This window comes from Coptis chinensis, chromosome 7, assembly GCF_015680905.1.
Source record: "Coptis chinensis isolate HL-2020 chromosome 7, ASM1568090v1, whole genome shotgun sequence".
In the NCBI taxonomy this organism is placed as follows: domain Eukaryota; kingdom Viridiplantae; phylum Streptophyta; class Magnoliopsida; order Ranunculales; family Ranunculaceae; genus Coptis; species Coptis chinensis.
The window spans coordinates 85,635,600-85,700,872 of NC_141462.1; the positions used below are offsets into that span (position 1 = coordinate 85,635,600).

General features: G+C 35.8%; 3 protein-coding genes and 4 long non-coding RNA genes across 9 annotated transcripts; 3 read left to right on the forward strand and 4 right to left on the reverse strand.

Annotated features, from left to right (window-relative positions):
• Positions 1–2,369: 2,369 nt before the first annotated feature.
• LOC147489548 (uncharacterized) lies at positions 2,370–5,230 on the forward strand. The gene is made up of 6 exons (XR_015202445.1): positions 2,370–2,432; positions 2,561–2,715; positions 3,129–3,308; positions 3,384–3,461; positions 4,190–4,297; positions 4,996–5,230. It is a non-coding gene; the product is annotated as an uncharacterized LOC147489548 (long non-coding RNA).
• A 5,385-nt stretch (positions 5,231–10,615) lies between these two features.
• On the reverse strand, positions 10,616–13,221 carry LOC147489549 (plant UBX domain-containing protein 10-like). 2 transcript variants are annotated; one of them, XM_086572788.1, is made up of 4 exons: positions 12,631–13,221; positions 12,025–12,207; positions 11,751–11,939; positions 10,616–11,002 (listed from the first exon to the last, which is right to left on the reverse strand). In XM_086572788.1, exons 1-4 carry the CDS (start codon positions 13,219–13,221, stop codon positions 10,775–10,777), a joined length of 1,191 nt encoding a protein of 396 aa, XP_086428914.1. In that variant the 3' UTR covers positions 10,616–10,774. The 2 variants fall into 2 exon arrangements, with proteins under 2 accessions (XP_086428914.1, XP_086428913.1); XM_086572787.1 differs by having other exon boundaries at positions 11,751–11,942.
• On the forward strand, positions 10,764–21,036 carry LOC147489550 (uncharacterized). 2 transcript variants are annotated; one of them, XM_086572790.1, is made up of 5 exons: positions 13,236–13,445; positions 14,508–14,589; positions 19,026–19,773; positions 19,865–20,147; positions 20,233–21,036. In XM_086572790.1, exons 4-5 carry the CDS (start codon positions 19,967–19,969, stop codon positions 20,577–20,579), a joined length of 528 nt encoding a protein of 175 aa, XP_086428916.1. In that variant the 5' UTR covers positions 13,236–13,445; positions 14,508–14,589; positions 19,026–19,773; positions 19,865–19,966; the 3' UTR covers positions 20,580–21,036. The 2 variants fall into 2 exon arrangements, with proteins under 2 accessions (XP_086428915.1, XP_086428916.1); XM_086572789.1 differs by lacking the exons at positions 13,236–13,445; positions 14,508–14,589 and adding an exon at positions 10,764–10,902.
• A 10,894-nt stretch (positions 21,037–31,930) lies between these two features.
• Positions 31,931–32,968, forward strand: LOC147489551 (uncharacterized). The gene is made up of 4 exons (XM_086574678.1): positions 31,931–32,102; positions 32,226–32,270; positions 32,352–32,447; positions 32,661–32,968. The coding sequence occupies exons 1-4, from the start codon at positions 31,931–31,933 to the stop codon at positions 32,966–32,968; spliced, it is 621 nt and encodes a 206-aa protein (XP_086430804.1).
• Positions 32,969–41,927: 8,959 nt separating this feature from the next.
• On the reverse strand, positions 41,928–44,055 carry LOC147489552 (uncharacterized). Its single transcript, XR_015203294.1, has 4 exons — positions 43,704–44,055; positions 42,953–43,030; positions 42,114–42,174; positions 41,928–42,036 (listed from the first exon to the last, which is right to left on the reverse strand). It is a non-coding gene; the product is annotated as an uncharacterized LOC147489552 (long non-coding RNA).
• A 1,683-nt stretch (positions 44,056–45,738) lies between these two features.
• On the reverse strand, positions 45,739–47,069 carry LOC147489553 (uncharacterized). The gene is made up of 3 exons (XR_015202691.1): positions 46,929–47,069; positions 46,383–46,847; positions 45,739–46,013 (listed from the first exon to the last, which is right to left on the reverse strand). It is a non-coding gene; the product is annotated as an uncharacterized LOC147489553 (long non-coding RNA).
• Positions 47,070–50,318: 3,249 nt separating this feature from the next.
• Positions 50,319–54,157, reverse strand: LOC147489554 (uncharacterized). The gene is made up of 2 exons (XR_015203180.1): positions 53,978–54,157; positions 50,319–50,798 (listed from the first exon to the last, which is right to left on the reverse strand). It is a non-coding gene; the product is annotated as an uncharacterized LOC147489554 (long non-coding RNA).
• Between the last annotated feature and the right edge of the window lie 11,116 nt (positions 54,158–65,273).

The window sequence follows — 65,273 nt, forward strand, 5'->3', positions numbered from 1 at the left end:
GAATGACAATTTCTACAAACCGCGGACACCACGCACAGCGGAATTAATGGGTGTCCACGATTTGTGATTGGAAAACATACCTTTGAATCCGATTTAGATAACTCTGAGAATCCAAGCTTTATCAAATCCGAAATCAACCTCTTGATCTTCTGTTGTATTCCTTTAGAACAGATTGGACGTTGTGTAGGCAACGATCTACTAATACCCTTCTTTCTTTCAAGATCATAAACAAATTTAGATCTACTTTTCTTGCCTCTTTTTCAGAATAATGAATAGTGAATTTCGGCCAGAGAGAAAGAGTATTCTATTTATAGGCTACAACAGGGACCATGAGGAGAAATTAAGGTTGGGCCTCTTCACGGGCTTGGGCTTCCCATGTTCGCCCCGAACACACGGCCGAAGTCCGTCAACAAATGGCTTATTCCACTAAAGGCCATTGTTGCACTACCGCCCTAATCCCAAATTACTTGTCAGCGTTTATGGGCTCCATATTATATGCTCGTTGATCTCCCCGTGTTTAAGATATCGAATGTCCGTTGATTAAGTCAAGTTACTAATAACTACATTAATCAACTTCTTATGTCCTTGAGTAGTACCACTCAACCTCATTGTCATGTCGGAATAAATCTACCTGCAGGGTTTACATGACAACCTTTTTGAGCTCCTCAAAGGGACATCATCAACCCGACTTCTTGTGGGGCACGGATTCCTTCTATAATCAACAGCATACCTTACATATAATGTCATTACCCAATCTATCGAGTTAGTTGATTCACAAATGAATCTCACTCATTGATGATTTAAAGCAATGTACAATACATGTAAGTGCCCGTTATTATATCCGAATTAGGAGGACAAGCATCCATAATAACAGAGGCGTTTGTTCTCTTACATAGTCAGTATAAAGAGAAACAACCTCACTTGGTCCTGTTTAATACACACAAAGTGTACTAGTGTAATCCTATAGTCAAGATAGACTAATACCAGATTATACTACAACCGTACTAATGGTTTGTCCAAATCCATCTAGGTTGTGAACGATTACTTATACTTTATAAGGTACTGATGATATGATCTTCTGTGTGTTCACATCATATCATCTACAACATAAAATATTAGACACTTGCATATAACTAATATGCATAATATTTGTCCATATGATTCTCATTCAAAATATAAAGAATTAGAGTTAATACAAAAGTAATATTTTTAGTATATAACCCTATCACCTTAGTTGGGCTTTGGGCCAAAGTTTTTAGTTTTTGTTTCTTTGGGCCGAACCAATTAGTTTTTTTGGGCTAGTTTCTATTCTTTTTGTGTTGGGCCAAAACCTATTAGTTGCTCTTAGGCCGATTTTATGTTTTTATGTTTTTATGTGGGTTGGTCCATATAACTTAAAATGGGTCAGGTTGTATAAATAGGTTGTTTAGACTTTTGGGCCTTATTTCGGTTAATTGGATTAGGACCATGGGTTGAACTGTTTTAAACATGGGTTTGCGTTAGGACCTGTTTGGATGAACACCGGTTTGGGATTGTTGACTTTTCAAACTTTTTCCATATTAAAGTTTGTGGACAAATCCAATAATAGGATGTTGTCGGAACTTGTATAAACATGTTTGTCATTATCTAATAAATATTTGGCGTGGTATTATGCAATAATACATATTTGGCTTTGATGGACTTTGATTTTTACTATGTTGCTGATAAGAACTACGAAGGCTTGATTCTAATCTTGAAAAATTTGGATACGTAGGCAGCTTTAAGCAAAAGTGCAGCCACTACACTATACTATATTATATATTATATAATAGTTATTGTGATAATTATATTTGTACAATGTTAATACTTAATTGTGTACGTGCTTATCACTACAACAAAAGAGGTTTTCTGCAACGCACTCTTTTGCAACGCCAAAAAAATGTTGTTAAAAGTCACCAATTGCAACGCCTTATGGGGCTGCTAAAAGTTTGCGTGCTATTAACTTTAGAGTACATGGATTTATGTATCGCGATGCCCTCTTGCGTGGCAAATGGTTGTAATTATATTTTTGAAAAAAAAAAAATGCAATTTTTCTAAAAAGCCTTTATCATTTCCAACGTTACTACCGCGGCTAAAGTTAATTTGATCATTTGCAACACTATTTTCGTTGTAACAAATTATTTATTTAACGAATATCTAATTTAGTATAGTCTTTGTTGTGAACTTGCGATGAGACTGGTGCTGCTAATGGGCTTTATGTAGGGCGGGTTAATTAATTTTTGGAATTGGAACTATAGGCGGGCCTTTTTTTAATCTTAGCGCTCGAACTAGTCTAAAAACTAAAATGTGAAAGCCCTAAAATACTATCTCTTTATTTGACTTTCCCTTAAACCACCGCCACCCACATTTCCCACTGGCTACGTACCTAACCACTCGCTCTCCCAATCATCTCGGTAAACTGATGATTTCCCTCTCTCTCTCTCTCTCTTGATTACAAAAAGTTGGCTTCTTTATGTAGTAAATTGCATAAATGGGATTACCCAATTTTATTTATTAGCTAATCAGATGTCTTTTTTTGTAGGTTTGACTATAAATCTTTGTCATCATGCATGCTTAAAGGTTGGTGGGTGGGGCAAACATTTGCCTTAGCTAAATCAAGTGATTTTGGAGGAAAGAAATCTCGTATACGGAGATCAAAAGAGGATAGGAAGACGATGGTTGATATTTTATAAAAAGGTAGTTCTTTGGGTCATTTTTTAGATTTCGAGATTGTATATTTTGTACATATTAGATTTTGGCCGCTATTGCACCTATCTGTTACAAGTTATATCACAGTCAGGAAATAATGTACTGTGCAAACAGGTTAACTATCAATTTTACTCTTTTGTTAGTTATATAGTAAGTGATTACATCGCTGCAACTAGCAGTGAAGTGATTATGGTTAGATGATATATGATACTCTTTGGAAAAGCTGGTTTAATTTTACTTTTTGTGTTACTCCTCCATTACTGGCCAAGCTTCAATTTTCAGGTTGGGTCTCTTTATTTATTTTACAAATTGGTCAATAATGTGTGTAATGGGATACGCGTCATTTATATGTAAAGGGGTGTAAAAAGTTTAATCAATCCCAATGTGCTTGTTATCTACAGTGGTGGGTGTCTCACATTCCCTTTTATATAAGGCTTGTATCATGCCATCATGCTGCAATGGGTGTTTTTCAAAGCGCTGCTCTACAAAGTAATCTTTGATTTGGAGTTGCAGGGAAAGTTTGTATTGGTTTTATGTTACCTTCAAAGCTTCGATTTTTGGTTGAGCTTCAATTTTTTAAGGTTGGTTCTCTTTGGGGCTAATTTTCCTTCTCTTTGGGGTTTAATTGATTTTGGTTTTCTTAATTGACTTTTCAGGTTGGTTTATTCACAAGGATATAAGCTAAAATTACTACCAGAGAAAAAAAAGAAAAATATTGAAGCTTAATTTTTCAGGTTGGGTAATTTTCTTTTTAGTATTCCCATTCAATTATTGTACTTCCTTTGAATGCGTTATGTGATGCATGGCTTTGATTTTTAAAATCACATTTGGTGTGGATGGTGGTAACATGATTTTGTTTTGCTCCTTTTTCTTACCTTGTCCCTTTTTTTGTTCATTTGTTTTGCCTCTTCAATAAAACATGGCTCTTATGTGATGATGCTAGTAATGTGATGGTATGCAATCTATTAATAGAAAAATTGTTGGTAAGTAGTAATGCGCTTCACTTAGTTGGAATCTATATATTTAGTTAAGACATTCCGTTGTTTTATATGATAGGATTAGTACTTGCGGAATTTTAAGTATTATTCATTGGATTGGAAACAGGTGTAAGAGCTATGTGAGCCGCAACCATCACTTAAACGAACCATTGTAATTCATGAAGATCAAATAGATTGTGTTATTAGATTTGGCTTTTTAGTCTGGATTTAGGAATCTGTATTGAACTTGTAGGTGTTTTAGTAGTCGTACACATGTGAATTTACCCATTAGTACATATGTCCCTTGCTTTGATCAATCAATATTGGTATTCTTGTTAGTGTGGTTCATTTCTTTCGATTCTGGAGTCTATGTCGTGGGAATTCTTTACCTCTACTTGCCATGCTTCATTTTCTTACTCACACTATGTTTAGCAGTAGAATTACTTATTTATTTTCTCGCTTCACTTTCTCTCTCATCACTAAAGCCACAAGAGAAGGTGCAATATAGAAGATCCAAATTTCAACCCGTTGATTGATAAGAACATGCTTCTTTGCTTGATCCACGACCCCCCTATCCTACAGCTAGCTGTAAGGTGAGTGTCTTCTTCTTATAATCTCTATTAGATTACTAACAGCTAGTTCAATTTGTTTTGGGATGACTATTAGTTTAGACTTTTAGAACTTATGACTATTATTTATGCATACTAGGTCCTTAGATTTGACTTGGTAAAAAAATTTCACATGCATTGCTTACTTAAGTGCATTTTAGCTTTTGTAATGCTTAAGACAAGTTTACTTGTGTCTTTAATTTTCTTAGTTTGTTGTTGTACTAGATTAGCATCGGTTGCTAGCAGGTTAATTAAGAAAACGTGGGTTGATACTAGTGAAGTCGATCTGCCTTTTGTAATTGAGCATGTTTGCTCGACTTACTTGATGTTTAGCCTTTGGATTTCTTAATTTATTGTTTGGTTGTTGATAACTTCATGACGTACATGAGGTTTTCAATGGTTAGACATTGACTTGTTTAGTTGAAAATCTATTAGCTTTAGGTTATTTTTTTATTCTTATTTGATTTGTACCTTAATGAATATGAGTTGTAACTTTGATAAGTTCATTATAAGCTATCTGCCATGGGCGCCAATTGTGGCATGTTGTAGCGGTACATTGGTACTTCTGCATATGTTTGAGTTGGTAAAAAAAGTTTTACATGCATTGCCAATTTTAGTGTAAATTAGGTTTATTAATGTTTTGAATAAATTTACGTACATGAATGTTTTTTTACTTGTACCAGATTAGTCGATCCGTCGTCAGTAGTGGATTGAAGAAGAAACTTTGGGAGGGTGCTGCTCAAATTGGGATGCTATAGACACTATTTGTGAAATTTTAGTTTTGAATAATTTATCTAAATTTAGTCGATCATTGTTAAGATTGTGAGAAGATGTTTTTGTAAAGAATAATTATGTGGATTCTTTAAGATCTTTTGTAATGAATGATTTTAGTTAATGAAATACATTATATTACGATTTCTGGTGAATTGTTATGGGGTTATTGTTTTTTATATAAAGTGTATTGGGCAGGATTGTACATGTACATGAATTACACCATTTGCCATGCTAAATGTGTCACTAATGAAGTGGTGCTTCCATTTGGATTTTATACTGTTAGCAACAATTTTGGTGTGGCTAAAAGTTTTGATTGTACAGTAGGGAGACGTATAGCAGAGACATCTTTTGCCATGCCTATCATGCGGCTAAATTTTAGGACACCTTTTTTGCCACGCCTAATGTGTAGCTAAATATTCATACTTCCTGCAACGCCAACAATGTAACAAAAGGTTTGTCTTTTGCGACGCTTAGTAGTGCAACTAAAGGTATAACTATTGCCACGCCATTGTCGTCGGTACAAGCTGTCTTTTGCGACGCCATGCGCTGCAAATAGTTTGAAATAAATTTATAATTTATTTATTTTTAAAGAATGAAGTAGCAACGACAATAATGTATTAACAACGCCAAATGGCGTGTCAGCAAACTCGGATCTTTTGCAACGCCACTTTTGGCGTTGCATTGGAGTATTTGTGACCCACTTTTTAGCAGCGCCTTTGCGACGCCATCTTGTGCGTGGCAAAAGAGCATTTGCAACGCTTTAAGACACTTGTTGCAACGGTGCATGGCGTTGCAAGAAACCTATTCTGTTGTAGTGTTATGGTGGTTTAAAAGGTATTCACAAGGCATTTAATTAACGTGTTAATCATAATTGAGAATCGGGATATCTATGATTTTATATAATGGATAATGAGGTGAGTTGATTGGTTATTGTGTTTAGAATCTTTATTAATGATTCTATTGCTTGAGACGATGTTTATTTTATAATGAAAATATTATAATAAATGATAACTCTTGAGTGTTAAAATCCGATGTAAAAGTGTCCGGTGAAAATTTAATGTGTCGCCCACATCTTTAGATCTCTCCACGCCTCTTTGATGAAAAGAAATAAAAAGAAATGTTTATGACTAATGATGTCATGTTAAAAGCCACCTTAGAGAGGAACTAAGGCATTCGCCTTGCGGGTGGGCTGTATTCCTTGAGTGTACGGGAATGTAGGTCTGAATTCCTTGAATGTGGCGGGAATGACCTAAGGTATTCATTGAATGTGTCATGAATGACCTGTTATAGTGTTATGATAGGTATTCCTTGAATATGGCGGAAATGACCCAAGGTATTCATTGAATGTGCCATGAATAACCTGTTAGTGTTATGATGGGTATTCCTTGAAAGTGGCGGGAATGACCAAAGGTATTCATTGAATGTGCCATAAATGACCTGATATTTTGTTATGCCCAAAAGAGGATTTGTGAATGTGTATGAAAAGCCTAGAGATGGCTGTGACTCACAAGTTACGAGTTTACAAGATGAAAATATGTTTCCTGGAGGCGATATCCCCACTTGGGACATATGTCTTGCAATGGTACTCGGTGTGAGTGAGGCACACGGATATGTGTGATTTGGCAAATGTGTGTAGTGCAAATCATGGAGTAGGAACTAATGGTTGGGTTGTATCTTTTAATAAATTAGTCAACGAGATAATTAATAAGCAAAGTAAAATATTGATTTTACATGTGACGGAGTTATTGCATATGAATATTTATATATTATGATGTATTTCTTATGAGAAATGTTTATGTAGTTTGTGCGAGTTGATACTCACGAGGGATGAATGTACTCCCTGGTTGTGATTCTTCTCGTTCTCATAAGTAGATGAGTGGTTTTAAAGAAAAATATTGGCTTTATGTATGAGCGAGTTATTGGATATGATTGGTTGTGTATTATGATATGATACATATGATTTCATACGAATTGAAGTAATGTAAATGTTGTTATGTGATATAATTGATACGGTGGGGTGACATGAATGTTAATATTGATGACATATTATGTCAGATTGTATATTCTCATGGGTATTATGAGAGAAGTAGATGTATGAATTAAATGTTTAGGTTGGGAAACCTAACTTTGTTTTGCAGGAGGGTAGGACTTAATGATATTTTGTGCAGGGACGCTGTCATACCCTTATGCAGAAGGGGATATCGGTAAGATTTAATTCAATTACTAGGTTATTAAAATGAGTTATTATCATGAGTTAAAAGAATGGATGTCTTGCTTGCGAAGAAACTATGTCGGTTGAAATGACGGAACTACCTGTCTTCCAAGCTGAGAATGGTTAAGTTATGGGTACATATAAAGTGTTTGTTTGGATAATTAAAGTACGGAATTTTTTTTATGTTGTTGGTCTACTCATACCAGCAAATTCAATTTGCTGACCCATGTTTGCTTTCGTTTGCAACGTGGGTGTGTTCTTGGAAACATAGATGATGGAGTGCAGTGGATGAGAACCCGTGATTTGGATTTGCTCTTGGAGTCTTCTAGCTTAAGTTTTTCTGAAGTGTACGGTTTTGTTTTGAGACAGATGTAATAGAGTCGGATAGTTTCTTTGTAGTTTAAAATTTTGATTGAAGGATTGTTCCTTTTGGTTTTAAATTTGATCTCATATTTTTAATATCATGGTTGATAATGGGTTATTAGGGTTTCGTTTCATCCTGGATTTTTAGAAGATGGAATAGGGTGTGGATAATTCTCTATTTTTAATTTTCTAGAAATTTGAGATGTGACACTTATGGAAGAGGAGCAATGCCACATAGCATAAAGTTAGCCAAATAAGTAGGTATTATTTGTTATTCATAGAATTTAATATTGAAGGGAATTACTGTTTGAGGATATTTCTAATGAAGGATCGAAAGACAATTTGGCTATAATAATTTGATAGCACGTCCACAAGTTTGATGTTGCGTGAAGAGGAGTAACAGTCTGTGACGGATGAATTATGAACACTTCTGTATTGGTTTTTTTTTTTTTTTTTTTTTTTTTTTTTTTGCTAAAATACTTGACATATATATATTATAATAATATAGGAATACACTTAGAGTCCAAACAACATTTTGGAAGAGTACTCATATCAAATGAGCTAAACGCCCAAAAGCTCTTACCAAAAGCTAGTAATAACTGAAACATGAATAATTAAATTTAATATAAATTCTAATAATAACTTTAGCTATGTTTTTAACGGCCAAGCCAAACTGGACTCCTGTGCCTTCAAGTTGTTGATGACATTGATGTTATCGCCTTCAAACACAAAATTTTCCCCTCCTAGATGTTTAGCCAGCTGCACTACTACCTCAGCTGCTAGAAGTTCACTCTCTTCAGTTGACTTTGCCTGAAATCTCCTTACTGCAGCAGCTACTAGAGATCCCTCCTTATTCCATGCCATGGCAACAGCAACACCTGACAAAGTTCTCTTATTGAAAGCTGCATTAAACCTGACATTTACATAATCAACTGAGTAAGCTGGTTGACACCTACCAACATCCAAACTAGTATTATTAACACTTGTAGAGGTGGTAGCTTGTATGTTAGTGTGATTATTGCTACTTCTATTTACAGAATTAGAGCTAGGGTTAAGAGTCTCCTTTTTAAAGGCTTTGATTCTTCTATCCCATTTTATTTTAGTGCCTGTCAAGATTGCATCTCTGTCCAAAGCCCCTTTGTCAAACTTTTCTAAGTTTCTGTTGTCCCACATAGCTTGTAACAAGGTGCAAGTATACACCCCCAAGTTTGCTATATCAGTGTCTTTGTTTTCACACCATTCCATGATTTCATCCACCCATCTCCTTGAACTCTATCCATTATAAACCTCTATTCTTAACCCTAGTGGTGAAACAAACCACAAAGCTTTAGCCCAGTCACACTCAAAGAAAATATGTTCCTGGTTTTCTTCATTTCTAAAACAGAAGCCACACATGGTATCTGTATTATTTATCCTCTTCTGTATTTTCTCTCCAGTAGGCAAAATGTTCATATATATCTTCCACAAGAACACTTGTTCTCTAGCTACTACCTTCGTTATCCAAATTCTTCTAATAGTTTTAGGTTGGAAAGTTGAGTCACAAACCTCCCATTCCTTAGCTTTTAGCATGTTGTGGGCAGATTTGACAGAGAATTTACCCTTAGTGTCAGGCCACCAAGTTAACTCATCATCCCCTCCTTCTTGGGGTCTGATATGTGTCCCTTTAATAAGCCTTACCACTACAGGGTCAAAAGCTTCGTCTATTAACTGGTCATTCCACCCAGTTCCATCTGCTTTCATCAGAGGTTTGACTTTCCAATATTTTTGTGCCCCCACAGGTGGGTGCAAGTCCTGTAGTAGGATATTTTTATCATGAAACATCAGCCAAGGATCATAGAAGACTAAAGTATGAGCTCCATCTCCTATTGTCCATATGGACCCTTTGTTCACAAGATCAAAACTTTTATTTACCCCTCTCCAAAAATAAGAAACATCGGAGGGTAGATGTTGTTCTTTTCCCATACCTCTCCTACCATAAGCAGCATTGAAAGTTGGGTACCATATAGAGCTTTTGTCTTTTAAGGCTCTCCAACTTTGTTTAGCCAAGAAAGCCTTATTCATATCTGAGAACTTTCTGAAACCTAGTCCCCCTAGAGACTTAGGCTTACAAAGTTTATCCCACTCAATAGTGTGGATACTCTTTGATTCCTCATGTACATACCACCAGAATTATCTACACACTTTATCCATATTATCACATACAAATGCAGGGAGGGAATAGGAAGTCATGGCATAGAGAGGAGTTGCTTGGGCAACAGCTTGTATGAGAATCGTTCTTCCTGCTTGAGATAAGAGTCTGGCTCTCCATCTTTTTGTCTTTTTATGTACATTATCCACAAGGTAATCAAAATCAGCTTTTTTACTATCTCTAAGTAAAATAGACACACCAAGATATTTATCCTTATTTGTAAACTCTCTCATCTTCTAGAACCTTCTCATAATCTTTTTTTGTTTAACATGTACATTTTTACTAAATAACATACTTGATTTGTCAAAATTTATATGTTGGCCCGAGGCCTTACAATACTCATGCAAAATATTTTTAAGAGTATCAACTTCATTAAGAGAAGCTTTAGTAAAAAGAATTAAATCATCAACATATAATAAATTAGCAATAGGCGGAGCATATCTTCTAATCTTAATACCATGTATCTTATTTTCATTTTCAGCTTTATTTATCGTCCTAGATAAAGCCTCGGAGATAATAATAAACAAATAAAGAGATAATGGATCTCCTTGTCTCAATCCTCTCTAGAGAAAGAAGTCATCCAAAGTATAATATGTATTGGTTTATGTTCTGAAGTTGACATATATTCAATTTCATCAATAAATTAGTGGGTACTTGAATATTAGTGTTGTATTATGTCCTATAATGTCTAGTGACGTATAATCTGGTAGTGCAGGTTATTACACCGACGATACTAACGATTTGGTTTCACAACTTCAGCCTCGAGTAGGATGCATAATTCTTATATATATTAGTGAAATATCGCATATATATAGCACACTGTGACTGTCAACATGAGAAGTTTTAGCGGCGTGTTTAAATAAACATAATCCAATTTCATACTTCAAATGCGTGCTTTCCTAGTTTCTCTTCCTGCCAAATGATATTACAGAAGCTCAAGGAACAGGCTTGATCTAGGATGGAGACCTGCATCATTGAGAGTCATTCCCAACTGTTCAAAGCCGAACACTTTTCTTGGGAAGCTTGAGATCAATTTGTAGCCTGCTATTCCAGGTATGTTTTGTGAATCAATATATTTGTAGATTGACCTGATGGTGTCAGTGCATTGAAAACTCTGCTCTCTTTTTTCACCATTGGGAAACCTTACCAATATCTGCAAAGTCACATAAGAAGAATGAATCATTGAACATCATCCTGTATTTAGATAGGCAACTTTTTTTATATACTATATAATATCTACTGGAATTGATGGTTAGAGCATCTGAATGTTATTTCGTATCTTTTTTCTTTTCTGGCCGTACTCCCTGTCGAACAAGTACGACACAATTGATATATGGAGTAGACCTGCTATCTTAACAAATCCAACTTGGGCATATTGGACATAATAACCAGTTTATACCAGTTCAGTAGTTCACAGTCGGAGGACTGTGAAAATTAACTTTGGGTGTGGACTCAAAAGTATGCGTTTACTGTTTACAATTCGTAAATATCTTAATCAGGAAGCTGTTTTTGCTCATCTATCTTCTCCTGTTATATGTTCTGTGTAATTTTCCTCTCTTTGCTTTAGTAAATACGAAAGGTGGCCTACTATTTCTTTGCTATATAAACCTCAAGAATTATTCTAGATTTTGTATAGCATCACCAAATAGTTTTCACTCATCTATTTTTCAGTACATTTTCAATTTCACATCTAATTTTTACACCCAAAACAAAGTTGTCCGGCGCAGCTAATGATATACAGTCTCGAATTGTTCTTTCAATACTTTATTTTAGCTAACAACTAGGCCAAATATGCTACTATTTGGAAAAGAAAAATGACGTGGCTGTCTGTGCATGATTCATGTTTCGTTATAATCATAAATATCATTAACTAAGAGCAAGCTTCGGTTGCAGGAATTGACCTTAGTAATATCTGAATCCTTTCCAAGACTAATTCTCTCCCTTCTGCCTTGAGCTTTCTGGATAGTTTGTTTCACTTTGCTGCTTCCCTGTTGTTCTTTAGCAGGGTTTTTCCTCGATTTATCGGTGTTGCTCATCTTGCTCTGTTCTTGACCTGTTCTTCTCTCAATCAGCACTTCATTGCTTGTATCCTTCTACGAGTCAAAGAAACGGTGTGTAAGATAATCAAAGCTTTCCCTTTTTGCATTTAGATATTAAAAGTTGCAATGCACATACAGAATAATCAATCTGTAGTGATGCAAAGGTTGCTGCATCTTGTTCTTCTCTTATTTGACGATTCGTCTCAACAGTTTTTTTGTCTTTCACCTCGAACCTATTAGCACCAAAAGCTAGTCCATGTTCTTCCCTTGTTCTCTGCAGTATCTCGACCAACTCTGTTGGAGAAACTGGCCCTTCCATCTACACAAAGATCACAATCTTTACATTATTCCTGACCAATAAATCAGGATGGACCGATGGACTTAACACTTCCGTAAAACAGACACGCCTAGTCAAGGAAATATAATTTTGATTTAATAATAAGTCATCAGAGGATCAATTTAAGGGACAAACAGGAAAAAATGTAAGATCGCTTAAGAACTTGTTATGTCATATATAAAATCCAAAAAAAATGCGCACATAAAAACACGTAATAACGTTTGATTAACCAAAATTGTTCATCATGCATGTTTGATTAATCAAAATTGTTTACTGTTAAAATATTAGTTTACCGATAAAATCTGAACACTTTGATAAACTCCTAAATTAAAATTTAGAGGATGCTTTTTCCTAGCGAAGAAATATGTGCTGGGAGAATATATTGATTATGAAGACACTACCCACCTGCTGAAGGACACATATACTACTATCAGAAGCAGGAGCTACTACTGCACAGAAGGGAAAGGTTTCAACTCTCATCTCCATGGTCATTGGTAAACCTTCTCCCCTACTTGCAAGTGCTCCCCAAGAAACAAAGTTTGCATCTAGAAACTGCACCACAAGCTCTGAACGTAAAGTATTGTTGCAGAAAGAAGCTGTGAAAGGATGCTCAGGAGAGTGGAAATACATGAACAACAACTTGTGTTCTTGTTCTGCAATGCTTAGTGCTTCTACCAGTTTGCAAGCATAAAAGAAGGGATGTAATTGACCATATTTTTTCTCTAAGGTAGTTAAGAAAGCCCATTCTTCTGGGATAGTGTCTAAAGGATCTTGGAGAAATTGCTCCCTTAGGAAAAAAGTATTTCCATTCTGCCGATGATCATCTCTTCTTCGTGATGACCCGCTTGTGGTCATGAAATTTATTCTGTTAGCCATGGCTCTTGAGACCCCACCGATGATGCTTCTTGGAAGGCTAACCATCCTTCTCACCATTCCATTGTAAGAAGCTTGTAGGTCATTTGCTCCTAAGCCATCCCTTCCCATGAATGACGACATTGTTTCTTTCTCAGGTCCACTTGAAGGCCAAACTGCAAGTATTCTAACACCTTGTTATCTAATCAACTATATACATTTTAAGATATACATCATATCTCGCACATTTTTATTCCCTTCCCACAAACAACACGCTGGAGTGTGGAGATCGACTACTTTTGTGCCTCACCATGATGAAAGTCTTCATCAGAATCTGGCATCTACTAACAAACTGAATTGGTCGGCGTGTAAGTGACATTAAACTTTTACTTTTACTTTTACTTTTACTTTAATTTTCGCTTAATAGGCATAGTATCACCCTTTTCGCACCCTTTTCGCACCTAACAATTTTCAATGTGAAGACCATAACCCAATTTCCGTCCAACTAGTGTTGACGTGGCCCACATGCGTCGTATTCTTTGCTAATGTGGCATAGAGTAATTATTTGTATTGCCATAGAAGCCCAAAACACATAATCACCTAACAAGATTGAATCTCCAATGTCCGTTTTAATGGTTAAGATTTTATCTCACACCAAACTCAAGATATAATCATAAGCATAAAAAGCAAAAATCAGATTCTAATGTAATGGCCATTTTTTAATTATAGCTTCATTTTCTCCCTATCCACCACCACCGACCATAACTAGGAGTGGAATTCGGGTGGGTTGGGGTATAACCCGAGCCCGGGACCATGCTCTAGTCGGTCCTTAAATTTTCAACCCAAGTTCTAGCCCAACCAATTCGGGTTGAGTCAAACTTTTTGGGTTTTTTTTAGAATTATGAGATAAAAAAAACACTAAAATTGAAATCTTCTAATGAAATTAAAGAGATTTGATTGTTTGAAAAGGAAACTAACCTTGTTGATTACATTATTCTCTCTAAAATAGAGATTCTTGACCTTATTTTTGATAAAAATATAATTATTGAAATATATACATACATATATGCATACGGGTCCCAATTTTTTGTTTTTTGATATTCTAACCCGAGGCCAACCCAAAATTGAGTCAAGTTTTGATTTTACAAACCAAGCCCGGACCACGGATCTAACATGTTAGCCCAAAACTAACAAAAATTGGGTTTTAGTCCATCGAGCTTGGGCTAACCCTACCCAAATTCCACCCCTAACTATAACCACCAACATGTCAAAAACGGTGATCTTCAATATACTTCTTATTCAAACATAGTTCTCCCTCAATTAAACATTTCACTAAAGTTAGAAAATTTGTCATAGATCAATGAATCAAATACCTTATTATATATTTTACAAATACTCATTTAGGAACACTCATTTTTCAATGCAATCAGGTTGTTGCATCTTCTCGATTTCAACTTGAGGGTTGGGGGTGTATTTTTGTGGCCTGCTAAAATTCATCAACAATTATGTGGGGTATGTTCTTCTCCCTTCTTACAGAGCATTGATGATATGTTGGAGTAACAACTTCACTAAGGTTTGTCATAATGTGAAGCATAAAATGATCAACCTCAAATTCAAGGCAATGTTATCAAAGATGGATACAAAAAATGGGTGGGTCAATCAAAAAAGCAATCAATACAAAAACATACATGTGTACCCAAATTCATTTTTGACACTAACAAATCTGTTATTGGCTCTGATTGTAAAATTGAATGGTCCAAGCAAGAAAAAGAAATCAATGGAGAAGCATTTCTTGTTGCTCTTGGCTCTCTTTGTGACTGGAATGCACTAGCACCTTCAATGGTGGTGGCCACGTTGAGAAAGGGATTATGATTTTTTTTTTTTTTTTTTTTTTTTGGTGGGCAATTAGCAAGGTTTTTATAGAGGTCTCCTACCCCTTTTTATTGAATTTAAAAGAACTAAGCTTGTTACACTCTCACATACTCTTTCCCTAATGCATCATCAGTTACAATCCTCTTGAGTTCCTCAGAAAAAGAACTAGGCTCTATTTCCAACCAGTTTACATTTGGAATATGTGGAGCTAACAAATTCGCTAACCTATTAGCTTCTCTAAAAATATGGCATATAGTAAAATACTTCATTTGTCCCTTCATTCCTTCAATGCTTCTCATGGTTTTGTTTGCTACCCATGGGTGCTTTCCTCCACTCTGCATGAAGGATACCACATTGTTGGAGTCTGTTTGTGCTGCTAGCCGTGTCACATTATGCTTATGTGCCAATTTCATACCTTGTTCCACTGCCTGCAGTTCGATCATAGCAATACTGTGATAGTGAGACTTTCCATGTGCCGCTGCTATTACTGCCCCATTGTCATCTCTTATGGCAACAGCCCATCCTCCTTCCTCCCCTTGAAGTGTTCCATCTCTTATGATTTGATGATATTACATACAAGGAAAAAAAAATTAAAAAGATGGAGAATAGATCGAATGGAACAGGTGATGCTTTTAGTTGTCGTCGCCGGTGGTGGTAGTTGAGAGGAGAAAATGATGGTGGATTGGTGTAGGTGGTGGTGGTCGTTTGGCATTCTTTTTTTATCGGACTACCATGTTGAGTTGAGAGAGGTTCGTACTCGCTGCCCGGCTATTGCCTCTTGGGTCAAGTATTTGTATTGTCAACCTGCAAGGTTATACTTGGGGGATGATTACATATGGTCTGCTACTAGGGTCCAGCAAGGCAACCCTTTGGGTCCCTTTCTCTTTGCACTGGTGTTGCATCCTCTGATTCTACAGATCCAATGTCCAGATGTCAGTTATTGCTACAGTCGGCTTGGTACTTAGACGATGGGATTCTAATTAGGGATACAAAACAAGTGGTGACAGCTTTGCGTATGCTTTAGGAAGAATGACCTTCTTATGAGTTGGTTCTTAATGTGGCTAAAACTGAGATAATTTGGCCATCACTAGATCCACGTCGCTCCACTCCTAGTCTCTTTCCTTTAGATTTATCCCGTCCTCAGTAGGGGGTCAAGTTGCTTGGAGGGGCAGTCAACACTGATTCATCATTTGTCATGGGCCTTGCTCACAAGCAGGTTGAAAAGGCTATGACTTTGATGGACTATTTAGTTGTATTGGAGGATCCACAGTGTGAGTTAGCACTCTTACGAGATTGCGTTGGGCTCTCTAAGTTGGTCTTTGCAATTCGTACTTGTCCACCATCCTTGTTTAGAGAGGCAGCTAAGACTTTTGATCGGCATTTTCGCAGTGCTCTTCAGGGTATTATAGTTTTTGATAGTCCTGGTTTCAGTGATTTACAGTGGTGTTTAGCAACGCTTCCTTTACATCATGGTGGGTTAGGTATATATTGTGCCACTGATGTCTCTGCATTTGTTTTTGTGGCAAACCGTTTTCAAACTATTGAACTTTAGAGCCACATTCTTAGGAGTTGTGGTATAGTGCATATGAGTGAGATTCTCGATGATGCCAGCACTGTTTTTGTGTCACTGTCTATCCGATCTTGACCTTAATTCTCTAGTTGTAGTAGGTGCCGATGGCGGTGGTAGTAGTTGAGAGGAGAAAATGATGGTGGATTGGTGCATGTGGTGGTGGTGGGTTGGTATTCCTTTTTGGTGTATTTAACTTAACTTCTAATTAATATCTACCGTTGGACACAACAAACGTGATGATGCCACCACATGTCCTTGACTATGGATTTCAACTTGTGTGGCAAATCACCAACGTCTATGTGCCACCTAAGCAAATGAACGGACACGTCTTCGACTCCACCACCTGAGCAATTGACTGAGTGGGAGTAGGTTATAGTCTCAAAGTGCAATAAAATTAATAGCCACCTAAAGTGCAAAAGTGGTGATAGCACATATACTATGCCTATTAAGTGCTTTATTTTACTAAAGAGATGTAGAATCTGATGGTGATTTGCAATAAAGGTAAATGCAGTGATTGCGGTCCAAGAGGAGAATCCAATGCCTATCAACTTTCTTCCAAATCCTGTTTAAGGTCGTAGTGACATCAGTTGAGACTAAAAATCCTGGTACATACCTTGTTATATCGTGCAACCAAGATTTAGGTGGCTAACAGAGTAACAAGGACTCAGACCCGCCCAAATTATCTAGTTTTCTCCAAAGTAGCTCTATCAAATAAAAGCTAATTACCAAAAATAAATAATAAAAGTTTGAGAGTCTTGTCACGGCCAAAATGACCCTATTATGCAAACTAGTATGATGCATGTGCTAACGCACATATTGTTTTTATGCCCAAACTAAATAATTAAGACAGTAAGAGTAATATCGTAAATATAGGAAAATAACATGATCAAAACCGTCCTAAAAAGTGTGACCAAGAGTCACAAATCACAAAATAAATAAATATTATAGTACTGTTGCAGGACTGTAGGTCAGAGTTAGGGTCAGGATTTTTAAATTAGTAAAAGATTGGTAAAGAGACCTAGTTGGGTTATAAATAGGGTTTTTTAGACTTTGGTCTTACACATAGTTGGTTTATTAGATTTTGGTACAAAAAAATTTGAATATTAAACTTTAGTTCTAGTTCTGTTTATTGACTGTGACAATCAACGTGGTCAATCAAGACAGTTGACTAAGTTGATTGTCATTTGACTAACCGAGTTGACTAACAGTCAAGTAGTCAACAAACAGAACTAGGACTAAAATCTAATATTCAAGTTTTTCTACACCGAAGTCTAATAAATCAACTATGCATCGGACCAAATAAAGTCTAAAAAACTCTTATAAATATGCTGAAGAAAATTAAGAAAATATTGATCAGTCTAAAGTGCTTGATGCAAAATTGTTTTCCTATATGGAAGAAATTAGGAGGAGTACTTGTTAAAACTTTAAAAAATAAAAACCGATCTAAGAAAATTATAGTATTTGTGAACCGCATATGCTCTTTTATTGGTGTGACTACTCGACATTACTGCATCATTGTCAACAGCAATTTTCAAAGAAAGGTGACCGACACCACTTCAAATCATATTGACTTTTGAATGCCGATGGGGGAAACATGTTGCGTGTGAAGAAAGGAATATGACTCAACGTTTCCTTTTTGTACATTCTTTACCAAAACGAACTTAAAATAATTAAAAATGCAAGATAATAAGATAAGAAGAAAAAAGGGTAATTGCCCGAATCGGCCATAATAAATACACATTGTTCTCTAACCGGCCATGTCTTTCAATTTTGACCAATTTAATGGGTTTTTGACCCTTTTGCCCTTCCGTACAATATTCTCTCTCCTCCTGTCACACTCTCTCTCCTCTACAACACACTCTCTCTCCTCTTGTACTTCTGATGTTGACATGCACAGTCATATCTATCCGTTAGATTCTCTTAACGATACGTACCATCGATTAATGACCGTTGGATTTCAACCCAGCAAAAATGAAAACAGACTTTAGCTATTGTGGGATCACGAACCAGCAATTTATGGATCTACTATCAGCAACTTTTACGTTGTTTTTGTAATTCAAAAACGAGACAATATTTATCTCGTTTTTTGTGCCAACCTCAAAAAGTTTTTACAAAGCTACACTTTTTTCTCTGGGTTCTTCTTTTTTAATATTCTACTCTATCTTCTCCTTTTCGATTTTTCTAAGGATTGTGATGGATGAAAAGAACTCAAACCTCGATAATGGTCAGTTTTGATGTTTGTTTAGTTGTCTTTAGTGTTGGTTTGTTTCTATGTAGGTTTATGTTTCGGTTTGCTTCTTTGTAGTTTTACGTAGAAGTGTGAATGTTTTTTTTATAAGGTTTCCATGGTGGTTTACTATTTCCAAGTTGATTTTGTTGTCATAGTTATGGTATTTATACAAGGGTTATACAATGTCATAAATGTAGAACAATAAATGAAAGAACTTTACTGTCATTTTATTAAAAGCTCCTACTTTTTATTGTGCTAACTTTGTATTTTTTTCAGGTTCATTCAATATGCTTATTTATTATGATGGTGAGATGAAATCTGACAAGCATGGTGTGATGAAGTATCTAGGGGGTGAGGTGAAATTGAGATTGTTTGATGTGGATACTCCTTTTGAAGGATTCATGTGTCTTGTTGAAGCTGTGTCATCGCGCATAAGATTGGGGTTTTCTATTAGGTATTTGACAAACAAGTCCCCTTGTAGAATTGATGAAGAAACCGACTACTTGAACATGATTAAGAAGCAAAAGAAGACTCCAACGAAAGCAATGAAAGTTTGGGTTATCAATGAAGCAATCGTCATCACACCATGTGGTATGGGAGCAAGACAAATTAGAAGATCAAGTCCTGGACAACCCATCGCGGAAGAACAAAAAGTTAGATCTGAAATCATTTAAAAGCAGATAGTGTTACTCCTGGAAAAGGTGGTGGACAACCAAGAGTGGAGAATAAACCGGTTAGTAGTGAGCTATTTAAACAATAAATGGTTAGAAGTGCAAGTCCTGGATTAAGTTATGGAATTCCTAGTACAAAGAAGAAACAAGTTTGTAATGAGCCGTTTAAACCTTCTCTGCTGCCAAAGAGTGTTTGTCCTGGATCAAGTGGTGGAGAACATTGTATTAAGAAGAAACTCAATGAAGAAATTCCACCATCGATTCTCCAAGGAAACAATCTTTTTTGAAAGAAAAAGTGCTAGCTCGACAGAAATATTCTTTCAATCAATTTAAACTTGTGGACGAACCAATAGGTAAATCACTAATTAATTTTATTTTAGTTATTCTTAGTTCCAGTAAATGGTTTGGTGGCTGACGGTTATAAACGCTGTGTTCCCCAAACAGTTCGCTAGAACAACCTTCAACTGCAACTCGTCAATTGCAAGATGTGGAAAAATAAATGTCGTTGAAAATGTCCCACACAGCTTGGAGACGTTCGAAAAGGTCATGGCATGTGAGGGATGGGGAACAAGTAGTACACCTGTAAATATGTTAGTTACGCATAAATGTCTGTTCAATTACTCACATTTAGTAACCATTTTAGATTTGTTCCCAAAGGGAAGCTCAAGTGTAGTTGGTAGTTGCAAATCAATAGAAGAAAGGATACCTCTTCCAATTGTCATTGAAGGTGAGCAGTATAAACATTACAGGGGATAATTATAGTTTAAGTTGCTGATAGTCCGTGCACTAATGGTTGACCTATTATAATGCAGAGGATGATCCCACTGGTATTGAAGATGCTGATCAACCAGACTATGAAGAGTTTGATTCTCAAAATCCATATGGAGATATAGCTTACATTCCTGAAGAATACATAATTGACAGTCCTCGAAGTAATGAGGAGGTTGAATTTCAAAATGAAGATGAAGATGAAGTTCAAATACTAAATGATTTAGTTGATACAGCTGACATTCCTAAAGAAAACATAATCAGCAGTTCTCGAAGTAATGAGGAGGTTGAATTTCAAAATGAATATGAAAATGAAGTTCAAATACTAAATGATTTAGTTGATACAGCTGACATTCCTCAAAAAAAACATAATCGACAGTTCTCGAAGTAATGAGGATGTTGAATTTCAAAATGAATATGAAGATGTTGTTGCGGGTGAAGTTGTGGTAGTTAAAGATGATGAAGATGATCAAGTTGAGGAATATAATCGTGATGATGGCGATATATGGTCGACTCCGAATTGAAGTCAAGAGTATTTGTGGGGGGACACACCTATGACAGTTGTGAATGATGGCGATGAGGAAGGTGAGATTGATTTCGAATTAGAGGGAATGGTTGATGCTAGGGTTATTGGTGCTAAAGATTTGAATTCTGAAGACCTACATCAAGGATATGATCCTTTGTGTGGTTCTCATAGTCCAAAAACCACTACGAACCAAAGTGAGATTGTAAATCCTTGTAATGAGGGGTTGAAGTTTGTACCCCCTAAAGTAGGTCAGCACTACGCCACTTGAGATGATCTTGTGAAAGACATGAAATCTTATGCAATTGCACACATGTTTGATTTACGTCGTTGCAATACTACCTCCCAAAAGTTGGTAATCAAGTGTAAGACAACTAACTGTTCATTTCATTTGTATGCAAAACCTGCAACTGGGTCTAATATGTGGGTGGTTATAACTTTTAGAAATGCACACACTTGTGCACAAGATAAATCAAGCAGACGCAAAGTGGGTTTCATAAATTGTTATGTCCAAGCTTAAGGACAATGAAGAACTGACTGCAAAGAACCTTCAGTTGGAGGTGAAACAGTCACAACTAACTGATGTGACATATAAAGTTGCGTGGAAGGCCAAAGAAATTATGTTAGAAAAGGTCAGAGTACTATTGTAACTATCAGCAACTATAAGGATAACTAGTAGCAATATATAAAGTCTTAGTACAATTCTATGTTTAGGGTATACCATGTACACCGAATTATTCTTTATAGTATGCTATGAAGAACATGTATCATCTTTTCGATTAACTTGTATCTGTCATGGCGTGTAACTATTAGGCATATATAACCTGAGCTGGTGTATTTTGTTTCGATGTAGATAAGGGGCAGCTTCAGTCAATCATACCAGATGCTGCCAATTTATTTTAAAGAACTAAAGAAAATTGATCCAGATTGCCACACTGATATAATAACAACAAGCGAGCACAGGTTTGAGCGTTTGTTTGTGAGCTATGGCGTAACTGTTTGTGCCTACAGAAGGTACCTTCGTCCGTTGATTATGATCGATGGAACTTTCATGAAGGGCAGATACAAGTCTGTCATTCTAACTGCTCTTTCTGTTGATGGAGATAGTCAGTGCTTTCCAATTGCAGTTGGTGTAGTCCCAAAAGAGAATAATGAACATTGGGATTGGTTTCTTCAAAAATTCAGAGATGTTGTAGTTGGTCCTACAGATAAGTTTGTTCTATTATTAGATAGGCATGCAAGCATTCTCCAGGCAGTGCCAAAAATTCTTCCAAATGCATACCATTGCTTTTGTGCACAACATATCTCCAACAATGTTAGCAAAGAATACACCAAAGGGAGAGTTAAGGTCGCTGCAGAAACTTATGATAAAGTTGACTTTGTGAGAATCATGTGTCGCATTTGGTGTAGTGATAGTAAAGGTTACGCAAAAATAATAAAGATTCTGAAGGAACAGTGGTCATTTGCCTATGCTAAAATGAGAAGGTATGGAATTTGTTATACAAATCATATTGAAAGTTGGAATAAGATGATTATGCCTTAGCGAGCTATGCCAATTACATCTCTGCTAAATGGTATTCGAATGAGCATTATGAGGCACTTTTATGACTATCGAGTCATGGCTTCGAAGCTGAAGACAAAGCTGACGAAATCAGCTGAGGATGTAATCATTTCCTCTCATTATGTTAGTCGGTCGTTCACTACAATAAGGGCTAGTGAGTACGTATACTCGGTTACTAGCGTAGGGCGCACGGATACAGTTGACCTACTAAAAAAATATTGTACATGTGGTTTTTTTCAACAAGTTGGTATTCCTTGTAGCCATGCAATGAAGGCCATTGACGATGGTTGGTTTTGTGTATATGACTTCTGCCTGCCGTGCTACTCAAAGGAAACGATGATGGATACCTATCAAGAGAATTGGACACCGATGAAGGGCAAAGAACAGTGGCATTGGGGAAGTTACAACATCATGGTTCGTCCTCCCACAGATGAGGTAATGCCTGGCAGGCCCCAAAAGAAGAGGAAACGTTCTAAAGGAGAGGGTGTGCCAGTGCAAAGGAGAAGGTGCAGCCGTTGTGGTGCCCTTGGACACAACAGAGCAACCTGCCCTAATGCGATAGATGATGCTACTTGGATTGACTTTCAGCTGGGTTCTGACTGATTTTACCAACGAAGACAACATTTGAGTTAACCATCAGCGATGAATATAAGTACTATCAGCAACTAATCTTGTAATGTTATTTGGATTTTCTTGGGCCTTTCAATGACTATGTAAGTTATTTGGGAATCAATGTAATGGTATTTTGTTATTGGGTATACTTGTAGGTGTTCTCTCTATTGAAGTTATCAATATGTAGGCAAAAAAAACAAATACTATAAAATTAAGGGTTAAAATTAACGCTACAATTGAAACACTTAAGATTGTAACTTGAAAATTAGAGACGTTATCGAGGGTCGTTATCTAAACAAACCACTGAGTTCAAACCCCTTCAAAATAATGTTATTTGGGTTTTCGTTTGCCTTTCAATGACTATGTAAGTTATTTGGGAATCAATGTAATGGTATGTTGTTGTTTATACTTGCAGGTGTTTTGTCTAATGAAGTTATCAATATGTAAGGTAGCAAAAAAACAAATACTATAAAAAATACTATAACATTTTGAAGCATTTAGGATTGTAACTTGAAAATTATCTAAACAAATACTAATTTCAGGTGTTTTGTCTATTGTTTAGATACATTATCTTAACAAACCACTGACTTCAAAATATTATGTTTATCAGAATAGAGCACTATGAAATTAGACACATAAGTTCCAAAATAATAACGGAATAATAACAAACATCTGAAAATGAGAGCATTTCGATGTCCCTTAGTTCTTATCTTCAGTTATGTTCTCCTGCTGGTCAGCAGACCCATCTTCAGCATCTTTACCTTTGTTGTTTTCTGCATCCTGCAGATGTACCTATCTTCCAGCTGTTTCATCATGATTCACTTCATCTGGTTCAATGTTGAGTTGGTCCTCAGTAGCAGCTTCTGCATCCTCCTTCACTTGCTCAATTCCAGCTGTTGCATCTACTTCACTCTGTTGGCATTGGTTAGCCTCCACTTGGACCAACTCAGTAGCAGGTTCACAACCTCCTTAGTAGCAAGTTCAACATCCTCTTCAACAGCAGGTTCAACATCCTCCTTCTCACATACAGCTGGATCTGCTTCACTTTGTGGGCATTGCTCCGTCCCCACTTGGACCCACTCAGTAGCAGGTTCAACATCCTCCTGCATTTCGTCACTTGTAGCTACATCTGCTTCACTTTGTTGGTATTGCTCCGTCTCCACTTGGTTCAGAGTAGCAGGTTCAATATCTTTGTCCACTTGCTCACTTCCAGCTTCATCATCCTTATCTCAGTAGCTGCTTCGGCATCCTTAAGCTCTTTGTCAATTCCAGCTGAATTTGCTTCACTCTCTACCTCTATGCCAATGTCAACTTGCTTCAGTACCTCTATCCCAATAGCTGCTACATCCTTGGACACATGCTTCAGTACCTCTGTCCCAGTAGCTGCTAGGTGCTGACTTTCTTCTGTCAACCTCTTTTCAAATTCTGTTCTCTTCTTAGCCACTTCATCTGGATTTAATCCACAGGATAAATGTCCATTCCAATCCTCAGCCCCATTCTAAATGGTTGCATGTCAATACTGTTTACCCTCTCAGGAACACCTCTAAGAAGACTATCAATAAAGGCAAGGCAATATAACCCACAGCTATTGGAATCTGGTTGTTGTGTAACACTAACAAATTCACGAGCCCATGGTGTGTTCAAATCAACAATAGAGCTTGGATCAACACACCTAAGCACATAAGGAATCATTCTCTCCAAAGCTAGTTGTTCATCAGAAATTTGCTTTCCACCAAGAGAATCATAGGTGCACACTTTCATCTCTTTAAAGTTAAAGACATCAACAATCCAGTGACTACCATGAACTTGAAGAGGTACAATTACTCCCTTACCCTGTACTGGGTGCGGTTGATTTCTAATCCTTCCGTCAACGGGGTCTAAATACTCTTTCACAATTTCATATGTATGGTACAAACCATTAACCAATCTTTCCTCTGGGCTTGCAGCTCGAAAACTTGGGTCTTGTAGCTTATTTTTGAATATCCCATACTATCTTATCATGAATTTCTACATCCACAAAGTGATGATTAAGCTTATCAAACTTAAGTAAGATTAGTGAGTAAGCTTCAACAGAAACTTAGTATTAAAGTATAGATAACTCACAGCAAAGTAAACATTCTCCATAACAGTATACACTTAATCTTCCGGAATGGCATGTTCCTTACAGTGCTGCTTATACCACCTTATTAATAGCTTGATATATAAGCTGAGAACCTATAAAATAATCAAATAGGAATTAGTAACAATTAACTTTCTGTAGTAGTTTACTTTGCACATTAATACCGAGTTGCTAATAGTTTTAGAGTAAATTACTAATGGTAGATTCATTACCTCACCATCCACCCATTGTCTTCCATGTAACGAATGAAAATTATGCACTGAAATAACTTGATCATACCCAAAAACTCTCATATCTGGAGAGTTATGTTGATTCTTCTTCCTACTGCACTTTCTCCAGTAATAATTGACAACATTTACCTCACCTGTAGTAGTTGTTTTCTTGTAAAAGGTTGATGACAGAGCAACCTTGATTAATGAGTCATAGTCCTTTCCCATCTTCTCTTCCCATAAACTAGTACTTTCTTTTCCCAGTTTTTTCTCCCTCCTCCTTCTTCTACAGCCACTCTCTGCACTTTTCTTATCCATTTCCTTCTCCATCTGAGTGTGAATGAGTACCACATCAGGGTCCTCCACATCACCAAAGATCATGTCGACCATCGGTGTTTCGATCATCATCTACAGCTGCCACATCATGTTCAGTGCTTACTCCTTCTGATGGTGATAGGGCTGGCAATTCAGTTATGTCAGAGAGCTCTACACTTTCAGCCAATAGAGAAACAAAACTGAATTTTTCCATTTCTCTATTCAGGACTGCTTCCCCATCAAGATCACCGGGAGGGAGGACTAGAACAGATGCCAAAGGATATAATACCCTACCAAGATCCCCAGATGACAAAAAAGAGTAAAAGGGAACATGATCAAGCATTGAAGATTCAGCATAAGGTACTATAGCAGTCTGTACCCCCACCAGGTCCTCCTCTAGCTCCACACTATGTTCTTGGTATGTCCCTCTGGGTATGACCTCACTAATCTTCTACAAAGCACTTGTAGCAACTGACTCCAAATCATTTTGCCCTCTTTGTTGTTGTGCAATATCTTCATCTTCGTCTGACTCAGCCTGGATCAACTTCCTTCTTTGTTTCGGTGTCTCAGCTTCCTTAAGCTTCAGCTCCCTTTCCTTTGTTCTCTCAATTCGATTTGATATTTTTTCTTCAAATTTTGCCTCTCACTAGCCTTTATAGCCTCATTTTTGTTTGCCCTAGATGGTGAACTCGAAAGTACCACAAACTTTGACCACTTTCCTTTTCTTTCTTTCATAATCGAAAGGGTATTGAAGTATCTCCCACAACTTCAAGGCTTTGATCCTTGTCCAATGCTCTTTTTCTTTTATTTGAGGAACTAGGAGAAACCTCAAAGGTAACTTTCGTAGAAACAGATGAACTCCCTTTCTTAGGTTCTGAGTGAACCTTCTTCTGGGAAGACTTCTTCGGGGTAGACTTCTTCTGGGAAGACCTTATTGGTGTTTTCAGTTTAGCATCAGAGCCTACATTGCTTGGCTTCTTTGGGCTTGGGCTTCTAGTTTTACTCCTTGTTCTAGCATCAGCACCTTTCATAACCTTAACCTCTAAACTTCTGCTCCTTGTTCTACTCCTACTCCTTGTTCTACCCCTTATTCCAGGCCCTTTCACAACCTCAACCTCTAAACTTTCCATGCCACCTTTCAACCCACCATGAGCAATCTCTTGAATTATTGTTTCCATGCCAGTCCTTATTTCACTCTAGAGTATATCCCCAACAACCATAACCTCCTTACGGACCTGTTTTAGATTAATCAGAGCACATAACAAAGAATATAAGTAAGATCCCACTTCAATATTTGTAAACCACTACAGATACATTGTAGTGGCTGACATATCATGTTTGTCAATAGCTCACTCATAGTACATTAACATATTGCTGCCTCATATATGAAACAATGCTGCAACATGCAGTTCCATAACAACACATTATCAGTGTTTCATATAACAACATGGGTCCTAACAACATTTGCAATATCAATTCAAGACTATATAATAGGGTACCCATATCATATTACAACTTTCTATAACATTTTAAATAAGATTATATGAGTACTTCAAATGTCAAAAACTGGTTACCCATATCATGGGTACCCTATTATCATTCTGGGATCAACATGCAAGATCCCAGTTCACTATTTGTAAACCACTACATATACATTGTAGTGGCTGACATATCATGTTTCCCAATAGCTCACTCATATATGAAACAATGCTGCAACATGTAGGTCCAAAACAACACATTTTCAGTGCTTCATATAAGAACATGGGTCCTAACAACATTTGCAATTCAAATTCAAGACTATATAATAGGGTACCCATATCATATTACAACTTTCTATAACTTTTAAATAAGATTATATGAGTACTTCAAATGTCAAAAGGGTAGCGATGTCAAACTGGTTACCCATATATTATCATGGGTACCTTATTATCATTCTGGGTTTAACATGCAAGATCCCACTTCACTATTTATACATTGTAGTTGCTGACATATATGGTTTCACAATAGCTCACTCATGGTACCATAACATATTACTGCCTCATATATGAAACAATGTTGCAACATGCAGTTCAATAACAACACATTATCAGTGCTTCATTAACAATATGGGTCCTAACAACATTTGTAATTCCATTATCATATTACAACTTCTATAACATTATAAGATTATGTGAGTACTTTAAATGTCAAAAGAAAGCAAGTTACTTACAAGGCCTTTAATTACTTTTGCCTATCTTTGAAAAAGTTCCTCATTATTGTATGTCCCTGAAACTGCTGCACCACTTTGCATGGGCTGTTACCCCAAAGCATCCTTTAGCACTTGTTCATTCAGTTCTCCTTCAAAATGATCTAGACTTTCCAACACCACTGCCTTCCCCTTAAGAGGCTGAAGCTTTTTCTGATAAGTATGTAGATGAATGTTTCTGGAAGGCAAGTCTACCCAATCTAGTATTCTGGGGAACCTATCATCAACTTGTCTCCGAGCCCCAAGAGATGGGATGTGAAGATATACCTAAATAACAAAACAAATTAAACAACCATAAACTGCAAAAGAATCCTTTCTAACACTCACCAGGTTAGACATGTCTTCCAAAGACTCTTCCAACATTTCAAACAGAGGTGTGCCCCAAGGAAAGTTGCCAAATGCATTTAAATTCTCGGCCAGATCAATATACCTCCCATCAACTGTCCTAGCAGATCCTTGAAGCACAACTTGCAACAGTATATACAACCTATTCAGCCTAAACACATCATTCTGACTTTCTTCACCAACACTTGATTTTGCCAAGTTTCTAGCTTCCAATATTTCTGTTTCAGAAACCGTGGTTCCTTTAAAAAACCTTGCACGAAATTGGGATGGGATCTTGATGTATGCCGTATAGAATGAATTAGAAACCGGCTTCACACTAAGACCCATTATAAAAGCAACATCACTTTTCTTAAACACCAAATCCTTCTTACCGATCAGTAGCAAAGTTTACCTACTTGGTGTCCCAAAACAGCATACACTATCGTAGTAGTGGTGTGCATTCTCTCGTTAATGCTTAAAAACTTACCGAAGCAAGACTTCTCAAAATCTTCCCTCTCTTTAGTAGTGAATGTCTTGAAAAATTTATGCATTTTATCGAGTGACATACAAACAGTTAAATTAAGCTTTCTCATTTTTGAAAGATTGGAAATGGTCGGAAAATTAGGGATTCAAGGTATTCAATTTGGGCGGTTTTTTTTGTTTGAAAATGAACACTGAACAGTCCTTATAGCTCAAACATATTACTACCGACACATGCTAGTTAAAGGTTAAAAAACCATCATTTCTTCAACTGTTCGGCGAATAATTAATGTTATCGTATCGTTCCTAACACGTGTCAAAGATTTTTCCCGCCCAAACTAGATTCTTCATATCACCAGTTTATCTTAGTACAGACATTCATACGTTCTAACTATCAGCAACTTTTGAGTCTAGTCATTTTACAAAGGGTGGGACTAGCTTCCTAACATTTTGGCTATTTGTATAAGAAATTTTTTTAAAGATTGAACTACGGACAAGCTTGTAACTGAGTTGGGTGCGAACAATGGTGAAATATGGCACGGAGATGCTACTTCTCAACTTCAGTATGTGTTATTAAATGCTACACTTTTGCTTTACTTGATATTGAATAAAGGGTTGAATAAACTTATCAAAGTTAACTTTTGTTTAACTTGTTATTGGATAATAATATTTTGTACGTAAGATATAGGTGTATATTAAAGTAAACCTGATAGTCTCAATTGTGTTCTTGTTTATGGTTTCAGTTGCTGATATATTATACATAAAATGCTGCCAATTACCTCTGTTTAGAATAACACGTCCAGCCCAGTTTTGTGAATGCTAAATGCATTTTTTCTTTTTTCTTCTTATTGAGTTTCCATACAAATTTCTTTCTATTAGGGTCTCATTATCTCCTTATAAACAACAACAGTGATATAAGGGTACACCTGATATAATCACAAACAAAACATATGAACATTAACAGTTACTATGCTGACACTCAAGCACAATGGACCGGCCGTTTCACAAACCACAAAATACCATTACATCAATTCAAGCCCAAACCTATACAGTGAAACATTTCCAAAACTCCATAAGGTGATCTGTGAAGTGAAGTGGAAGTGGAAGTGGGATTTCAAAAGAAACCCAAGTTGCCGAAACCTGGTGGTATATGTAAATGTCGCTTATGGTTACATCCACAGAGTCTTCATTGCTAAAACCTGGCGGAACCGCGACTGATAAGGCAAAAACTCAATTTCATGCGCTTGGACAAACCTTCCACAAGACACATGAAACCTTCTAAGAAAATATACACATCAAACACTCTCAATTTCACCTCACATGTTACATACTTTTTCACTCCATGCAAAAAGAACGAAATCAACATGGAAATAGTAAACACAACTATGGAAACCTTAAACAAACTCTATACACTACTACGTAAAAACAAACCCAAGTTGCTGACGGTACATGTAAGTTTCGCTTATGGTGGCATCCACAGAGTCTTCATTGCTAAAACCTAGCGGAACCACGACTACAAAGGCAATCCAAACCCACCACAATAACTGCTCAGTTGTTTTCTTCTGCTTTTGAATCATGCCTTGAATCATATTCAAGTAGTCAATCCATTTTTTCATCGATCTAGAAAGGGACTTATTCATCAAGTACATCAACAAACCTTCCACAAGACACATAAATCCTTCTAAGAAAATATACACATAAAACACTCTCAATTTCACCTCACCTGTTACATACTTCTTCACTCCATGCAAAAAGAAAATCAACATGGAAATAGTAAACACAACTATGGAAACCTTAAAAAAAATACTATACACAACTACGTAAAAACAAACCCAAGTTGCTGACGGAACATGTAAGTGTCGCTTATGGTGGCATCCAGAGAGTCTTCATTGTTAAAACCTGGCGGAACCCCGACTGAAAAGGCAATCCAAGCTCACCATAATGACTGCTCAGTTGTTTTCTTCTACTTTTGAACCATGCCTTGAATCATATTCAAGTATTCAATCCATTTTTTCATCGATCTAGAAAGGGACTTGTTCATCAAGTACATCAACAAACTTTCCACTAGACACATGAATCCTTCTAAGAAAATATACACATCAAACACTCTCAATTTCACCTCACCTGTTACATAGTTCTTCACTCCATGCAACAAGAACAAGGGTAGAACAAAATCAACATGGAAATAGTAAACACAACTATAGAAACCTTAAAAAAAACTCTATACACTACTACGTAAAAACAAACCCAAGACGACCTAGAAAGAAACCAACACTGAAGACAACAAACCAAAGCTCAAAACATTTCAATAAACAATGAGAATCGTAGAGGGAGAGGATAATCAAGAAGATGAACCTTAGAAAATTCCATTATCAAGATTTGTGTTCTTGTCCTCCATGAAAAAACCTTACCAAAATCACGAAGGACAGGATAACCAAGAAGATAAAGTAAAAAAATTGGAAGCTTTGGAGGTTTGAGAACACTTTTATAGTTTGGCACAAAAATTGAGGTGAACATTGTCTCATGTCTGTACAACAAAAACAAGCCAGAAATTGCTGATAGTAGATCCATAAGTTGCTGGTTTGTGATCCCACAATAGCTAAAGTCCGTTTTCATTTTTGCTGGGTTGAAATCCAACGGTCATTAATCACTGGTACGTATCGCTAAGAGAATCTAACGGATAGATATGATTGTGCATGTCAACGTCAAAAATATAAGAGGAGAGAAAGTGTGTTGCAGAGGAGAGAGAGTGTGGCAAGAGGAGAGAGAATGTTGTACAGAAGGGCAAAAGGGTCAAAAACCCATTGAATTGGTCAAAATTGAAAGGCATGGCCGGTTGGAGAATAATATCGATTTATCATGGCCGATTTAGGCAATTACCCAAGAGAAAATGGAAAAATGGAAAAATGAAAGCTAAACACATCATCAACACGTTTCTATATTTTTTTTGTGACACTTCAGCGTTTTTAGTGGATCAAAATTGTTAAAAACAAGTCAAGTACCAATGCAAAATTTCTAAATTTCTTGTTTCGATTTCGCACGGCACAAGTTGTCCCGTCCATACAAAAAGATTTTTTATAAATGGCAAAAGTTGTCCCGTCCATCATTTCTCTCCATTTCTGTGGCGCCAAACCATTTTCGCGCCCATCATTTCCCTCCATTTTTTACGTTATATATCAGATCAATCACAGGTGAAGCATCCATATATTTTTTCATTTTTTCATCTCCTCTCATCAGTCATAAACTTTCAATTATTTTTTCATGGGTTCTAGTAGTTATAATAGCAATTGGTGCGAAATAGTAAGTGAACTAATTTTCGACGACGATGATGAAAATGTCGCAATCGTTCAATAAATGCAAAGTGATGCAGTTGTAGTGGCATCAATGATTCCGGCTTTCAACATTTTATCTGTACCAAAATGGGGTGGATCTGTTGATGGTAGAGAATACACTAACCGCGATCGTGTTGGTGCGCATGAACGGTTGGTGGCTGATTATTTTGCTGCTAGACCAAATTATAAAGCAGGTAAGTTTCGTCATAGGTTTCGTATGAGAAGACCACTTTTTAATCGTATATTGGAAGTTGTCACTAATTTTGATTCATATTTTAAGCCTTCTTGTGATGCTCTTGGTTTGTCTGGGGTTTCAGGTTTGGTGAAGATGGCAGCTGCAATACAGATACTTGCTTATGGCTGTCCAGCTGATTCAATGGATCACTAGATAAAACTTGCTGAGAGTACGGCCCGAGAATCACTTCATAATTTCTGCAATGCAGTTGTCAACTGTTTTGAAAAACAGTACTTGAGAAGCCCAACTGAAGAAGATGTAACACGCTTGCTTGCAGTAGGCGAAGAACGCGGTTGGCCAGCAGGTATGTTGGGTAGTTTAGACTATATGCATTGGGTATGGAAAAATTGTCCAACTACGTGGCATGGAACTCATTTGGGCCATGCTAGAAACGCGGCTATGATTTTGGAAGCAGTTGTAGACTAGGAGCTATGGTTTTGGCACGCATACTTTGGAATGGCTGGATCGTGTAATGATCTTAATGTGTTAGATAATTCTTATTTATTTGATAATTTAGTCAAAGGAACAGCTCCAGTTTGTGTTTATCAAGTTAATAACAATCCTTACAACACGGGCTACTACCTTGCTAATGGAATATATCGACCATGGGCTATACTGATTCAAACAATCTCATCTCATGCTACTCCCATGGATATTAACTTTCCAAAAGCGCAAAAAGCATCTCGTAAAGATGTGGAACGTGGTTTTGGTGTTTTACAAGCTAGATTTGCAATTGTTAGTAGGTCTGCTCGTCAGTGGGATAGAGGAGCTCTATCTCGTATATATAATGAAGAAATGTATTATACTTCACAACATGATTGTTGAGAATGAACATAATGTACAACTTCCAAAGTGGAAACCACCTTCAGATGAACGATTATGCCATGAAGTTGAGATGCAGAGTAATGACCATCTGTTTGTGTAAAACATGGTAGCCAGGACATTAAGTATTCATTGTGGAGCTACTAATCAACAATTGAAGAATGATCTAGTTGAACATCATTGGACACGTTATGGTACACGTCACAACCAAAGGAACAACTAATAAGTTTGTTTAAGTTTGTTAACTGTGTTTTTTAAATGTGCTTTCTGTATTTTCTGTTAACTGTACTTTCATCAAGTTTGTTTTGTTTAAATAAGATTGTGATTTGTTGAATAAGATTTTCACATACTTGAAATTAAAAATGTTACAACATACTTGAAATTAAAAATGTTATAACTAAAAATCATCATCTTCATATTATTCATTTTCATCCCTCAGAAATGGATTGAGAGAGCATGCTTGCCTACCACGAGACTGACTAACACTGTTTGTTGATCCAGAAGAAGAAAAAAACCCAAACTGTTGAGAAGGATGGGTTTGAATGTATGGACTAGGAGGGTTTGGAATGTATAGAGTAGAAGAGATTGGATAATGAGGAATAGAAGGAGCAGCAGGAATACCTTGTTCTTGTTCAACCCACTTACGATAGATAGCTGCTTGCTTAGCTTCCCAAAATGTCAGTTGAATACCGCTAAACTTGCTTAGATCAAGCATCATGATATCTTGTTCTTTATGTGCTTCAAGCCTCAATATTTTGTCTTTTTTTTCATTTTCATTGAGAGGAACATTTGTCGATTTGATGTGTCATCCACTATGTGATTTAGACATTTATTCAGTTAAGGATTCAAAAAATGACAATTACGGCCACAATAATTACGACATATTCCAATTCCTTAGATATATATTATAGTTATACCCCTCACCAATGTATTTTTTGGAACACTCGCAGGGACTCCAGTTTTTTCTAAACTCTATTACTACTTATAAAAAAGTAGGATATAAATAAGAAAACAATCCCATCTAAAGTTTAAGAGAGTCTCTAACTTTTCCTAAACACTATAACTAATTACAAAAAAATAATCTCATCTAGAGTTTCACAGAGTCTCCAACTTTTCCTAAATAATATAGCTAATTACGAAAAAAAAAATATAAGATATAAACTAAATTGCTAAAAACAATAGTTTCCACCGAAAACGATTTTCCTAAAACCCTTTCAATTTGATGGGTCATCCACAATGGGATTTAAATATTTATTCATAGTTAAGGATTCTAAAAATCACAATTCTTGCCACAATAATAATTACATATTCTAATTAAATTTTTAAATTTTTAAATTTTAACAATATTTATATATATATATATATATATATATATATATATATATATATATATATATATATATATATATATATATATATATATATATATATATATATATATACATCGATTTCGATTTCTGTTAAATATTATTTGAGGTTAGTTCAATGCATTTGTATCCATTTTTTGGTTCCCTATTAATTATTCTTTGACGTTAGTTTTATTCAGTATTATATATGTTTTAAAATATTTGTTATTATTGCGTTGCCGTTATTTATTTTTTTTATTTTCTATTATATATTTTGTGATGTTATTTTTTGTATAATTTAATTTTCTACATGTAATTTATTTTGGTTTGGTATATAATTTATTTAAGCCCAACGCCCACTTTAACTGAATCTCGTTATTTTTTTTTTTATAAAATAAGCTAGGGTTAGGCAGACCCCCACCTGCATTAATCTCAAAGACGCTCATACAATGTTCCTATTGCATCATCCTCTACTAATCTATATAGTTCTCGACTTAACGGGGAACTGAATCTCGTTATTCTGCCGAATTATATATATATATATATAATTCGGCAGAATAACGAGATTCAGTTAAAGTGGGCGTTGGGCTTAAATAAATTATATACCAAACCAAAATAAATTACATGTAGAAAATTAAATTATACAAAAAATAACATCACAAAATATATAATAGAAAATAAAAAAAATAAATAACGGCAACGCAATAATAACAAATATTTTAAAACATATATAATACTGAATAAAACTAACGTCAAAGAATAATTAATAGGGAACCAAAAAATGGATACAAATGCATTGAACTAACCTCAAATAATATTTAACAGGAAATCGGAAACTGGATGCAAATGTAAGCATTAAACTAATCTTAAAAAGTAATTAATATAAAATCGGAATATGGATACAACTGCATTAAACTAACCTCAAAGAATAATTAACGTGAAATCAAAACTTGGATGCAAATACATCAAACTAATATCAAAAAATAATTGTCGAGAAATCGGAAACTGGATACAAATGCATTGAACTAACCCTCAAAGATTAAATTAACGGGAAATCGAAAACTGGATGCAACTGCATTAAACTAACCTCAAAGAAAAATTAATTATAAATTGGAAACATGATACAAATGCGTGGAACTAATCTTAAAAAATAGTTAACGGGAAATCGGAAACCAGATGCAACTGCACTGAACTAATCTTAAAAAATAAACTGGATGTAAATACATTGAACTAACCTCAAGAAATAATTAATGGGAAATTGAAAACTGGATGCAAATTCATTGAATTAACCTCAAACAATAATTAACGGGAAATCGAAAACTAGATGCAAATGCAACCTTATCAAATAATAAACGAGAAATCGAAAACTGTATGCAAATGTATTAAACTAATCTCACAGAATAATTAACGGGAAATCAGAAACTGGATGCAAATGCATTGAGCTGACCTCAAAGAGCAATTAATAGTAAATTGGAAATTGAATGCAAATATATTGAACTAACTGCAAAAAATAATTAACGAGAAATCGGAAACTAGATGCAACCGCATTGAACTAACCTAAAAAAAATGGAAATCGAAAATTGGATTCAACTACATTGAACTAACCTCAAAATATAAATAACGGAAAATCAGAAATTGGATGCAAATGCATTGAGCTAACCTCAAAACATAGTTGGATTATATGTTGTGAGAATGTCTCGATAAGTATAGTTTTGCATTTAAAATTGTGTTTATCTTATCTCTTTCCGTATGATTGGTAACTCCTTGCTATTCAAGTAGTTTCAATATATATGAACTTCGCCTTATAAGGCAATCTCACAAAACTTCAATCAAACTTCTATTATTAAACAACAAAATGAAGTTGAAGGGTTTTATCAAATGTGAGTTTTTTTTTTAATGAAGAGTGAGGTTTTCAAGTTATAAGAAATTTGGATGAGTGATCAATATAATATTAATATATAATAGTTCTGCATATTTGCAAATATTATTTTAGAATAATTAATATAACAACACCCGTTCGTAGATAATCTTTGCAGATTCCACATAGTGGGTCATGCATAATTTAAAAAATAATTAACAGAAAATCGGGAACTGGATAATCTTTGATGATCCAACATAGTAAATCAAACATAATTTATTTTTTATGTCATGTTTGCAAGGACACTACAGATGGATCAGTAGAAGTTGGTATTACACACTACATTGGATAATTAAAAGGAAATCAAAAACTGGATTCAAATACATAACTAAGCTCAAAGAGTAATTAACGGAAAATCGAAAACTTTATGCAAATGCAATAAACTAAACTCAAAAAAGTAATTAACTAGAAATCGAAAACTAGATGCAATTGCATTAAACTAACGTCAGAGAATAACTAACGGAAAATTAGAAATTGGATGCAAATCCTTGAAGAATATTTAATGGAAAATCGTAAACGGTATGCAAATACATCAAACAAATCTCAAATAATAATTAATGGGAAACCAGAAACTAGATGCAAGTGCATTGAACTAAACTCAAAAAATAATTAATAGAAAATAAAAAACTGAATGCAACTGCATTGAACTTACTTCATAGAATAATTGGTGGGAAATCAAAAACTAAATGCAAATATGCATTGAAATAACCTTAAAGAATAGTTAACGGGAAATCAGAAACCCGAATGTAATTGCATCGAACTAACCTCAAAGCATAAATAATAAGTTGGATGCAAATGCATTGAACTAATCTCAAGAAATAATTAACGGGAAATCGAAAACTGGATGCAAATTCATTGTACTAACCTCAAACAATAATTAACTGGAAATCGGGAACTAGATGCAAATGCAATCTTATCAAATAATAAACGAGAAATCAGAAACTGGATACAAATGCATTAAACTAATCTTACAGAATAATTAACCGAAAATCAGAAACTGGATGCAAATGCATTGAACTAACCTCAAAGAACAATTAACATGAAATTGAAAATTGGATGAAAATGTATTGAACTAACTGCAAATAATAATTAATGAGAATTCGGAAACTGGATGCAACTGCATTCAACTAACCTCAAAAAATAAATAACAGGAATCGAAAATTGGATGCAACTGCATTCAACTAATCTCAAAATATAAATAACGGAAAATCAGAAATAGGGTGCGGGTGTATTGAACTAATCTCAAAGAATAATTAACGGGAGATTGGAACCTGGATGCAAATGCATTGAACTAATATCAAAGACTAATTAACGAAACATCGAAAACTGGATGCAACTGTATTGAATTAACCTTAATGAATAACTATCAGGAAATTATAAAGTGGATGCAATTGCACTGAAATAACCTCAAATAATAATTAACGGGAAATCGGAAACTTGATGCGACTACATTGAACTAACCTCAAAGAATAATTTATGAGAAATTGGAAACTTAATGCAATGTACTACATTGAACTAACCTCAAAAAATAATTAATGGAAAATCAAAAACTTGATGCAAATGCATTGAACTAATAATCCTAAAACATATTTGTATTATATGTAGGGGGAATAACTGTATCGACAAATATAGTTTTGCATTTTAAGTAATGTTTATCATACTTTTTTTATTATGATTAAGAATGTCGTGTTATTCAAGTAGCTTCAATATTATCTTCGTTACATTGGGCATTCTCACAAAACTTTAATCAAACTTATATTATTAAACCTAACAACAAAAAGAAGTAGATGAGTTTTATAAAGGTTTGATGCTTCCTTTTTTATAGAGAGTGCTGCAAGAAATTTGAATGACTGATTAATATAATTTTCATATCTCATAACTATGCATGGTTGCTAATATTTTTTACAATAATTTAATATAACGACACCCATTCGTAGGACAGGTTCGAAAGCTAGTTTAATCCTATTACCCACTACTTTTGGGCCCAAAATAATAAGCCCTTCATTAGTCTTATCTCACTTTAACTTTTAAAGCTTTAATTGATGTGAACTTTTTCCCACTTATTTATTTTAAACTAGCCAATTAGCCCGCCTGCGGCCGGGCCTGCTACATTGATAGTTCACAATGAACTGATTTTACTTTTATCAAACTATTAACAACTACAATACAGCATCACCCAGCGTTATTGGCAAAGTATTGACTAGCCTTCCTCCACTTAAATATAATTGATGCATCAGTAGCATCAAAAATTAATAGGGGGCTGCCATATGAAATTAGGTTTCCTTTGTACTATATTTTTTGAGGAGTAAGTATAATGATTCTTTCAAGGAAACTAAAAACAGTAGTTCATTGTAATCATGTTCAATGATATAGTTTTCATCAGCACATTGTCAATCTCTTAGTTGGAAATTGATTAATTCAAATCTAAGAAATCTAGGAAAAAAAGAAAGAAGTTCATTGACAAATTCATTTAATTAAAATTAGTATATGGTATGCATAGATTGACCAAACGTTGGGTATTTTATATCTACCTCCAAACTATATGCCTCTGATTTAATGTGCATTTAACCTTGAACCTCTCAGGGAACAATAATGTAGATAAGTTTATATTTAAGGAAAACAAAAATATATACTAACAAAAACTGAAGATGGTAATTCTCATGATAAAGGCTCTAATGTTGTTGTTTTCTATCTTGGCGCATATTCGGCATTGCCTCTCTGCATTCGTGGTGGAATGGTAGATAGCTCCTCAACGCCCATGAACACAGTTCCTCCAAATTTTTTGGCATAGCCTTCCCTGTTTTACTGACATTATTCCAACATCTTAGATCAAACTTTAAACCTGTAAAGATAAAATCTAACTCAGTGGAAGAAATTCGTACCAATTATGCAAGACAACCAATTTTAACACTGAAATCCAATCCAAAACAGTAATTAGATACATAACTCATAAACATTCCAACTTAATTACCAACTAATTCGAACAGTCTAGTAAGCATATTGAGATTTTTCTCTAAAAACTATCACACACAAATTAATATAATAATACTTTAAAGTTCAAAGCGGCACAATAAAAAGCAAACCAGGTAACCCACTAACTTAATTTAATGGGATAACAATGGAACAAACAACGTTAGTATGGTTATAATCTACTTGGGTTTGCGCCCTGAATACTCACTTTAAAATTTTCCGCAATTACCCAATTACTTCGCCTAAAACTGCTCTACGGATTGTTAGCGTTAGTTCATCTCATGTATACCCCAAATTCTGATCCAACACATCCAAGTATCAAACACTCCCATATAGCTAAAGCTATATAATTTTGAAGTAAAAATCTTTGTTTATCAATATGTACCCACTAACATTGAAACTTAGATTATCCAAAGTGAATCCAACATAGAGAGGAAGGATCATCTTACAACTTTTTTGGGTATAACACCATTATACAGTAGCTAAAATTGTATGTTGGCTGTGTCTCGATTCCAACCGGCGATTACCTGTATCAAGTCATATAAGGTGGGTCATATCTAAAGCACTTGTCCTCTGGAAGTTGTTGGAAATTTTATCTGAAGAGTAAAATAAAAGGAACCAATTATTTTGTACATAGAAAGAGAAAATTGAACCTAACCTCTTAATTATGAGTTTGTCTACGAAGACGGCGGGCATCAGCCAATGTTCTCATATTTGGTAGCATGCACATATTTTCCTCCATGTTTGAAGCTAATATTGTTCACTAACACAAAGAGAGTGAACAATATAATAGTTTGTATTCACAAATAGTGATACATTAAGTAAGCACTTCATACCATAACCAAACAAAATAATTGACACCTCAATGACACCTCAAAAGAAGATGGTCCAAACACTTATACAAATTAACACCTGTACCAAACAACACCTTGTTGCACAACAATCTATATGTTATTCACCTCAGTTATAGAAATTACCCTACAAATAACATTGAAGGAAAATAGGGTCTACATACCAGTTTCTAGCTCTTGAATTAATGAACCTCCGAGTGGATTTTATAACAACCCAACCACTGATCTGCCTGCCCCTTAAGAGGAGGCAGATAAGTTTTCACTAAACCTAGCTTTCACATGGCAGATGTGGGACTGGAAATGGGCACACTCAAGGCATCTTCTACACGCCTTGCATCTAGTAGGTTCGACCTTCTGGTTTCTCTCCTTGTTTCTTGAGCAATTCCCGATAAGTACTTTCTTCTTGATTGAAGTGGAACAATTGAAAGGTTTTCTGCAAATGACTTATGGAATTGATCAACGTAGTTTGAGTGTTGTGTCACACATGAATGGACGGAAGCCTTTCTCCTGGGAGGAACATAGATGGATAACAACGTTATGCGGATGCTCCATGCACACAGGGCACTTGGCTTCTTCTGATCCCATTCTTTAACATCCTCTAAAAGGGGCTTAGGCAGATACTGTAAGGAGCTCCTCGAGCTACAAGGATAAGGAGATGCCTTGGATCGACCAGATGATACAGAAGAATTTTTTCTTCCTTAAGCATTTTGGAATTTGCAGCAGTTACCACCAAGCACTACTATATTCTATGAAACCACCTTAAAAATTTAGACTAACGATATTCAATTAAACACCACCATATCAATCAATGATTAAGCCTTGTGAGAACCTAGCAATTGAATATTATTTTGTTTCACTATTTAGCTTGCAGAGTATTCTATTAATAGCTTAGTAAATGAGTTGTGATGGGCCATACTCAAAAAGCAAAATATTGTAATAATAGTACCGCCACTTCTTGAATCTTCATATTTCTCGAATTTCTATTTGTTCTTCCTAGGTTATAATGGTACTTGAAGCTACATTCTAAAAACATATTTATTAGTTTTCACTGAGAGGTTGAAAACATACCCAGTAGTAGCCAATAGGACACCGATATTAATATTCCCAATTGGCTTAAAACATTGGGTTAATTTAAATAAAACCACTATTGTCTAACTATATGACAATGTGTGTGTGTATATATATATATATATAAAACAGTGAAGAAGTACGTGTTGATTTGATGAGATAAGCTCTGTAAACTTTTATAAAAGGCATTTGGATGACACCAATAATGGTGTTCAAAAGAATTGAAAAGGACGTATCACCACAATGGAAGGTTTAGTGTTCAAAGTATATGCCTATAAATTCATATCTCATTTTAATGGACATTGCAGATCCTAATTACTGATTTTGGCAATTAAAAAGGTTACTACATGTTTATATGAGGTGCTTGTAATTCACAAACCAAAAACTAGAAAAAATGAAAAGAAACAAACCCCAAAAGTTTTATCTTAAGGGTGAATTAAAAGTTCAAAGTTAAATACTGGTGATATCACATGAAAGACCTACAGTTTTGGGGTTCCTCATCTCATTGGACATGCATATTGAATGAAATTCCTTAGTAAAAAGGAATGTAATAGAAAGAAAAAGTCAACAACAAATTATGTTCACACGGCTGCTACAAAGATCACTAATATAATGCCAATCTACTTATCATATACAATGGCGACATTTAACTCGTATGTACTGTTAGACATTGTCAACTCACGAAGCACCAAGTTAGGGAGAAAATCAAGGTTGATGCATGGTTGTTGGCATAGAATCTAAAACCAAGAAGATAGATTATTCTTTGTCATGGATTCCACCACAACATGATATCTACTTTTACTTTTCAATAACATACAAATTTTCTACCCCAGATAACCATTTAAGTTTGTTAGAGTTACCTCTGTAAGTCTGTTCCTCAGTTGTTGAGCAATCGCAATGCTCCATATTCAAAGCACACTGCCATTGTTAAAATACATCGCAATTAATTTCAGGAAATATGTTGCACTATTTGGTTTGAAGAAGAGGATGCATACCTAGTTGCTAGCAGTCACATGTCATCGTTGATCATCGTCACCTTTGTAGTCACATGTCATTCTAATCATCAAACAACAACGATAATATAATGATTGTGAAAAAAAATACCAAATAGATAAAGATAATAAAGAAGGAAAGAAGGGAATTGAAGAGTTTCAGTAAATTGAACTCTGAACTTGTTTGGATTTAATTAAAGAATTTGTTCTCTTCAAAAGCCCGAATTAATAAATGAACTCGTTTTCTTCAAAACTCTAAAGTCTACCCTTCTCTCGTTACACTGAAAATGACGAAAGAGAAGTCTATAATAATATATGTGAGACATTTTTATCAGCAAAGTGATGCCTCTCTAAACAGTTGATGTCTTTGAATTAGACCAGCCCCTAGTCTGTTAGTGTACTTAAGCTTCATGGTAGAAGCTCAGTCACTGTCTTCTGTTAGTAGCCCCCTTCCCCACTCGCTTGTGGCCATTATTGGAATCAAGTCCGAATTGGTCCCCAAAAAATGAAGGAAAAAAAATGAATCATAATTTATTTCTGAAAGGGATTAAGGGTGTAAAACCATATTATGTAGCCCTGTCTAGTGTATACTATATTCACCATGCAATGCATGTACTGTTAGTGAACAATAAGCTAATGCGGAACTTGAAATAGGTGGGGAAAAAAAGTTGGAATTTGGACATAATACACCATTCAAAAAAAACAATCTAGTCACTAAAAATGTCAAAAACCAAAACTTCGATTTTGAACATTCGAGGTAATACCATATATTGCAATCAAATTTTCATCTCATTAATTAAATAGTTTCTAAAACCATCAGTGTAGAATTCATTTTTACATACCTCGTATTTGTGCTTGTTCAATTCCTTTTAGGGTTGTACCCATTCTCCCTCTTCTTCCGCTTTACAATAGGTAGCACCCTATAGAACATACCATAAGGTCGACAATCATTTCCCTATTCAACATATCCTTTAACAAACAAACAATAATAAAACATTAAGACCATCCCTAACAAATTCATAAAGAAGGAAGGATTGAGTTGTCTATATCTAGTAGCTACTCACCAAGCACCGTAAAGATGAAGTCTCACAAATATTGAGTCGGTCGGTCACTATATGTTAAACTTGCATGCATGCTTTCAAAATTACTGAGTTGAATAGGAAGGCCTTATACAAAGAGTTTGAACTAAAGTCTAGTAAAGATGTATAGTCCTACTATCATAGAAGAGAAAGGCAAACAAAGCTTAAATGTTCTAGAATAAATTACTCGTAACCATTCAATTATTTTTCCAAAGTTATGCAACATAATGTCTACCATCTCGATCTAAGCCAACAGCCATCGCATCTATGTAACACTATGTAACAAACTATAGATAACATCTTTGTTTAGTTATGTCACTTTACATATGTCTTCATGAGTCCCAAGTGCTTCCTAATATTGGTGGCTACTGTTCTCAATGGTTTATAATTCTTCCATACTTGTTTCTGTATTCTCCACTACAAACTTTGAATAAGTATATTCTAATCATATTTAATTTTTTATTACATAATTAATAAACGTATGTAGCTCGAAAGAAACAACTAAAAGCATTACCTTGCCGAGAACATTTTTTTTTCTTGATCGAATTGATGTAGATATCTATATACCATTGCGACTCAGAGGCCCTGTTCTTAAACCACCTGTTGCTCCTTTCTTTTCAAGCGAAGCCTATTGCTGCCCATGTATATTTTAGCTGCTGGAATGTTCTTCCTGCAGTGTTTGAGTAACTCACACCAATCTCACTGCAGTAGTTCCTCCAGTTAATTAAGGCTTTAGTGACACATTGAATGTCTCCAAATAGGTGTACTTGTTGCAGTCCTAGTCAATGTGCAAGCCTTGTTGCTAGTTCTGCAGCATAAAATTCTGACTGCAATGCATTGTTTGCTATTAACTTACTAATATGAATAGTTCAATGGCTTCATACGAAGGAAATTGATTGTAGGAGTCACAGACTGTTATGTCTTCCCATTAGTTTTAGTTGATTGCTACTAAGATAAACTTATGAATTATTCCTACTATCCTTGTTCTACAGGAGAGGTAAATAAAATGCCTAGAAATCTATGACGGTGAGGCGTTAAAGTTCCCGAAAAATCTATGAAGTCTGTTCAAGGGCACGTAACAATGAAGACTTTTGGTTTCATATTGCCATCCAACAGCACTGGTAATTATATATGGTCATTAGTCATTATATATGCCATGGCGGGTTCTTTGACTGTAACCGTCAATCAAGCGGCTATGTAAGCCTTTACTTGAGGAGGTGCTCTAGGGCATAGTCTCAACCTGAGTTATGCGCCATCATCTATGATTATTACCCTCACTTTCTTTAATTGTGCAATTAAATTAAAAGCATAGACAGGGAATGGCCGTACGCTATAGAGAAAAATTTCTCATAAAGAAGAATATAAAAACTTGGATTTCTTAAGTGAAAACTTAGAAATACCCCTCCGTAATATGTGATGGAATGAAGCAAGCAAAGTTGTTTTGAGTAATAATGGCTACAAAATAGTTTGAATACATTTTCTAGGAGGTATAGTATTCGATCGCCAATTCTACAATTCTATGAACAAGATTGTCATAATCGAATACTCGACTTCTGGAACCTCAGGCCTATTCAATACCAGTATCCCTTCTGAATCACCAGACTAACACATAAATATTTTGGATAGTGCAAAAGTTATATGATCTGTATTTAAAAATAGCCTATATTTAATGTATGTCGACAGGAGTATAGTATTCTTAATCACGTCTTTTGTCTTAGGCAACTTGTTATTTTGTCCTGTAGTGCTAAAAAAATCTCTATCCCTATCTTATAATATATATCTAAGTATCTAACCATTATATAGTTTTTTATATTGCATCAGTCGTAAATCCACCCTCAGCAGTCACCACCATCATCTCTATGACCTTACACTACTATATTTGCAAGTACTGGTTTAGGTAGGAAACACGCTGAAAGGGGGTGAATATAACTCATCATTTGGGGGTTGTATTCTCAATAAAGTTATGCAACCATAGCATCAATTTGCAACTAAACAATTAAAGTTTAAAGGGCAAATTTGACAATGAACATTTAAAAAATATGTGATAAAAAAAATAGTAGTGAAAGCATGTAATGAAGGTCTTTCGAGGCATGTTTCTAATGTGTCCAGGTAGTGGCTCATAGAATAATTACTCCCTTGCGTATACTTACCTTCAATTAAACTACACTTCTTTCCATTGGTACTGATAGGGTATCCACAGTAACTCATGACACCCAAATCATGAATTTGTTTATTTTTTGGGGGAAAAAAAATACTAGTTTGTGCTAGGTGGTTCCAAAGAGTGGAGAAACCAAAGGCTTAAACTATGCTCTCTATAAAAGACTTAAACTATGGCCCCTTTGACGAATCCCATTGAAATTGAGCTCAACGGTTCTATTCCCAGGGGAAAAATCAAACAATAACTTAAAAAATAAAAAATGGAAAATGGAAAAAAAAAATGAAACAGGGAGCTTAACTTTAAAAACGACATCTAATCTCTAGCAGTAAGCCAGTAACCGCACCTAAATCTAATGACAGTACCATTGAAGCACCATGGTACCAAATTAAAGCCCTACATCAAACAATATATTTCATAGTAAGATACCAATAATAAAAGAAATAACAAAAAACCATTTAACGACCAAGCATTCCCATAAGGTGAAATCTATAATTCTGAAACTTTAAAAACAACTATCGATGGGAATGTCTTGAAGAATTAAAACGATTTTGATAAGAATAAAAAGAGCATATTTATCTACAAAAGAGAATGGAACATGCATACCAATTATTGGGCATATTTTTTGGAATAAAGATCTCCGAGAACAGATGACTTTAGTAGGCAATCCTAACATCAAACAATAAATGAAATAAGGGAAACGCAATCAGTAAAACACAAAACGGAAGAAAATTGATTTAACAACCACTCTTAGTTGAATTTGAACAATTTTTAGTAAAGGAAAGCTTTAAAAGAAGGCTATGACCTATGTGCCAAGAACTAAAGCCTTAAGAAAACGGATTAAGAGGTGGCTTGAACCAATGCATTAGTAGAATCAAAATTGCCACTAATTTTATGAAAGCTGCTAGAGGTAGACTTAAGGAACTGCTATAGCATTCTTTGAATATAGCAACTATTGATATTAATATACTATTACTTCAAAAGCAAATCTAGCTTTAGAAATTAAAAAATAAATAAACAAATAAATCTACCACTCACCTTGGCAGGTTGGTTTCCACCACCAAGCTCTGGGACGAAGAAAGCAATAATTGGATCAATAGGAGACCAACTGAAGTCTATAACATTTTGCACCTTCAAAGACTTCTTGTCAATAAGAGTGAAAGTCTCTGTTTCATACACAGATATCACATTTTTCCCCATTCTAGCAAAATACTTGTCGTTGTTTCCACCAGCCCATCTGAAAAATAATAACAATAGTCTAATTACTAATTACAATGGCACCATTACAGACACTCACTGGGACAATTTAAGCTATAATAAAATATATAAAAGCTATGGGTGAATTTGTATTCAGCTTCAAAACATATGACACTTGAGACACAATTACCGCATGACAGGCCATGAAACCCCAGACTGGCCTCCAGTCACAATATCATTAGCACTTCCTTCAAACTTCCTCATCACTTTTCCAGTTCTCACGTCAAAAATGTTCAACACGAACCTCTACATCAAGAAAGATATCAAATGAGAAATAACTCGATATGCCGATCAATATAGGACGGAATGAAAGTGGCGTATACTCACATGTGAATCGCAAGAATTGCTTGGTTCGTGACTCCTATATGTGACCAAGAATTTCTCTCCAGGAGAGAAATCAATGAGCTTAACATGTATTATTCCCATCAGAATTGATGTGAGCAAAAGAAAACCAAAGAATTAAAGAAGGTGTGGCTAGAAAATAGTTTCGGGATCTCATTGAATGTGATCTCTCGAGGGAAAAACATAATTTTCAGTTTGTATTAGCTATACCCCGCCATTTTTTATTGCACTATCATATTGTTATTAGAGTACTACAAATTTTGGATTTACGTGAATCACATTTATTTTTGCTTAGATGTATAGAGTGATCATTCTTAGCTTTGTTTGGCAGTTTTGGATCGATAATTTGGTGGGGGATAGCAATTTTTTCTAACCTGAGGATGGGGATAACGCATGAGACGTTTAAAGGTAGTTGCACCACCCCAAACAACAGCACCCTACCTGAGAACTGTGGCCAAGTATGTCCCACGACGGGACCACTGTACCAAATTATTGGTCCAAAACTTCCAAACAAAGCTAAGAATGATCACTCTATACATCTAAGCAAAAATAAATGTGATTCACGTAAATCCAAAATTTGTAATACTCTAATAACAGTATGATAGTGCAATAAAAAATGGCGGGGTATAGCTAATACTAACTGAAAATTATGTTTTTCCCTCAAGAGATCACATTCAATGAGATCCCGAAACTATTTTCTAGCGTCTAACATCAAAGGGTGATCATTGTGAATCAGTAGGATTAAAAATATTTAAATACAGCTAACCATATCCTTAATCATAAAAAATTAATGGAGGAAGAGAAGATGTACTTTTGCATCCAAGTAAAGGGGTAACACCTGTAGCTTTGTTTCTCATAATCTAGAACAGTATGGATTTTATTTGATCTGATTATAATATGGATTTAGGTGTAAAGGTTGGTGATTTTGCTGTCACCCTCGATTACCAATTGCGAATATCATCTAGATATAAGCTTGAGCTAGTCACACATAAATACTATTGAAAAACTATCTTAAATTATCTAAGTTAAAAAACAACTAATATTCTTAAACTAAAACTTTCTTTGCAAAGTTAAGCAGCATTTGATCTTACTGCATGATTGTGAATAAGCAAACCTGGTGATGCTCCAATAAAACAACTAAACCCGACGGAGTCATTATTTTTTCTATTTGTTTGACCATAACTTTAGTAATATTTATGGGAAGTCCTAGTGAGGTGTTAAGCAAGCAACATAAAGGTGGGCATGAATGAAAACAGGTTGAGGCAACTACACTCTGAGATTAGGTAGTACTGACCCACATTGGAAAACTTAAATCCATATGAAGTGCAATTTGAAAAACAGAAGACTGGGTTAACATTATCTTAATCGAAACGTGTAACGCCAAATAGTTACATATAATTAAACAATGAACGCGTCCACATTTGTGAGGCAGGGACATACAGACTCAATACTATATAAAAATATCACATACATATTTGGAAGTTTGAGGTGAAAAATGGAATGAACCCAAATGATTAAGAATTTGATCAAAATAATACCTTGACGGTTCCAAACCTTTGAAAGAGGGCCTTAAGATCCTCACGCATAACCACATCCTTATCGTCTTTATCAATCACTATTGATGTTTTTTCTCCAGCAGATGTTTTCTCTTCACTTTCTTGACAGCTATCTGCATGAGACTTTTCATCATTCTAAAGAACAGCATCTTCTGTAATTTTGACATCACTCTCTTCAGACGTTTTATCATCCTTTTTAACCTCATCCATAGAGTTAACTTCGTCATCTTGAACAATTTCTTAGTTTAATTTTGGAAGAAGAATAAGAGAGAGGGTAGTTGCTACCGAGATAGTTGCTAAGTTGTGAGCTTCGGACGGAACATTTTATTCCGTCTCGTGTGTTTTTTTATATTTTTTCATTTTTTTCTTTGGATGGAATGTTTCATTCCGTCTAACATGTTTTTTTGGTTTTTTTTCTTCTTTCAGACGGATTGTTTCATTCCGTCCGGCCGTTTTTTCGATTTTTACATTCAGACGGAATCAAACATTCCATCCGAGATTCAAAGTCACCTCTGTATTGGGCACCCTCACCTTACTTTTCACCAAAACGGTAGCAAAAATGGGAAATTGAGCCTACGTGGAGGCGAAAAATACTGACTTGCATTGGGAATGCTCTAAGGAAATATACAACATCCGACCTATTTGATGAGCCAATTTGTAGCGTTCATTATTACAATTACTTCATTTTGTATTTTTTTCACTTTTAGATGTATGTTGTAATATTAAAATAAGTTTTATACTTTTTTAGCATGGCAAAAATTCATAATTTTCTACTTTAAAATAGGCGCGCGACAATTTTTTTTTTTTTTTCTCTTTTACATATAGACCCCTTTTTAAGATCTCGCTTAGGGCCCCTTGGAACTCAGGGCTGCCCTAGTAGCTAGCACAACAATCAAGAGTAAAGTACCTCTCCACATGGTGGTGAACGACATGATGGAGAATTTTTTTTTTAAGTGGATGCTCTATGTTTTGAAAATACCTTTTAAACGTCATGTGACCTCATTCTTTTAATTTTTATGATTATACTCATTCTTTTTCTTGCTGCAATCATAGTATAAAATATCAAGATATGGCAAAATATCAACCTCTGATTTATGGATATGTATCGAAAATATATCCCCCTATGTGGGGATATATTACATTAGGGCATCTGCAAATATCGTTGATATATCGAGATATATCGACAAATATCTCCAAATATCAACAGACTATGTGTGGGTATTTCTGACTGCAAATATCGTAGATATATCGTGATATATTGACAAATAACCACATATATCGCGCAAATATCCACAAATCATCTATATTTTTTTTGAATGTGGTAATTACTTTTAATATGAACTATCTAATGCTCAAAAATATTAATTAACTTATTTGCACATATTTAGAATGGTTATATGTCATTATAAAATCATATTCTAAGTTTCAAATACAAATTCAAATATTTAAAAAGTCACACAAATTATTATACTGATTGTAACGCCTTAGGATTAAAAGATTAAAGAAAGATTATAGGGCGTTAATAGGACTACGTTTAATTTTAATTAATTAAAATAAATCAACAATAAATTATCATTTTTTTTTATAAAATCCGGCAGAGTCTCCTCTGTAATTTCGATATTTAAAACACATAAATCCTGTCATAACCTGAAAATCAGAACTATATATACAATTCTCATTTATCTACCTTTCCAAGATATGCATATATATACTCCACTACTCCACTTTAACAAGAAAATAAATATTACATATATACAAGTAACATATCCACTTCCAAGATATTCAACAAACACATAAATAACATTACATACATATCTACTTCCACAACAAAATACATGAAATAAAATAAAGGAAAGTTACACTACATGAAATAAAATATTTGATTTTATACAAAATGAAATTACAGTACATGAGATACAATAAAACATCCCACGAGCCCTCCTCGCAGAACCTCTAGTACTTATCTCTAAATAGTTGTCGAGCTATCTCGAACTCGTAGTCATCCTCGTTTGAGTCTTCTCCAGGAAGGTGTGCATACATGGCAGCTCTATAATGTTTTTTTTTTTTCCAGTTATTTTCTCAATCCCAGACTCAACTATTTGTCGGAACATGTCTCGAATTTCCTTTCCACATTTCGAGCATTTCTCAACATTTTTGCTCCCTCCGCCAAGATGTAGTTTAAGCCTTGTAATGCCACCTCCAGCTAAAATCTTATCACAGTATTTGCAATGTGTCCCATTTTTATTTCCAGGGATACGGATAGCGTGGTCCCACCCGATATCGAATCCCTTTGACATTTCTAACCTCGTTTAACACAAATGAGAATAATTTAATATATACATCGAAAAAATAATTAAATTTGATGATTCCTATTTAAAAATACATTGATCAAGTACATAACCATCTTGACGAATGCCAAAACAGTTAAATAACATTTACACTTAAAGAAACCAACAACTTAGATCATCTCAAAACGAATAAAGATAAGCTCCAAATAGTGCCACTAAAAAATAAATGAATTTCCAACCCTAATGATGCACAATGAACCTATTACTCAAAATTACTCAAAAATGAATTCTACTCTATCTTTTGGTCACCAAAAACTATCTTTTGAACCATGTCGTTCCAAATGAAAACCACTATCTAAAACTAGGTTATAAACAACGTACAAAACGTCTAAGAATGATTGAAAAATCTCTTAGTTCATTTCTAGAAATATCTCTCAAATTAGGTTCATGTACATAAAAATATAACACGGTAGGTTTTCTAGCTCCCAATATAATAATTTTTCCTCCAATCATCCAAATGACACTTCACTTGATTATTTGAAAACTATGATATATACACTTACTTTTTCATATACAACCCGATGTCCCAATCTCAGCCTAACTAGAAGTAACTATAGCGCGAACTTGGTAACAATCCAAATTTTCAGCAAACGAAAATTCTGACGGACTATCTTTGGGATAGCGCAAATCTTTCCACAGATATCCAAAAGCATCGAGGTTTTTTGTGTTAAAATGCTAACACATAGAACTTACTTCTTTATGTTTTACAAAAAAACTCGATCTCATTCCAAATAATCGAAAACTTGGCTTGAACACAGTGCGCAGAAACTGATTTTTGATGCACTATTTTTCTGTCAACCCAACTTCATGGTGCCATATCTATCTCCACAGGCCTCAGAACGCATTGAGGCCAATTGGGTTAGAAAGTAGACTCACGGGTCTTACTTTTTAATGTTTTACCAAAAACCTATCTCTTCTTCTAGCTATATCAAAACTGAGGTCTAACATTGTGCAGAAACTGTTTTTCTGCCTAGCAAAATTTTCTGCCGCGCAGTATTTAGAAGTGCATATCTTTTTCCACCCACATCCAAATTGAACGAGGCTTGCTGCGTTGGATAGACGACTCACTAAACTATCATCCAGAATTAGATTCAATCAGAAAGACCAAGATTCTACTTTGATATGAAGTTTCAAATATCATTGCAAAACTGAAAACTGTTTTAATACGATCCACACTAAACTTAAAGTTGCGTATCAAAGATAAACTATTCGAAACTAACTTTTCATGCATCCCCATCTCACCATCCGACATCAAGTACCAACTACCTAATGACAACGCATATAGTTCACACAATAGACACAACCTTAGAAACAAGGTATCCACACCAAGAAAAATGCTAGTAAAACAAATATGGTAGAGCAAAGGATCCATATCATGGATTAACAAATTTAAATAATTATATCATAAGACAGTTGCCATGTGATTCACTTAAACATAAACATCATAGACAACTGTCATGCAAAAATTTAAAAAGGAAACGCAAAAGACCGAGCGAGAGAGGATTGTCTAGATACAAATTTATATAAGTGGTAACAGTGAGTTTCTCATAGAAAATTTAGAGGTATACCCTGTATTAGACAACAAATATTTGCTTAATTTCCCACCCAAATAGAAATAAGCCAAATGGAACTAAGGAGTGAACTTCATTGCAAAGTACTGACCACAAGCCGAAACACAAGACAACAGAAACCAAACTTCCTCTAAGTTGTTGTAACAAGGAACATTTTCAATAAATTAACAGAGCGAAAACAAAGCTCGATTGAAAATTTGAAATGCACACATTTTAAAGTTGTGTAACAAGGGGCTGCATCCATGAAATTAGCATAGAACAAAATGAACTTTTACAATGGTTCGAAGTATTCCTCTCTTTTAGTATATTATCTTTCTTATAATTTCTCTAACCACCAATTTCCTTGTATACACAATCCCATTTCTTTTTCAATTTAGTCTTCAAAAGTCCCAAGTTTTCAGTTTACTCTTAAGTTTTGACTAGTTCAAACTTTCCTTTGACAACACCCAATGCACGTGTGTGAGAAACCACATTTATGCTACTCAACAATAACTAAGCTAAAGCTTACACAACCTCTTTGCAAGATTCCTACACCAACAAAACCCAATACACATCATCAATATATAGTTGCTGAGCTATCCCATCTTCTTTCATTCATCTTATATTTGTTGTAAATAATGAATTCTGAAAAACTAATATTTAACTCTGCGAGTAGGTAGAAAACTTCAAAAAAGAAATAAACTAGCGTGTGTCTTGTGCCTAAGTCCTATTTCCTAAACTATGGATGGTTCGTGCATTTTATAAAAGTAGTAACTCCATCCAAAAACTCATCGCTTTCTAATGGTGCCTTCATCCATTTAATGTTTGGTGGTGACAAATTAAACCCATCCTTATTAGATTTAAAACCTTATCAAACTTAAACACAACATAACATATGTATGTGTGTACGTACGAAATCATCTAATTAAAATTGAACTCCAAACAAAGTAGAAAATCTCAATAAGAGCCACTAAGAGAAAATAGAAAAATCACTTGATTGAATTTTTCTATCTTCCAACCTCGAGATCGAGAATCGAAGCCAACTCCACTACTGCAAATCAAAATAGTTATTCCCCACACTGGCCGAATACGTTTGTGTTAGGAAAATTCACTACTGTCCAATCCCAACAAAAGTCATGATAAAATACGTAGCTAGTGGAATTTGCAAAGCCACGCACAACGAGATTGTCTATTAAATTAGAGTTTTTGCTGTGATTGCTCACCTGCAAGATAAATTGGTGTCTCTCTGAGATGAAGCTGAAGAAATTTAAGCAACTTTATTTGTTCAAATTTTAGGATTAAAAAAGACTCTGAAGCTACATGATCATTGTCCAAAAATCTAAAGAAAAAGTTTAAATTATACCACATCAATTAAGATGTCCATTGAAATAAGAAGAATCAATCTTGAATACCAAATTTGATAATAACAATCAATCTTATAATATCAATCTTCATATTATTCAAATGCAAATTATATTAAATATTGAATATCGATTAAATTCAAATTCTATTCAATCTTCCAATTGGTACTAAGAGATATTAAATAAGAATAATTTTAAAAGAAAAAAGAGAAAACTCACTTGATCGAATTTGGGTTTAAAAGGTGTGGGAGATTGTAGAAGAAGGAGAAGTGGAGAACACCCTTTTCTAGCCATCAACATTTGTTGGTTTGCAATTATTTTGGCAAGCTGGTGTGGGAGAGGGTAAAGTAGGAGAACACCTTTTTTTCTAGCCTTCAGAGTTCATTCGTCGGTTTTTTTCTAGCCACTCTCTTTCCAATCACCACCAGCATCACCAATTATATCCAAAAATAGCGTGGATTAAAATAAAAACTTGTTTTATCGCGATATATTCATAAATATCGCCGATATTTACACTTATATTTATCCAAATGAATACCGTGATATTTATATGTCAATCTCTGATTTCTCGATATTTATAGCGATATATCGTGATATTTTGTACTATGGTTGCAATCGACGATGATTCTCTTCCTTTTTTTAAGTTACAATCGACAATGATTTTCTTTGGCAATTTATTGTGCATACATATGTTCTTCAACAATTCTTTATGGATAAATTAGTTATTGTCTAACATTATTCTCTCGGCAATCAAATTCATAGCGTCCATCACATTGAAGTGCTTGAAAACATTTGCGATGAGCAACTTGCAAATGAGACAACTTGTAACTACAATCAATATACTCTTTCATACCATAAAACGATCATGATAATCAATATGACAAATTTCAAATACCGAGAACTAATATCATGTAGCTGTTCTTGTAGCTCACAAATAGTTTTTTCAATATATATAAATTCGAACATGAAAATGTTGTGGGTTGAAACAATATATATATATATATATATATATAACCTATCAAATGAAATTCAAACCTAATTTTTTTGTAGTTATGAAGCACTCACTATAAAGATTATCTCCACAAAATTTCAGCTTATTTGGAAACCTCTAACTTAGATAAAAATTGTTGTCATCTTTAAAAAAAAATCTAACGGTCAAGAAATGTCGAGTTTTTGCAATATTTTTTTGCCAATGTTGGATGTTTCCAAATGAGTTGAAATTTTATGGAGACGATATTTATAATAATTATATCATATCCACAAAACATTGTGGTTGAATTTATTTTATAGGTGAAGTTTTACCTACGTACTTATTTTAAGTTAACTTAAGTAGCTACTTTTTAAAGAATGACTATATATACATATATAAGAGGGCCAGTGGTGGGGGTGGTGGGGTGGGGGGAAGATGCAAAATGAAGATAACAAAAAAAAACAAACATGAAGGGTAGAAGTTGCACTATGGTTGGCGCCTTGGTATTACGCTTCAACTCCGACCTTTGTCTTCTTGTTGTGATCTTCAATGAGGAAAGATACACTACTACAGAATGACACATATACCACGGTCAATAAAAACGTTTATACCACGGTTCTTTCAAAAACAGTGGGAAATACTTATATACCACGGCAGAAATTTTTTTGGTCATTGGTTTACTAGTATATGCCACAGTTACATGAAAACCGTGGGATAAGTTGGGCCATATACCATGGTTAGTTTTTTTTCCAGCATGAGAGTACTCCACATCCCCACTACCTTAAACATAAACAGTGGTATATAAATTTTCCACTTTCTACCGTGGTTTATGACTTTATGCCAAATAGTCAAATACGCGAAAAAAAAAACGCGGTTAATGGATTTAATCCATTGTCTATTAAATTGGGCCTCCAACTCGCAAGCCCAACCCGAAAAGCTTCTCATATTCAATTTTTGAGGAGGGAAAAAAAACACACACTGAAAAAACTCAAAATCATTTCCTCTTCTCTCTCTTGAAAAAACGAGACCACACCTCAAAATCAAAAGCAATGACAGAAACCCAAAAAACCACCCCAACACGAGGAGGAGGATGAGGACCAACGAGTCCATTATTATTCTCAAACAACGACCAACTCGAACGTGCACGTGCGCGTGCAGCAGCCATTCGTCGCAAATCCATTCTTGTCGTTTCTCCTCCTCCACTTCAATCTCAACCCGACCCTTTATGTTTCAGTAAAGAGCAAATTACTGAACTTTTCACAAACTGTATTAAATTAGCAAGTGAGAATAAGATTAATCAGAAGAATACTTGGGAGTTAAGGTTGATTGATCATATGTGTGAGATTATTAGAATTGATACTCAAGATGATAATGACGTAGAAACTAATTTCCAAAAGGTGCGCCCCACTCAAGTTTTTTTCTTTTATTAAATGTTGGGTCTTTTTTTGATTGTTTTGTTTTGTTTTTGTGTGTAGGCAAGTTGTACATTGGAGGCTGGTGTTAAGATATATGCTTCGAGAGTTGATTCGGTGCATTCGAAAGCGTATAAGGTTCTTGGTGGGATTAATCGGGCTGGGCGAGATGATATACAAGGTATGATTGTTGTTGTTTAATATGGTTGACTGCATTAAGACAGCCATCCAAGAAGAGAGCTACTAGCTACTGGGAACTACCTAGATACCTAGCTACTAGGAACAGCCTATAGCTACTAACTCGAAGCTTGGGAGACGAGACTCTTGTTCGATCTTCCGGCAGTCTTTGCTTCCTCCTTGGCTTGGTCGAAATAAAAAGGATGATAATGGTACCGATTTCAATCAGCTCACCAAATGGTTACCGCCACTAATGCGCCAATGTAATTTTCATGTTCCAATTATCTGCCGTTGTTGTTGGATTGCGGATATCCTATAAGACCGACCCTCACAGACCACCACCGACCGTTGCTTGTGTGCTTGGACATACATAGCCAAACCGGGCGTCTACAGAAGTAAACCTTTCTAAATGCACACGCTTTTCAAAATGCGGATGGAAAGCCCTCGATTAATGCCATGGCTAGAATAAGGCGGCCGAAGGCGAATAATGCTATGGCAAAGCCTACAACTCTTTTATCTGTCTCCCACCCCATTCTTTCCCTAAGAAAGGGGCCTGCAGCCTACCCTAGCCCTCCCCGACCTGTCTTATTGTTTGTTGGTCCCTACTCCCTCGGGGAGAAAGAAAAACGAAACCAATTCCGCGCCGCCACCAGCAGGAAGCTCCATCGAAAAAAAAATGTCCAAGATCTATGATGTTGGGCGAAAAAACTTCTTCATCGGGGAAGGTCATCGAGATAACAACGGGATCATCGGCGGGGTTGTCTCGCTAACCAATCAGCAATGGCTTGCCCCTTAATAGCTTCGTTGGGGTAGACATACAATCTCAAACTTTGGCGGTTTAAGAAGCCATCGGCGGTTCTCCCGGATAACTATGGCTGTGATAAGAGAGACTTCAACGGATCGGCCGCCGTCGTGAGATGAATCGTATTCCCCAACAAACATATAATGTATCAATTTACGAAGTCGCCAAACACACCTTCTCAACCTTTGAATATCGTTGTTACGGCAACATAATCCTACTAAGGTAATTTATGGGACATTCATGCCCCTCGTTATCCTCATTGTGCCAAGAGAACGCCTAAAGATGTATCGGTTGAAGAAAGATATAAGATCAACGGCCTCCCGGAAGGAAGTGGGATCAAAGCATAAGCGGATGGTAAGGGTCACTTACCCTTCTACCGGGTAGGATGGGAAAGAGAGGTAGGTGGGGCTGGAAAGAAACCATAGGTATGACGGGGAGAATCTTTTCAGTTATAGACTAGGTCTGTTATGCCAAACAAACCGGCTGTGGTGACTCTGGAGCCGTTGCCCCACCCTGCGCCAATAAACTTTGAGTCTCAGGGGTCATCATCGTCGTCGATTATAAGGGGGTTGTGTCGGTAAAGGGGCTTGCAAGCAAGTAGAGTCCGATAGTTAAGGGAAGAGTGAAGAGGCAAATAGCGATTAGGAGTCTATAGAAACGAAAAAGCCCAGCTCTACCATAGATTAGGCTCGTAGTCGACGGCCGAGCTGCAAGAAGTCTACTCGTCGTTGAGTCTTTCCGTCTGCGAGAATAGCCACCCACCGATTATCGGACAAAGGATTGATTGCCGTACTAAAGCGCTTTGTTTTCAACATTCATGGCCATCGGTCGTCGTTCGAATCGGAGAGTGGTGGTAACCCCGCAGCCGTCTAAGAGAGCCGGCGCCCGGCGAGGAAAAATTGTCGCCCACCCAATGTGGTTCCGATCCCTTCGGTGATGCCGGAAGTCGTTTCGATATCACGATTTTATCTGGTTTCTATTTTATTTATTATCCCCGATCCGAAGTAACCTTTTCCTTTCCTTGGGCAAGATTACCTCCCAACAAGATTGATCCGTTTGGATCTTGGTCCATGATGGCCTTTTATTGATTTTGGCGATTGGATCTCTATGAATGGAAAGGGGTGTGCCGGATCGGGGAGTAACCACAGTGATAGGGCAAAAAGGGGGAAGGACAAAGGAAAGAGTGATGCCTACATTAAATATATATGTACCGATAATAAATCCTACAATGTTATATCGTTCATTGTAATGATACTTTTCGTTATTACGTACTTTTATATCAACGATGGCGCAATATGTGGGCTTTATTTAGGGTCCTTGCTTTCAACCGGCAATTAGGCGTGAGTATGCACTATGAGTTGGATGGTGGGGGTACGGATCATCCCTATTCTGGTAAGGAAACCCCAACCCCGGCTCGAATATAAACAACGAAATAAAGATGGAAATAGGGGAGTTGGGTGATAAAGATGGGCCGATCCGCGATTGCGTAATATCAATTTCGGGCCTCGTCATCGAAAGCGGCTTCTAATTGCTCGGAAATTCTCAGCTATAAGGGGTGCTTCGGATCGGGAGTAACCTCTAGTGATAGGGCAAAAAAGGGGAAAGAAAAGGAAAAGAGCGAGCGATGCCTACATTAAATCAATTGATTCGTCATGGTAGAGAAAAAAGCGGTATACGGACCGTACTCGAGCCGGATCAATGTCCCCGAAGCAAAGAATGCGCCAGCGTGTTCCAACGAGAACACCGAAAAACCTAATTCAGCTCCACGTAAGATAGCCAAAATACGGTTGAGCAATCGACATGATATATTTGCTCACATTCGAGGCGAAGGTCATAATTAGCAGGAACATCCTATGGTGTTAATAAGAGGAGGTAGAGTGAAAGATTCGCCGGTGTGAAATCCCATTGTATTCGAGGAGTCAAGGATTTGCTGGGAATTCGGATCGAAGAAGAGGCAGATCTAAATATGGTGCGGAAAAACCCAAATCGATATGAGTGGAAGATGCCCCCGGAACTTGTTTTCTCGGTCGGTCGAGGGAACAACCACAACGTTCGCCCAAAATAGAACTATACGGAGCCCTTCCGAATTACCTATAGTATACTACACGAGCCAAGAAAGAGTGTAGTAGATAGACTCCATTCGCCCGTGGAGGTGAGTGGAGGAAGAATAAAAAGCTTTTCTAGTTCCGCTTTTAAGTCTAATTCCGTTCGTCGAGGTTCAGGCCGGCATTTGTAATGAAAGAGTAGAAACCATTTCCCACACTTGGTGATTTGTCACTCTAGGGACTGAATAAGGTAGTTAGTTAGGACAGACCCACCCCTTGGAAGGGTTGGCTATTGATGGGCTTTTGATGACTGCCGAATCTGTTTTTTCGGCTACCCGCACCGAGCCTAGCCGTATCTTGCTGCCGTAGTTTGCCCCTTATCGGCAAGTTCCTATTGTCCTCGACTAACGGAGGCGAAAAGAGTAGCCTTATGGCAACGACGATAGAGTCCTCGTCTTCAAGCCCGAATCGCTAAAGCTGGCTACCGAGAACAAGCTGCACGAGTGAGCAACTAGTCTTGTCTCTTGTCCGAAAGCCCAAGGCGAATGCGAAGGCGATTGGATCAAGCCTTCCGGCGTCGCCCAACCTCATTTACGATATGCCCATGCCTAGTGCTAGCCGTTGTTCCGATTCGGATGTTTGCTTTCAAAGAAACGAATGGCTGATTTGCTATCGCTCTTGTCTCGATCAAGCATAAGGAACCAACCATTCGCTCATAAGCCTATTCGAAAATCTTGCTGCCGGCGGCGATTGGGCGGTGCTAATCGGTTACAGGCGACCCTCCCTCTCCGCTTGGGAGTGCCTTCCTCCCCGCCGTTCCACTCATCCAGATTAGAGACATTGACTATAAGTACTACTAACATTTTTAACCGAAAGCCCCCCTAACCCTAGAGAGGGAACAGACGGGATAGTTTTATATCCACGAAAAGCCCGGTATTTCGCTTCTTTTCGAGGAATCCAAAAGGATATAATAATGAAAAGGCTACAACTCTATGGCATTACACTCTCTTCCTCTTTTTAGGGGTTACTTGGCTATGCTTATTCCAAGAGGGAAAGGCCGTAATAAAGTAGAGGCGATTCTTCTTCAATACAGTTTTGTTTCCACATTGATTCGGGCTTTAGTTCCTTCTTTGTCCACTAGTCAGCTTCCAGCTCTATGTATGGTAGTCGCTTTAGTTGCTTGACTCGGTCTTCGAATCCCTTCGCCCGGCTAGCTTCGTCCGTTCTGGCGGTTTAAGCCTTGGTCCGGCTGACCTCTTTTTCGATCCAAGAGCGCATGATAAGAAAGCTCTCGATCGTTAGCCCGGTTAGTTAAAGAGACCGGGAAACTCGTCGCAACTATGCCAAGCCCGATCTTGGTTCCAATGCTGCGAGACAGGTTATGGGTAAAAACTAGGTATTGGTCCCGTGTGCTGCGGAGGCAGTGTTCTGATCGAACTAATCTACTTTAGGGATTCACCTAGCAGCCCTTAATAGTTATGGTAAACCAACTAGCTATGTTGCTTCCATAGCATTTGTACTTGGGTATACAACTCTTGGTACTCACACAACTCTTTCATTTTATTTGGTAGGGGGCTGCCCGGATTCCATTGCTACCTCCCTTTATACGCTCTAAAAGGAGAAGTCACTCGATCTTCTCTTCTAAAGTATCCGCTGGCTGCCACCCCAAAAAGCGGCGGACGGATCAGACGAGATCAAACGCTTTGGGGATCAACCGGAGCACCCTTATAGCTTTTTTAGAAAGAGTTTCAAGGTGAAGAAGCACGTGACGGAACGGAATGAATCAAAAGCGAAAGAGTAAAAAATGGAATTTCTACTAGCTACAACGTATTTGAATGGAATTGATCCCATAAAGGACTACCACAAGCCTGATGCATGAATGAGAGTGGATTGATTCTAGTTGAGGAAATACATGTGCAAACACTACTGGAGACCGGCCTTTCAACAAAGTGTCTTTGGTCTATTGATTACCCATGGGATTCCTCGAAACCGTCTCATCCGTTTTTGGATTTCACTTCCCCTTGCATCGATACCCTGTCTCGGCTTTACTTGTTTAAAAAAAAAGTAAATCAATAACCTTTAATTAATGGATTTTTCAATGCAAATTACCTTCTTTTTACCCCAACCCACCCTTTAAAGCCAGTAAAAAAAAGCGTTCGGTTTTAAAAGGGATTATGACCCAAATTTGGTTATTGCATTTATTGCAACAAAGAAGCCTCCTTTGCTTTTATACTTAGGAGAGAAAAATGATTTGTTATATGGTTTGTTATATGTGATTTATGGTTTGTACAAGTTGTTTAATATGGTTTGTTATATGTGATTTATGGTCAGTAATACATCTTGATATACCTGTTCATAATATTGGATTTGTACAAGTGGTTCTACTAGCATGGTGCGTGTTATGCGAAGCAAAGAATCATAGCCAGCCCGGCAAGCTTATAGAATTGCCCATACTCTTTATTATAATTCTCCCCATTTTGTTCTATGTTTCTTTCTTGATTGGATTAGTATGGCCTGGATTGTATTGGTTCTTTGTAGAATCCCCGCATGCATCTTTATGGCATTTATGTTGGCCCTCTTCCGGGCTAAGAAGAGATAGTGTTGCATTATATTGGTCACCAATCTTCCGGGGATTTATTTCGAGTAAATCATAGCAATTTAGAACACATCGGTTGCTCAACACCATTATATCTCCAATTGCCCTTTACCATTGTTTATCTTTAGAAGTATGTATTCTCCACACCAAGTCCCGGGTATCTTTCTGTAGAGAGTAGGTATCGGCCAACTTTGACTTGTATTTCTTAGACTTATTGTGGAGCTGTCGCCTGATTCTTGTGTTTCAGATTAGTTTTTCTTGCTCGTCTAACCTAGTGAGGATTCCTTTACGCCACTAGCACATGTTGTGTTGTACTGATTGGTTTATTTTGTTTGTTTGTTTTTTAACTTCTTGTTTTTGTGGTTGATTTCCATTAATATGATACTAACTTACTGTTTCCAAAAAAAATAAAAAAAATAAAAAAAAAAAACACGCGAATTATTTTTTGAAGACACCCTAAACATGCATCGTATTAACCATGTCGTTTGCGTGATTATTTTGTAACCATAGAAAAAAGAGTTGGGACCAGCTTTCAATGAAAAAAATCGAAAGTCTTCAATATGGAAAAGAGCTTACTCAAGAAAATGAAAATACATTGAAGTTGCTATAGAAAGTGGCTGAAAAGATTGTAAGTTTTCTAATCGTTTATTATTTATGTTTTAATGTTAGACATGAATGCTAATTGTTGTGATTTGGACTTGCTAAATCCTTGTTTACTTCAAAAATTAATTGAAGGATGTGCTGACTAAGGAAGTGGAGGAGAGGAAGGTAGTTACTGAAGGAAGTAAGGACATCTTAACTCTAGCATTGGGCACACCCGAGCATCGGTGAAGTAAAAAGTGTGGGTATTACATAATTATGACATGGATTAGCGTTCACTTGTGAAAGACCGATATGGGGTATGAGATTGGTTTGGTATACCAGTAGCTACTTGATTTAACCGGCATTTGTCGAGATGGTTAAGTAGCCGATTGCCCACGAATCAATATATCTTTAGTAGTTGGGTTGCGACTGAGGTTGAATGTATTAAATGGAAGTATATTAGCTGATTTTCAGGTTATGACAGGTTGTAAAATTTATGAGATGTTAGAAATACAGGGGAAACTCTGTCGAATTTTTTTTTTAGAATGCGATGTTAAGGGGGGGTTTTATATTCTAGTTCTAGTTTGGACTCGTGTGAGTCAAACCTGCTCACGTCTTGGTTTATCAGACAGTTGAATATTTGGATTGAGCTCTTTTATCTGAATATTCAGTTGTCTGGAAAATTGGGGCGCGACACACCTCTTCCACCTTTTGACCATTCTTCTTATTTAAGGTACCCAAATCCTGGAATAACTTCAAAGAAACAGTCTTTGCCTACAAGTTCTAGTTCTAGACCCAGGTCTCTTACTGATTCTCTTGTTCAACCTCATCAGCTTGTTAATCAGGTTGGCCTTCTTTGTTTCTTCATCACTTTTCTTAGTAAAGTTTTATTCTTTATTGTTGATTGGAAGTTTACCATTTATAGGAAGAAAGTAAAGTAAGTAGCAATTTTGTTATTATCAAATAGAAACTACTGTTGTGATGCTAGATTGTATGTTTCTATTTTTTTTTGTTTCCTTGAATACAATCATGAAAAATAGGTTTGAAAAGTTTGATTTGACAAGGACATATAATTAGGTTTACTGTTTACATATGGTTGTTGTGTCTTTATGGCTTTTGTTGTTAGAGGGATAAGAAGAAGTGTCTACTAGTTGGCTTCATTTATTGATCAAATTTGAGTTTCTGGGTTCACAAAATGAAATTCAGGTCTACTTTAATATTGGAAAGGGTCAAATTTTTGGGCCCAAACCCCAATTATGAACTAGGAGGGATTTACCTTGTGCAGAATTTATGCTTTTGTTCGTAAGCATTATTTTGAATTTGGAAAGGTAGTTTGATGGTTTGTATTTATTCATAGTGGCTAACCGTTAAGTGCTCATCAATGTACACTAAAAGTTGTATATACTCAAACTTCCTCTTATTGTCGCCGTGAGCGGATCTTTTATGAAGAGAATGGAGGGATAAGAGAGTCAATCGCACCAAAGCCGCGGATGTACCTATATATGGTTGCACGCCGGATGATTGCTCATGCACTGTTTGAAAAGAATGAGGAAACCTCAAAGAACCCTCATATTCATGCAAATGCTTGGTGTCAAAGGCGATAAGGAATTTGAAGGTCAGGAGATGCTTCATAATAGCACATTCTCTCTCCTTTATTCTTATATAGTAACTCTCACATGTTGTGTTTTAACTCATCCAGATGGCAAATTTAGAACTGAAGGAGACGTACACACAAGATGAACTTGACGATGTTCGACTCGATATTATTCAGTTCATTCAGGAAAATGGGGTGTTTGTTTGGAAGGGAGTTTAATGAGGATGAGTTTTAGCTATGTTCGGACCCCTCCAGTTTAATTTATGAGTCTTACCTTTTTAATTTATGAAAAGGAATTTGAAATTTGTTTTCTTAGTGCACTCAAAAAATTAATGGAAGTTTTTTTTTATTATTATTATCTTTTTTTGCAATGTTTGATAGTTTATTGTACATTTTGGAATTTGTTGGGAAGACGGAAATGTTGTACGTAAGCAGGCTGTGTAAATTTTGTTATGCAGGTTTGGTTTTTAAGTGGAAGACTGTTACTAGCATTATTATTAAATAAATAAAATACAAATAAAAATAAATAAAATATATATATATATATATATATACCATGGTTTGGGATAAACTGTAGTGTTTAGTATAACTATATACCACGGTATTATAACACATACACTAATATAAACCACGGTTTCAATAGTTTATATGTCACGATTCTGTTGACAACTGTGGTATATAATGGGCATACAAACCACGGTTCTTTGAAAAACCATGATATCCGTTAAACATATATACCACAGTTTTGTTATTATTATATACCACACCACCTATTGTCACGGTTGCATAACAGTGGTAAATATATTTATACCACACTTAAAAACAGTGGTATAAGTGTCATTCTGTAGTAGTGATAGTATCAACACAATAGTTGGTGAGACACGAATCCTTCAATAAATACACTTTAATTTAAAGCTACTTTGAACAAAAGAAACTAGTATTTACATCCTGAGAACGTTCTTCGATCAACTTCGAACTGGATATCATCCCTAGAACACCGTCAGAAATAGATACCAATTAACATAGTGGAAGCGATAATAAAAGTTGATTAGATTGAACATTAAATAAGATAATTGAAAATTGTTTTAATTGATAATCTTAGAAGTCATCTTAGAAACCTTCTAAAGCACTTTCGTAACTTATATATGTATCATACTAGTACCTTTTGATCGAAAAGTAACACTTTCGTAATGTATCATAATAAGACTACTATAACTCATAAACTAGATTTTTAGATATTTCTAAATTGTGCTTAAATAATAACAACGAGATTTACTTGTGTTTTAGCAAATCTGATCGGATTTACTTAAACCAAGTAAACCATAACCATAGACTCT

What these genes read in the sequence shown, in the direction of transcription:
- LOC147489549 (XM_086572787.1), bottom strand. Translation starts at nt 13,221, where the DNA reads ATGTCGTCATTCATGGGAAGGGATGGCTTAGGAGCAAATGACCTACAA. An exon ending in CACTACAGATTGATTATTCT is followed by an intron (nt 11,943 to 12,024) that starts GTATGTGCATTG and finishes TTTGACTCGTAG; the next exon opens with AAGGATACAAGCAATGAAGT. An exon ending in AGGATTCAGATATTACTAAG is followed by an intron (nt 11,003 to 11,750) that starts GTCAATTCCTGC and finishes GTGACTTTGCAG; the next exon opens with ATATTGGTAAGGTTTCCCAA.
- LOC147489550 (XM_086572789.1), top strand. Translation starts at nt 19,967, where the DNA reads ATGGCATGTGAGGGATGGGGAACAAGTAGTACACCTGTAAATATGTTA. An exon ending in TCTTCCAATTGTCATTGAAG is followed by an intron (nt 20,148 to 20,232) that starts GTGAGCAGTATA and finishes ATTATAATGCAG; the next exon opens with AGGATGATCCCACTGGTATT.
- LOC147489551 (XM_086574678.1), top strand. Translation starts at nt 31,931, where the DNA reads ATGCAAAGTGATGCAGTTGTAGTGGCATCAATGATTCCGGCTTTCAAC. An exon ending in ACAGATACTTGCTTATGGCT is followed by an intron (nt 32,271 to 32,351) that starts GTCCAGCTGATT and finishes TCTGCAATGCAG; the next exon opens with TTGTCAACTGTTTTGAAAAA. An exon ending in AGAACGCGGTTGGCCAGCAG is followed by an intron (nt 32,448 to 32,660) that starts GTATGTTGGGTA and finishes TTGATAATTTAG; the next exon opens with TCAAAGGAACAGCTCCAGTT.